The sequence below is a fragment of the Anopheles ziemanni genome, chromosome 3, assembly GCF_943734765.1.
Source record: "Anopheles ziemanni chromosome 3, idAnoZiCoDA_A2_x.2, whole genome shotgun sequence".
Lineage (NCBI taxonomy): Eukaryota > Metazoa > Arthropoda > Insecta > Diptera > Culicidae > Anopheles > Anopheles ziemanni.
This window is the reverse complement of record NC_080706.1, coordinates 4248451-4306277: the sequence shown is the minus strand read 5'-3', so window position 1 is coordinate 4306277 and position 57827 is coordinate 4248451. Positions and strand designations below refer to the sequence as shown.

Sequence of the window (57827 nt, the reverse complement as noted above, 5' to 3'; positions counted from 1 at the left end):
CCATTTTCAAGAACAATTTACAGGAAGGATCGTTTATTTACATATCCAACCATCTATCCGGCAATCATCCATTTTCTTCATCACATCCTCCTACACATTCCGGGCACGTGGTCAACAGTTTTGTGTTATATGAACCCCCGGGAAGAGCGTGTTTTCTTCCATTCCTCCAAACAGCGAACAGCACGAGCCAAATCGATGCCTCGAGCGGTTCCGGTTCCCCCGTTTGTCTCAAGTGGATTGATGGTTTATTTTCTTTTCAATCAACGGAAAACCAAATCACCATCGTGTTTCGGTGCACCGGTTCACTCCGCTCGTGTTAAAAGATGCGCAGTTGTTGCAGCCGAACCTCACACGGCTCTAGTCAAATAAACAAGCCCATCCGTTCATCGGAAAGGCGGAAGGAGTTCAGTTCGAGGGAAACCCTTCTACACGGGCTTCATGAAAAATGGTTTCTGCCAATGCCAAAATTGCTGCTCTTGGCATCTCGCAACTAGCAACAACATGCCCCATGGCCGTGCAGATGTTTCTGGCCAGACAAATTGTGTGACGAGTGAAGATGGGAATGAAAATAATGCTTCTTTCTTTCTCAGAGAAAGCAAAGACAATTTAATGACCGAGAACAGGAGGTCGGTAAATAAAACCGATGCAATTTCACTCAACCATTCCGGGAAGAGAGATTTTGTTCTGGTTGGAAAATGTCCGAGCGGACAGCATCACGCTTGCTTTCTTCATTTTGCTCGGAAAGATGGTCAACGCACGTCGAGTAATTTGTCATTTGGCGCTGCACGTCCCGAAACTTCCGGAAGAAGGCCGGTAATGATCTCGTTCAACCAGAGTGTTGAGGAACTTGTGCCCCGCTGTGGCGCTCAGAAGGTTCCGAACTAATTATCTTCATTGATGTCCTCACGATGGATCTATCCATAGTAAACTTATCCTTTAAAGTTTGAATAGTTTATGATTTCATTTGAAGGCGCTTCGAAAACTTCGACAGATTATCACACTTAATATGAATTTTCATTATTTTTTATTATATATGTACAATATTCACCACCTAACACGACACAACTTAACGAAAACCCAAGAAAACCGTTACTTGAACCAGGTTCGTTTCCTAATGCCAACCCAAGTCTTTTGATACGATTTATAACGCTGGGTATGAAAAACCCTTTCAGAAGTAAGATTTAGGAAGGAAACAAAACAGGATGAAAGGTCAATTAACGGTACTTGCGAAGGCTGATGAAGTGAAATCCTTTTGCTATATATTTTTCTGTCAATTCATTTTTCTCTTCCTTTTTTTCCATTTCGCTTCAATCAACCACAGTCTCGCAAAAGATGTGTCACTTTATGGATATTAATCCGTTCCCTTGCACCTTCAACCGTAGAAAAATGCGTTTCGGCAATTGATCGAACACTTTCCAACTTCCTTGAGGCGTGTTCTGCTTTTACGGCAATATATTCGTTCCCATTGTAGAAAAAAAGTGCCACCGGTTACGGTATTTATTCCCAGTGGGTGTGCGTGGGTGCGTTCCCATCATCATTCGAATTGACATTTTTCATCAAACGCTCAAGGCTGAGATCGGATTAAAAAGGGCCACCGGGACACCGAGAGTCGAGTGGGTTGTTTTCTTTTCCTCCGTTTTGAAGGTTGGCCTGAAGAGGGCCGACTTCGACCGACGCCGAATCCTCTGCCACCAAATGCAAACGCACTTTTATTGCGCCCCGGGACGCGTGCAGAGTCGGTCGGACAAATGCAAACAAATGCAAAAGCTGCCCCTCTGTCGAACCTTTCGGGGGCTCAAGGTTGCTTTGCTCGCTAATGCAAGTAATTCGGTCACCGACGGTGAAAACAGGGGGCAAAAAGGGTTGACACTGTTGACAGAGTGAGTTGTTGCCGGCACGTTCGACAGGTATGGGAAGGCGTATCCCGGGGAACCGTTAGATTTCTCGTTTCGAACGGGATTCAGGCAAAGAAGCGCTTGATTTGATTTTGGTCATCGAGATTGCGATCTCGAAGCCCAATTAATACTGTACCGTATGCCGTGAAGTGTTACTTTTTATCACGTGCGTTGGAAGGGTATTTTTTCATGTTGGCGTGGGAAAACGTTGACGAGGTTTTATCAAAAATGTATTATTTTGAGCTAAGAAAAACATTTCGTATGATATTTTTGAACGTTGATTGATTATGTTGTTGTTTTAATTTTTTGTATTCCCTTGAGTCGCTTTAGTTTAATTTTCAAAACTTTGTGTTCAAAAAGAAACAGGTTACACTTAACGTTAAAGCGGGATACAAGCAACGCATTAATATGTCTCTTTATGCGCCATATGGTAAGGACTGACGACTGTTCTCTACTCCTCTTTCTGTTGCCAAACTCCTCAATTAATAGTTAAACTCCTTCAAAGTGCGGATCATAATTTTCCGCTTCCGTTCGTGACCACATGGTTTGGGAAATCTTGATCGGAACCTGAGCGGAAAGTATTGTAACGATCGGTAAAATCGTTAATCTTCTATTTCTAAAGCTCTCGCTCTGGTGAATCCTTTCCCTTTTGCCGAGGTTTACGAGCGGAAATGTTGGAAAACAATCCTTGCAGCCCGCGCGGCAAAAATGCCTTAATAACGATAACAACTCCGGTCCCGGTTTGTGAGGACTTTGCCGCTGGAACGTGGCCACTGAGAAAATCCTTGCTGCGAATGTTCCGTGCTCGACGATCGTACTTTTTGTTCGTCAACGCAGCGAGCCGAGAGATTGTGATGAATTCATTCATAATTTCTAGCAGCACGAACAGAAACCGGTAGCTTTGCTTGTGGCAGAAGATAAAACGGAAGCTCTTCGTGAAACAAAAAAGGAAACATTTTATGAAACAACAGACACACAAATCGGATTTGGTGCTTTGGCAAAAGTTCGCTCCCTCGGCCGGGGACGGCGTAAAGCTGGCCGCTTACAGTGGGCCTACAAGGAGCCTAATAGGATTTAGACCAATTAGTGTGCGGCAGTAAAAGCCTTTGATCGGCAAAGTGCGATTTGTAAAAAAAAAAACGGACCTGCAGTGCGATCACGCGACCATCACGGGCCGCTTCCGGACTATCCTTTCCTTTCCTGGAAAAGCGCCGAAGTTCACGTTGTCCGGTGATTGTTTGAGGAAGAGATTAACCAATGTGCGGTTGAATGCGTCCTCTTGGCCTTCAACGGTTATTCTTTTAATGATTTCCTTTTTTAACCTATCTGCTCAAAACTCAACGAGCACGCTCCTCTTCTGAGATCCTGCTCGCATCTTTTATCATTCTTTTACCCATTCAACCAACAACAAGCTTCTGGTGTTTCATTTTTCCTTCCGCTTCGATGTGTGTCTGTTTCCTTTTGGCTTAAAAAATCCTGTTCCGGAAACAAACTCTCTTCAAAGTGGAAGATTTACCTTCGGCAAAGTGTTGCGAAGAAGTGCAAGGCAAATAGTTTCAAACCATGCAAAACACCGGGGCAGGAGTTCTCTTCACTTTGCTTCAGCACACGACGACGGAAGTATAGGGTTGATGTTGATGATTATTTATTTACTGATCAGATTTTAAACAGTTTTTTCGAATGTTTTCGTGAGCTTTGACTTCTACAACCAAACCAACCAACGTCAACTAATGACCCATCGTTGGTGGTAAGAAAAGGTTCTTTATTAACGCATCAAAAATAAAGAAAAGGATTATGTTGTTGTGTTGTTGCCATGTTATTAAATAAATAGTATACTAGTAAGTTTTATTTGAGCAACAGTTCAAAATTTAATGTTTTCCTTATCTCCTCCTCCATTATTTCTCCAAATCAACCAATACCAAGAGAGCCTATTGTTGTTTTGCTGCCTCAGATTCATTCTTAGTTTTACTGTTTGTTATTGTCACAACTTTCTGATTAAATTATAATTCTGATTATTCTGTTTCTGCCTCAGTAGGGAAATTTCCCACGATTTCTCTGAGAAACCACTGGTCTTCACTCGACCCGTCAAATGTCCGCCTCAACAAAGAAGCGTTAATTAGGAGTAATCGTTTTTTATTTCGTCCCAATTTTTCCCAGCATCAGACTTAGAAGGATACCACGCTTCGCCATTTCAACTTCAACAAAGCGCTAAACAAACTCCTCATCTTCGTCCGCGTGGGTGTCGTTGAGCTGGCACTTTCCCATAACCCCTTGCCAAATCCTTTCCGTTCGATCTTCAGCGCTGCACTTACACCGTTCCTTGATCTAAGATCGTTTCTACCTGCGCGGAAAGGGGCCTCAAAATTATTATGATTAAACGGGATGCACATTTTCCCTTTCCCCCGTAAGATGGGTCAGTCCGGGACGCACACAATGCGTGGCGACAATTTCGCTAAACCGGCCTTTCGGCCGAAAATGCTGCGCGAGGCTGACCTTTCCTAATGGGCGAAAATATTGGACCGATCCTTTGGTCCACAAACGGAAAGGAAAAGAGTTCAATAAAACTCCATAGAACTCCCCCGCTTTGCGCCTCATGTGAATTGCTCTTGCTCATTACTTCGAAGGGTCGGAGGGGTTGGCGTTGGCGGGGTCGTAAAAATTCTCACCCCTTCAGAAAGGGACGCCGGGCGAAAGAAGAGGTCCTGCTGGCCAGGCAGCGACGGGAACTCCGTCGTTTGATGGCGAAGGGCTGCCGTCGTGCGCGTGGCCAACTCGCCGCTTCCCTGAGGCAATTGCTTCCTTTTGCAAACCAGCTTTCCCGAGGACACTCCCCCTGAGCCGAGGGATTGTGAGCCCTCTGTGAGGGTTTAGGGATTGTCGGTTCCCATTTCCGCATTACGGTACTGGGCATACGTACCGGGCATGGAAGGATGGATGAAGGTGGCTTGCGTGTGCCTTTCTCTTCCTTTCTGCAACTCGATTTCATGACGGTTCATGGTACAGATTTTCAATTTATGCATCTGCCTAATATTATCAACTTTTACGTTACATTAAAGGAAATATATGGTTTATATTTTCTGTACGTAGTTTTAATTCTAAATGAGCTTGCTATTTCAAAAACAAATTAATCATCCCGGAAGTTTTCTTTGAAGTCACCTTTAGGAGAAGAATAAAAGCGAATGAGTAAAACAAATGTTTAATTTTAAAAACCTATCTGAAAGAACTATTTTCAAGGTTTATTATTAAATGAATCCTCAGGCCGAAAACTCATCGAATGATATGATTATTTCAAGTTCAGTATAGGATGTTTCTCGAATGAATTAATTAACATATTTTTATCTCAAAAATAGAAAACGCTGCAAATCACAAAACGATTCAGTTCACATGATAAGCAAAGCCATTCAGTTATGTTCGATTATGTTCGACATCATTTATGTTCGATTGGAAATGAAAATTACATGGCTTATGTTATATATTATTTTATATACAATTTTACATATTTATTTATATAGCTCTTAAAGCTTAACCTGCATTGCAACATATGTAGTAGAAAGGAAAAATGAAAGCTGCTATCTAAAAATCAAAGTCGGATAGGAGTTTAAAATTTAACCAGGACTACAATTTCTTTGGTTAAATTTTGCCAAAACTTTATTAATCTTACGTTCGAATTGTCGAACCTAAAGTAATAAAGCCTTTACGCTAACTTTATCGTAATTATGCGTATATACGAAAAATATATATCCGGCAATATGACGGTCGGTATGCGGAAGGAAAAGTTATGCTTGAAGCAGTCCCTCACAACGGCAGCTTCCATTCTACCCCTCTTTCACCCAGCTCCCAGCGCTTTCCACCGCTTCGAAAATCCCTATTGAACTAACTGTACCGACGGTTTCCGGATGGGAGCAGATCGGACCGCAGACATCCAGACCCCTTTCGGTGTTTGGTTTCCTGCAGTAGCTTCAAGTGCTATCGTGGCCTGAAACCTACCCATGTGCGTGTAGGGAAAACTCCCAGCAACAAGTCAAAATGGAAGAACGGGACCCATAGATGAAACGGAAAGGGATGGAACCGTTTGCAAACATTCGTTTCCTCGTCTACCTATTTTTCCACCCTCGTTGATTGGTTCTCGAGCGAACAGAGGGAGAAAAGGGAAAGTGCGACATGGACGAGCGGTCAGTTGAAAGGTCGGAGCGGTAAACTTCTTTTTTTTTTTTGGTCTTCAACACAATCGACCGCTTCGAAAGGGTTCCCGTTGCAAAACTCCGGCCTGTCACCAAAAATGGAAATGGGAAATCTGTTTTGGAAGACAAAGAAGGCGAAAAGGGGAAAGGGATGGGATGGGTCGGCAGGCGTAGGTGGACCGTCGGTATATAAGTAAACCGGGTGGTCAAGGTTCGAGGTCAGTTCTGTTCTGGAAGTGAAACGAGAAACGTTTGAAGTGGAGACATTTTCGTGAAGTTGTGAAAACGGACTCGCTTCGACAACGGAGTGTTTTATTGTGAGTGTGGATCGATTGGGAAAGTGAAAAACTCGGCCTCGAAAATGATGGCTCAATTTATGATGGATTTAAAAACAGGTAAGCAAGTAGTTTCAACGCGATATAAAGTGTTTCGGTTGTGTGTGAAGAATCGAAAATGGATGTTTGCGTTTGCCGTGAATCGATACTAATCAAGTGACTTTGTTGTTTTGTCTCTCCAGAACCACGCCTCAGCCCATCGCTCTACTCACCCGCTTCCCCGAAACTGGCCGACCAAAACTGTCGGCCACAGTCGACCGATTCCGGTGTGTTGGACCTCTCCAAGCGTCGTGACTCTTTGGATACCCGCAAGACACCCTCCCCGGCGTACCATTGCTTCAGCGATGCCGGTGGTACTCCACCACCGAGCAACCACAGTTCCCCGCAATGTGAACCCGTTGGCCAGACGGCAGAAAGCGCAATCCTGCTTAACTACGGTGAACTGATGCGCGCTCGTCGCTTGTCGCCATCGAAGTCTCTGCTGCACTTTGACGAACTCGCGCGACCGGCGGCGCTCGTGACTGGCCCTTCCGCTTTCCATCATCATCACCCTCACCACCAGCACCACCACCACCAACTCCACCAGGGAGGCATGGCAAAGCCGGACACGGACATTCTTCAGCAGCATCTTCTCCAGCAAGTGCAACGATCGCCGGCCATTCCTTCGTACCTTCTTCCGGCGGCGGCCCTGCAGCAACAGCACCATCACCTTCAGCAGCCACAGCAAACGCCACCATCGGTTGTGTTTTCCCCGAGTCCCATCCGGACCGGTCGGGAACTGGACGCACTTTCCGAGTCCGGCTCGGAGGGAACATCGCTCGTCACGTCGAGTCAGCGCAAACCGAAGGACGATGCAACGGATGGGCAACAGCAGCAGCAACAATATCCGATGGTTGTGGGAAGGGATGGCAAACTGTCGCGCCCCTTCAAGGCATACCCGCGCGATCCGCTCAGCCTCGCGGCCGGGTTCGTCGCCAGCGACACCATCCTCGACACGAACTCGACGGAAAAGTACAACCTCTTCCGGAAGCGGATGCTCGAACAGATCCACGCGGCCAACGGTGGCCAGCCGACGGTGTCGAACCCCAAAATGCGCCGCCTGGCCAGCAACTCCAGCAAAGGTTTGGCCACGATGAGCGATGCTTCGTCGGAATCGTGCGATGAAAAGCCACCATCGAAGGCGGCGGCGGAGCCCGCACCGATTTCCAACATGGCGTCGATAAAGGGCAAAAAGCAACAGAACCTTACGTCAGTGTGCAACGCGATGGCGCAACGAGCCGCGGCGAAGGCAGCCAATCAGCGTCGCGAGGGGACGCCATTGCAAAGTGAAACCCCGGCGTGCGACAGCGACAGCAGCCATCAGAGCGACGGAGACAGCAAACAGAACGCGACCGACTCGTCCTCGTGCGATGTCGTCACCGGAAGCGGCGATGCCACCCTGCCTCACGATAAAAAGTCCTCGACGGACAACGGCGCCCCTAATGCACCATCGTCTTCTGGCGGAAGCGGGTCGGTGAAAGACTCCGCCTACTACGAGCGGCGCAAGAAGAACAACGCGGCCGCCAAGAAATCGCGCGATCGGCGACGCATCAAGGAGGACGAGATCGCCATCCGGGCCGCGTTTCTCGAGCGGGAAAACATCGAGCTGAAGTTCGAGCTGGCGGCCGCCCGGAAGCAGTTGTCCCTTTATGGCGTCGGGACGGCATCGGTTGCCTCGTAACTCGCGTCTACAACGGAAGCTTGCGAACCATCTGTAAATAGCGAACGGAACACAACAACTTTTGTACAGTGACTTTTGAGGGTCGGAAAAGCGCACGCTTGACGCGAACGTTGGCCATCTTCGGGGGAATTTAGGATTACGTAGCATCGGAAACCACTTATTTCCGCAGACTGATACCTGTAAGCAGTATTACACCGTTAAGCATAAGCGAGAAGCGGCTTTTTGAAGAAAATAGAGTAAAACAATTAAATGAAAATATGCATACTGTCTTTCTATTTGACTCGTTTCATCATGTTTGTATGGATCCAAACACAAATATGCAAAATGATTATTAAATATATGACTTTCTGAATCAAACCAACCAACTGAATTCTTCTAGTTTTAAACAATCTCCTCTGTTTTAATATAAATACTTGATGACATAAATTATACAACCATCTCGAGATGCCTTATTCGATCTTTCTTGTAAAATATTGTAGCATTCTAAAGCAATCATTTTGCGTCTGTTTAAACATGTCGAAACGCAAACAGTTCGATTAACCAATTCTATCTTAATACTTTAGGCACGTCGGAGAATGTTAAACATGTAGCGTAATTACTAGTTGCAATCTTTCGAAGAAGTTATGTTTATATAGTATTTTATGAGTCATTTTTCTCAAGTGCTTATGCGCCAAAATTATTTTGGTTCTTGATTATGATCCAACTAAAAAGATGTTCAACCATTCAGAACACAAACATTTTGTTACTTGCCAAGTTAAATAATGTTTTAAATCACAATCAAGCTCTAGCGTTTCCGAGTTCTAGTTACAGTTCACAGCCAGTTTTCAGGCAGCTGTAGTAAAAATAGTTTGAAGCAATATTCGTAGTTGCATTATCAATGCCGGAAGATCAACAACAAGTAAATGTTTACTTAATATTTTTCTTTTGTTGGACTTCCCTTAAATCTCTGCGACTAGACTGGCACAAATTCGACTCCCAACTTTTGGTCTTTTGCGTTCGATTTCTCCATTTGCGACATGAAAAGAAAAACAAAACCCTTATGGGCCGGTGCCGCCACTTGAACTTAAAACAAAACAAAACTGCACAAACGCTCGGAAGTCTGTGTTTACATAACTGTCCTATCAGCTTTATTGTGCATTGGTTGCCCGAAGGCATTTTGGTGCAACTGTCGCGCTTTAAATCGTCCCGTACCAAGAGGACGCCATTGGCAAACGTCGACGTCTGAAGAACGTTCGGTTTCCGGCTTGCGGTTCGTTCTCGGAAATGGCCGAACGGGTTGAATAAATATTTTGCTTAGAGCCAGTGCTAGCGTCAGGATAGGAAGTTGAAACCCGGGTTGAGTGCAGGGCAAGACGGGTAGAACAATGCTTCCGCCATGGCGAGGACATGCGGAATGCCGCCCGAATCCTTTGCCTTCGCTTTCCAAGGGTTTGTACCCGTTCTGGAAATTATCTTTCGTTGTTCGTTCTCTTGTCGTAAATTCTCTGCATTATTGCAGCACATTTTGCATACACTGCATTTGCAGATAATTCCTTCCCCTACATTTTCCAACATTCGTGATAAATGTAAAAGCCTAGAGCTGCCAATATATGGCAAAGGACAATCCTTTGCTGCAAGCCCAGCATCGATCTATAATTATCCGTTTAGGTTTCGGATCGTACTGCGTAGCTTACTGCCGAAAAACGAACCATTTTGCCTTACTTTTACAACCCCCCCGGGGGTCAAAAGGAACTGGTCATTTTGCAACACTCTTCTGCACTATCGCTGCCTCTGCCACATAACGGCGAGTCGATGCAAATAAGCTGGGTAACGAAAAAGGGTTACCAACGTCGTTCGTGTTCCAACCCTAGAGCCCTGCAAATCCGAAGGACATAAATGCATGCGAAAGCGACACCACACATCCTTTAGGGGTTTGCTGGACAAAACGTTGACAACTTGGCCGCTTTTACCTAATCTTTACTTTTATTGGCTAAAAAGGCATTCCGTTTCCGCACGTCCAAAGGGCCAGAACCTTGACCACTTCTGAGATGCTTCTTGTGATGCACATGGATCTTTCGAATGGTGTGGGTCTTGACCGGATCGGTCGAAGGTCCTCGTGAAAAGATGCAATTGTCCTTGCCGTGCGAAAGGGTCAACCCGAGTGTCCAGCACCGAAGGAAAAGGTCTTTCGGTCAACCGTCTTCCATTGGACGAAAGGGACTAAGTCGGAAAAGAAAAAAACACCCAGCATCGTAATCCTTTTCGTTACGGTATGCAAATATTTTCTCCCAGTTTTCTTCTTCGGTTCGCCCAAAAGGCCATTCGTTTCGGATGAGAAACACTTGGCAATTGTAGTACTATGTGTGTGTATATGACGATGAGAATGTGTATGGCTTTAAGATGAAACAATTACGTACCTTCATTAACACGGGAAAGGCAGTAAAAAAAAGAGGTAAAGATGACCATCGAAGGGTTCGACATTATTTCACAACATTCTGCATGTGCGAAAGGATGTGATGGTGATGTAATGTTCTAGGAAAACCAAGCGATTCCCTACCCTTATCGTGTTTAACATTATAAAGACCGCCTTTTCGCACACTAGCCTCCAGTAGGTCATTTTGGGGGCGGAAAGATGGAAAAGCCGGCCCGAAAGCTACCCAAACGACCCAACAAGAAGGTCGTTGTGGATTAAATCGTTTTATTATCTATTTGTTAACTTTATGATTTCAGTCAGCCGAGCTTGCAAGTCAACGACCAGTTTTATTGAACCTATTCAGGCGGTTTATAAACTTCTCAAAGTTAATGTCGCAGCAATATTCTGGTATACATCGGGTTCGAATGTGTGTTTTGCAGGTTAAGCTTATGTGAGTATTCAACATAATATTTACAATTTATTATTCTTAGTAAATGTGTTACAAGTTCTATGTCTTCATTCTCTTCGACTAACAAACCATTTTGGCATAACTATATATTTGGGAGAAGTGGACTCTCTATTTTAATTAAAACGCTCATACACATAGAATCTTTGTACCAATATATAAGCCAACGCCATCGTTGTGTTCCCCTTTTCAGCAGTTCAGATGAAACCTTGATTTCATTACTGCTGGCACTTTATTTTCCGACCTGCCGGTAGGCATAATGTTCTTCCGGGTTTCCCAAACCATGAAACCAAAGGGTTATGTCCTTTCTCTACAACATTTCCACGCGATGCAATTGGCAATCGCAAACAAGATTAGACAGGCGAGGGGAGAAAGAACGAACCCCTCTTTCGATACGAAATATTGCCCCACTGTTTACCACATCTAGGGAATGTGGAACGATGCAAAAAGACACGCGTCCCTAAAATATTGCCTCTTTTCCATCCGGGACGGCAGCGAGACCCCTAGGAGCTCGTTTATTTATCCGGAAAAATAGAGAGCAATGGAAATCGGGATGAGTAGCGGAACTGCCGTGAAGGCGGAAGCTGCATTACGAAGAACTTCCTCATTGTTTCACACATGCTGGCGTTTAGTTAGAAGGCATTGCGCCCCCTCACATGAGGCGATGATGAAAGGTTCCGTATTCTGTCGCAGTTTGTCCTCGTGCTATTTATTGATCGATCGGTTCAGTTTGGCATCGAGGGGAATAGAGATAGAAAGGGTTAGAACCGCCGCAACTGCCCTTCCTTGTGCGTGGGATTAACTCATTGGAGTTGCAAACCTACAAAATTATCTGACCACAACCAATAAGTCCGCATTCTCCTTCCCGTTTGGACGAGAAAATGAATCCCAATGGTACTGTTCTACTAGATACGAAAATTTCGACTCAAGAAAGATAAATGATGAGAATAATGAAAGTAGATATTGTAATTGAAATATTATAACAATTCCAAACTTCTATCCTAAATGCTGGAAAAATTATATGAGTATGGAATTTAGGAAGCGATACAGAGGAAAGCAAAAGATTATTTAACTAATTTATCTAATAAAACTAATAAATCTTTCGTGTTTTACCAGGCATTTTAAATTTGTCAGCCAAGCGACTGCTTCATTGAAATCCGTGAGTTATGTTCTAAACGATGCTTACAACTGTACTAAAATGTACGAAGCAAACGATCAAATCCATAGCTTTCTACACAACAAATAGCCATTATTTGATCATTTATTGTAAATCATAAGTAAAATAATATTTATTACGCTGTTTTATGTGAGATCCTATTGTAAAAAAGTTTAAAAAAATTTAGTACAGCTCTGCACTATAGGCTTGTTGTAAACTTATGCATCTATCTGTAACCATGTGTCATCTTTTTAGTTTGTTTTGATGCGCCATCTTCAACAAGCATCACATAGGTCTTAAAAGTTTAAATCCACACTAGCACCTATTATCAAAATGGAAAAACCTCAAAAAATGCCCAAAGTGGCCAAGGTAAGTTCTACTATAGTTTCTACATCATTACAAACCCGTTCCGCACCCAAACCATGTTTATTTTCCAGGTGAAAAACAAAGCACCAGCCGAGGTGCAAATCACCGCCGAGCAGCTGCTCCGTGAGGCGAAAGAGCGCGATTTGGAGATTTTGCCACCACCGCCAAAGCAGAAAATCTCCGATGCCGCCGAACTGGCCGACTATCAGCAGCGAAAGCGCAAAACGTTTGAAGATAATCTTCGTAAAAACCGGATGGTCGTAAGCAACTGGATCAAGTATGCCCAGTGGGAGGAGTCCCAGAAAGAAATCCAGCGCGCCCGGTCGATCTGGGAGCGCGCGATCGACAATGAGCACCGCAATATCACCATCTGGCTGAAGTACGCCGAAATGGAGATGAAACATCGACAGGTGAACCATGCCCGCAACCTGTGGGACCGGGCGGTGACCATAATGCCGCGCACAAACCAGTTCTGGTACAAGTACACGTACATGGAGGAAATGCTGGAGAACGTGGCTGGTGCGCGGCAGGTGTTCGAACGCTGGATGGAATGGCAACCGGAAGAGCAAGCCTGGCAGACGTACGTAAACTTTGAGCTTCGCTACAAGGAAATTGATCGCGCCCGGACGATCTATGAACGATTCGTGATGGTCCACCCGGAGGTGAAGAATTGGATCAAATATGCCCGGTTCGAGGAAGCGCATGGGTTCGTCAACGGAGCGCGCACGGTTTATGAGCGTGCGATCGAGTTTTTCGGCGATGATCATGCCGATGAACGTTTGTTTATTGCGTTTGCACGGTTCGAAGAGGGCCAGAAGGAGCACGACCGGGTCCGAGTCATCTACAAGTATGCTCTGGATCATCTCCCAAAGGATCGTACGACGGAACTGTACAAGGCGTACACAATTCACGAGAAGAAGTACGGCGATCGTTCAGGAATTGAGGACGTGATTGTGTCGAAACGCAAGTTCCAGTACGAACAAGAGGTAAACGAGAACCCGACAAACTATGACGCCTGGTTTGACTATTTGAGACTGGTGGAGAATGAAAACGAGCCGGAACTGATCCGTGAAACGTACGAGCGGGCGATCGCAAACGTGCCTCCCGCGAAGGATAAGAACCTCTGGCGTCGCTATATCTATCTCTGGATCAACTACGCCCTGTACGAGGAGCTGGAGACGGAGGACTTGGAAAGAACGCGACAAATCTATTGCACCTGTCTCGAGTTGATTCCGCACAAAGTCTTCACGTTCAGCAAGATTTGGCTTCTGTACGCGCAGTTCGAAATTCGCTGCAAGAATTTACAGACCGCACGCAAAACCCTCGGCATGGCAATCGGCCGCTGTCCAAGGGATAAGTTGTTCCGCGGATACATCGACCTGGAGATTCAGCTCCGTGAGTTTGACCGGTGTCGAATTTTGTACGAAAAGTTTCTCGAGTTTGGGCCGGAAAACTGCACGACGTGGATGAAGTTCGCCGAGCTGGAGTCACTGCTGGGAGACACGGACCGAGCCAGGGCAATCTACGAGTTGGCGATACAACAGCCTCGCCTTGACATGCCCGAGTTGCTGTGGAAAAGTTACATCGATTTTGAGGTGCAGCAGGGCGAGTTCCAGCTAGTTCGGCAGTTGTACGAGCGGCTTCTGGAGCGTACGGTACACGTGAAGGTTTGGATTTCGTACGCAAAGTTCGAAATAAGCGCCGAAAACGAGGAAGAAGGACTAAACGTGCCCCTTGCCAGACGCGTCTACGAGCGTGCGAACGAATGTCTCAAGGGACTGGGGGAAAAAGAGTCTCGCGTGCTGGTGCTAGAAGCGTGGCGCGATTTCGAGCGAGATTACGGTGATGAAAGCAGCCTGCAAAAGGTGCATGAGCGAATGCCGCGCAAGGTAAAGAAACGACAAAAGATCGTCTCGGAAGCGGGCGTAGAGGAAGGATGGGAGGAGGTGTTCGATTTCATCTTCCCCGAGGATGAAATGGCCCGACCGAACCTGAAGCTGCTTGCGGCGGCAAAGAACTGGAAGCGTAAACTAGAGACGGAACCTGCGACCAGCGTCCCGGAGAACAACGAGAATCCGGAAGAAAATTCCAACGAACAACAGGGGGATTATGATGACGAACAGAACAGTTCGGCGAACGATAACGACGAACAGTAGAAAATAGCATTTATAACATCTAATAAAAACATTAAAGCCTCCCCGGTGCGGCACATTTGAAACGGCGTGTAATGATTATGAAACTTTATTTAGCACAGCCCAAGCATTTTAATTACAGTTATCAGTCAACTTCCTCGGGCCTTACGGGATGTTCCAACGGTATTACGGACTTCTTGTGAACGTCTCTAGAGCACGCTTTCCTCATGTCGTACGCATCCTCGTCCGGATCGCCGACGTAATATTCCAGCACCGTTCGGTAGACAATGTATCCGAGCTTGGTGTACATGTCTATCGCCACCTTATTGCTGACCCGAACGAACAAATCTACAAAGTAGCACCGTTTCCTGCAAATAAATTTAACAATTTAGTTACATAAATCATAATCACTTGGCCATGCTTCTGAGAGCGTTTAGAGATTACTTTTCGCTGACGTCCTCAAGGAAGTTCATCAGAATGGCTGCTAGTCCGAGTCGTCGATAATCCGGCGAAACGGTCAGTGCCGTAACGTGTCCGTGCCAGGTTTCCCCTGGTCCTTCAGCTTTTCCCATGACTGAAACGATAACAATTGAGCCGGTGAAATGTGAATACTAGGAAAAAAAAAACGTAGGACACGTGCCGATATGCACAACAGATACTCAACTGTAACCCATAATCTCGCCAGTTGGAGATTCTGCCACCTGAAAGTATTCCGGCCAATGTGCGAGGTATTGCATGTAGAAGGAAAGGCAGTAGGTTTCGGTCAGTGGATCCAAGTTCCTGCGATGAAAAGGGCAAAACGTATCGTAAGTTGAATGTTTGAAGTAAAACTGTACAGATTAGTTACACTTTGTTGAACCGGAACATGTCGTTGCAGGTGAAGGGTCGTAGGGTAGTCATTTTGAGAAGTTTTTGAAACTTTTATAAATACAAATTTTAAGAAAAACCAAGAAAAGTGTAGAGAACCGAACTTCGAGTGTTGACAGAATCGGGATTCGGAAGATTCAAACAGTCGATCGCTTGACGGATTCTAAAGGATTGGATCCCATTTTACGGATTCTTTTGGTCCACGAGCTCCTGAAACTAATTGGTCATGCAAACAATTTGTATGAAGAAAATAGACGAAGAGTCTGTGTATACTATGCTGCTAGTTATAAAAGTAAAAGATATAAGATTAAAAAAATTAGTTCAAAAATCTTGCATATGGTTTGTTCAGCTGGCAACACTGGTTTCGTTAAATTTTTGACATTTTACTATTTTTTTCTGGCCTCTTTTATGTTCATGTGTGTTAGTGATTAGCTTTCAAACCGCTATTTACCGATTCGCGAACCGGTTATTTGCAGTGGATTTTCTACGAAAAACGTCGTTGGAGGTCGTTAAAACGGTAGATAGAGGTCAAAATAATGTGTCCAGATAGACGGTTTGAATGAATGTGTGCCAATGTTGAAGCGCGCGTATGTGTGAGTGAGAAATTGCACGTGTGTTGGTGCAATTTGCGTGTGTGTTGGTAGAAGTACGGAAGGCAAATGGAAATGGCGCCTATGGCAGTGTGCGTGTATGAGTTGGTCGAGCTTCGAATGGTACACCGTACGCATGCCGTCGAGCAGCTGCGAGAATTTCGAAACTAGAAATAAAACCTATCGAGCAGAGAGAAATCGTACGCGCTTCGTACCGAAGTAAAACAAAATTGGCTGAAAAGTGCAGTGAGTGTTTGGCCGTTCGATCAAAGTTCTACGCGTCCGCCGTACCGAATCCAGCTTGCGCCTGTTCTCGGAACTCTGTCAAACGTGCGGTGGATGTGAAGTATTCAATCGCCCAAAACATGTTTGTGTGCGCGGAGCTGCTATAGGCGTTAAGTGCTGCAGGAAAATGGTCGTCAGAATATAACGGGGCCTCCGATAGAGAGCGTACCGCAGGTCGTCGTCGTCGTCGTCTTCGTGATCGACGTTTCCAGCTCGAGTCTAGTGGCGTTGCACTGCTGGTGAAAAGGCACGGGAAAAAGGAAAAGATGCCAGTAGCATAATAATCGATACGCTGCGACAGAATGGTGTGTTTTAGCTGATCGAATTGCACGGTGCGTCGTGGCTGCTAGTAGCTTCAGGTGGAACCAATAATTTGTTGTTTCTGCTTGTAGCTTTGCCAACGGGCGGAAGGGCACACGTTGGAGAAGTGTGCGCGCGGGGTCGCTCGAAGCGAAAGTGTGCGATTGGTTCCGGAGTGCAATGAATCGTTTTTTAGCAGCATCTCAGGGTGAATGTTTTCGTTATGTGGAAATATATTTTATTTTCCCTTTTATTTCCTTTGTTTAGCGTTGCGCGTGTGGTGCTCGCAGCTGAGCAATTAGGTGGAGGAGATATGCGGGTCGGTCGGTAATTTTCCCGGTGGAAGGAGAAACCTTCTATGTGCAGGAGGGCCGGAGAGGAAAGTGCGTGAAACGTTTAAATGTGTAAAACAAGTTTCCTAACCAAAAAAAAACCACATCAGAGTGCTTGAATGAAGAATGTAGTGTGGTTTCCTTCTTTGTTTAATGGTCGATTTAAGTGCCTACTACCGGAAGTAGGAGCAGAAACTTTCGCATGTTCGCAATGTTAGCGTCAAACGGTGAATGAGTTGTGCAAAGCAAGGCATTGGTTGATACATCACTATTTCAAAGGATTCCATTCGCGAACCGTCTTGTTGAGAATGACATCCACGCGTGCTTTATGTGTGTACGTTTCGCGGTAAGCCAGGAAAATGTGCAGCATCTGTAGCGACCGAATTTCGAATGTTACTCATCCAACTCGGGAAAGAACAACAACAACAACCGGCGGTGGCGTCGCCAAGAGTGGAAGAAGCAGAAGCGTAACGCAAGCGATCAGCCCGCTTCCGGAAGGCATCATTTTCGCTGGTCCAAGTAACAAAGATGAACTGTGCTGAAAACGAGCCGCAAGAAATTGATGGAACCACTCGGGAAGGGCAGAAGCAACAAGTAGTAGTAGCAACGAGCGACCTTTTTTACCACCAACATCCGCGAAAGCAGGAAGCAGCAGGCGTCGACAGTAGCTGGGCAACGGTAGTAGAAGCACGACATCCACTAACGACTGTTCGACTCTCCGACCTGTTACTAAACCTATAATGGACGGTTTTTTTCTCCAGCAGAACGTGAACACCGTCGGAGGAAGGGGGGATAGTGGTGGTACGTATCAGCGGCCGGATCCTTCAGAGGTGGAAAACGAGACGGAACTCCTGAACCACCATGTCGGTGCCAGCGGTAGCACGATTTATCTAACGGCGGATGGTAACGGTGAAGTCCATCTTGGTACGACCGGGGAAGCGGAAGCGCGCTCGGAAGAGGAGGACAGTCGACGACGGAGGAAAAACTTCACTATGCGTGACCCTCAGGAATCTCACCACAGGCTGCCCCTCGGCGAGGTCGAGTCGGGCGATGATAGCGACTGTGTCGTGGTGGCGGCCCCGTCGGAGCGGAAGGTGGAACCGCTGAAGATCAATCTGGCGCGCGACCGTGAGCCCATTCGCACGATCATCAAACTCACTCCCGGGACGGGGGGATCCGTACTGGATTCCTCCAGTTGCTCCCAGCAACTGTCCCCCACGATTCGCGAGGTGCCCGGTTCGCCGAAAATCACGATAAAGCCCCCGAAACCACCGCCCCCGTCCACGATGGAAGGACCCGGTGGAGGTGGAGGCTCGTCGTCGTCATCGATTGGTAGTACCAATCAAAATAGCAATAGCGTCTTGTCTCAGCCCTCCACGTCAACGACGGCGTTGCCAAACAGTAGCAGCATTCCAAAGCTTACCATCAAGCCGGTAATCAACCCGGCGGAAGAACTACTGACCGTTGAGGCGCCCGCGGAACAGATGCAAATTATTCCTAAGCTACTCATCAAAGGTTCCTCGCTGGATGCGTCGATCCACGGAGTGACGGAGCCACACATTGTGCCTAAACTTACGATACGTGGTGTGAACAATCATAATCACCATTTCCACCATCATAACCACCAGCATCACCCGCCGGAATCGCAAAGTCAGTCGACAGGGGACGGTGGTACCGGTACACAGGTCGCCGGTGCATCTGCGTCTGGTTCGCCGACGACACCATCGACCCCGTTGGTTCCAAAGTTAACGATAAAAATGGACAACCACCATCCGCACCATCATCACCATGTGCAGCAGTCCCAGCAACATAATAACCTGCGCATGAAGGATGTGGCGGACGCCGGGAGTGGTGGAAGTGGAAACCGGGTTGAAAGTCCCATTCCCAAGTTGCATATTAAAGCGATCCTTCCCGAGGCCGGTGGCTCGTGCTCAACCCAGTCGCCGCCGTCCATCGGCGGGAGTGGATCGAATGTTTTGGTCACACCGAGTGTAAGCGGCAACAGTTTGACTAGCTCCGAGGGTGTGAAACTCACGATTAAACCTCTCCCTGAGCCGAAGCTGCCCAAGCTGACGATCAAAACTACTGGTCTAGGGACGATCGCAGAAACGAGCGATGCTTCGATGGTTTCCTCGACTAGCTGCAGCTTTTCTCCCAAGATGATGCCAGCTGGAATGATGGTGGTAGGTGGAGGAAATTCTCATGACCTGCAGCACCACTATCACCATCATCAGCAACATAATCAGATACAGTTGTTAACCGTGGCGCAGCAGCAACCTGCTTCCCCTAGCGATCAGCATTCGAGCATTAGCTCGAGCTCGATCCCGAAGATAACGATCAAACCGATTCCAGCGAAGCTAGGATTACAGCAACAGCAGTCCCCAACTGGTTCAGCAGCTGGAAACGCATCGATGGCCGGCGCAGACCTTCCGCAAACCGTACCAAGGCTAACTATTAAACCGATTCCGCCACCGCCAACCGATTCAACGAAGCAGTCGACCGGGGAGGACAGCAACAGCTCCAGCGAAACCAGTATTAACTCCCTAGAATCTTCGCCAGTGTCCTCGTCCTGTTCGTCGTCGTCGGTGGCAACTTCGGCGGTTATTACGACCTCACCGTCGACATTAAGAATGACCATAAAGGTATCGCCACAACAGGATGCATCGTCCGCCAGCACGACATCGTCCTCGACCGTGACAAAGCTTAACATAAAACCGATTCTGCCTCCGCCTTTCCCAAACCCAACCGGAGAGGCGAACGAACCCGGCGCGGATGAAGTAAGTCCCCCGTCGGAAGGTGAGGTAGACCCGAGTGCTGCACCGATTGTCATTCCGAAGGTTACAATTAAAACGCTCGCTAATCCACGCAGTCAGGAGACGGAGATTCTGTCGACACCGAAGGTCACACTTAAACCCATCCCGAAACCGACGGGACACGAACTGCTGCTGCCAGGAAGCCCGGCCATGGGACAATCGGCCGTGGAAAGGCATTCACCACAGGCACAGGCCGCCGCCAACAGTATCAGTCACGCGGCGCTCAACAGCAATAACTCGCCGACAGCCGGGATGACCGCGTCGGACGGCGGTGGTTCGATGGATTCGCCGCGGATTATTCTTAAAATTAACAAAGGATCTTCATCCACGACCACGACCAGTTTGGAACAGCAACAGCCACAGTCGGATGGTATGGACACGACGGAAAGCAGCTCTATTAGCCATCCTCCTCCAATGGGAGGATCGTCCATCCTGGCGAATGAATTGAAGCGACCGGCAGCAAACGCCGCAGCTAATTCCATCACGCCATTCTCGTCCTCTTCATCATCGGCATCGTCAACGACTGTATCTATTTCAACCTCGTCCTCGTCCGCCGGTTCCGATCCCGCTTCTCCCTCGTCGTCCGCCGGTGGTGGTGATCAGGGCGAACCAGGTTCGCCCGATGCGAAAAAGAGCAAACTCGAGCTGGTTGCCGCCGGGGTCGCAAGGGTGGCCCGAGAGCAGCAGAAAAAGTTCATTCCTCATCAGTTGAGCGAACATAATGCGGCGCTACGTCAATCGTTGCTTGAGAACCACCAACAACAACAGCAACAACTGCTTCAAAAGGCTCAGCAGCAACAGACGACACTCGTCGGTGCCGGCGGACAACCGCCGGTCGCCGACGTGATCGTGATAGACGACGACAGTAAATCGGAGAACGAATCCAGCGAACGTGCCGAGAACGAAAAGCCGGCCGTCGATTCAAGCCACGAGCCGACGAGTGTGCCGGAGTTAAACCTTATGGGTCAAGATCCAGCCAGTTTGCGGTCGCAACCAATGTTTGCTTTTATGAGCAACAACGAAGCGACCACGATCGAGGTGGTTAAACCACGTCGCACGCGGGGCACTTCCCGGGGCGCTGGAGGAGGCCGCCAGTCACGAAGGGGAGCCGGAGGTGGACGCGGTGCAGTGGCAAAGCAGCAACCAGTCGTCACCGAGGAAGCACCTCGATTAAACCTTCCGGAGCTTTTGGTGAATCACGACGACAATGACGAGGGCTCGAGTTCGGACTGCATGATCGTGGACGATCCGAGCGCCACAACGACGACGATCTCTTCCGTTCCCACGGCGCGGAGTGGATTATCGCTGGAAAGTCTACTTCTCGGCGGAGGTGGCATCAAACAACCCGGACTTTACAATGCCACCCACGCCGGAGGCTCCAATGAGCTGGAGAAAAACGGTACCGCCAGTAACAGCTCGATCGGAAGTGTAAGTAGCTCCATCGGAAGCACTCCGATACCGGCGGCATCACCGGCGACTACCACTCCCGGCGTTCGCATGAGCACCAGACGCGGTGCGGGACAGTTACTCAAGGAGGTGCTAGCGAACAAACACCACGATCGAGATTCCGGTGTGGATGATGAGGCGAGAACGGACGGCGAAAGTGGACCCCACCTTGGTGGACCTACACCTTCGAAGCGTCCGCGCGGACGACCGAAAAAGCAGTCGGTCGACCTAACGATGGAAACGAATGGTACTGGAGGAAGCAGCAGCTCGCTGGAAGGCAACGGAGGCACCATCCCGGACAGCAACATGATGATGGCATTGGCCATGATGAGTGGTGGTGCCGGCGGCGCGGAGGGTGTTACGTTCTTGCGACCGGACGGTCCCGGAATGCTCGGCACGCAACAGCTGATGGAAGGAATCATGCCACTGCCAATTACACCAGTACGAACGCCAAGGTAAGCGACGTCAAGTAGTATCTATGGAAAACTAACCTTTGTATTAGATTTACGACTTCTGTTTGCACTTATTCTGCAAGATTCAAATGATGAATGATTGAGTGTTCTTGCAAAAGTATATAGTAGGCGCCGAATAGATTGTTAAACTGACACTGGGGCTTCTCTGGCTTCTGTCCGTCTGGAATTGTGTATAGAAAGTGGCGATCTCTGTGGAGAATGGAAAAAGATTTGAATCACACTGAATAATCACGATGATTAGAATTAATTTCATTGATTTTTAATTACCCCTTTGTGATTTGAAATGTGCAAAATGAGTTATTAGTCACAGAGATTTGAATCCGTTAAAAGAAATAGTATCTCAAGCATGAATGTAAGACAATGTGAAGATTAAAATTAAAGATAAGTTGAACCTTCGCTAAATTGATAACCTTAAATAGTTCCATAACAAAGATTGTTAACCATATCAGAGGAGATATGCTTCCCCTACGGTTTGTCGTTGCACTTGCTAAAGTGTCCTTTTGCACATTGGCAGTGTCGGCCATCGACCTCCGCTAATCCACTGCCAGCTCACCGGTAACGTAATTCCGCGTGCGTTACACCACCGCTTGTTCTCGAGCTACAAGCAGCTGGTCAGACGACTCCCAAACAAATCCCCCCCTCCCCGCCGCCCCCCTTCCACACCATTCATCCTCTGCATACTCGCAGCCAACGTCGCCGGCCGTACTACCACCAACAGCAACATATTATCTGCAGCGCCTGCAATGCTATGTGTAATGCTGCCTAAGCATCCCTCTCACGCCGGCAAGCACACTCCTTCCTCTTCCCGCAATGTGCGTCGTGTCGTCTAGCGCACAACGGCACTGACGACGACGACGACGACGACGACGACGGCAGCGGCCGCCGCTTCAAATCCGGCGGTGTGCGTTCTTTTCGGTTCCGTTTTGGTGCTTCCTTTCATAACAAATTTTCACCTTCGTTCGCGCCACCTTCGGCGCCTCCCAAACCCAACCGCATCTCATGCACGCGATTGCGAACGTGCATTAATCGCTCGCTCCCATCACCGGCCACCGCTCCGCACGCCTCTAGGTTCGATTCTGCCTCCTCCTCCTCCTCCTGGCTGACCCGCGCGACATTCTCTCCCGGGTTTTTGTGTGTTTACTCTGGCCGCTCGCTCACCGTTGCGCTCGATCATGCTCAGCCGTTCTCTCTTTTGTGTACCTCAGACGACTGACCTCGAATCTAGATCCTCGGGGTGCACAATGTCCGTTTCATGTTGTTTGAGTCGCACCATTCGTCCTCCCGACGATAAGATAATTTAAAAGTTTGTACCCCTGCTGATAGTACTCCTACTTCCAAGGCGATACTGATGATTTATGCATGTCGAACACATCACCATATTTTCTTCAAAATAGTACAATGCAACAAGCAGCCGTTTCCGCCTGCTATGATTTCCAAAACTGTATCCTAATCTTCCCTGTATCAAAATTCTAACGAAATATAAATCCAATTAGTCTAAGTAAAAAGCAGGCCAAAGCTGGTTATTGCCATAAGTTATGGTAAATAAGAATGTGATGAATTTTACTTTTAAGCGTGCTATCAAGTCGAAAGATATTTCTTTAGGATCCTGTTTTCCGGAAGCAGTTGTCTAGAGTCGGTTTTCCTTGTTTTAGAAGGAAGCCAAAGTTTTACATCAATGTTGTACAATTACTCACATAATCTTTGCACGGTACGGCATTTAAATATAAAAATTTCTCCTATTAAAGCCTGCGGTTATTTGTTCCCAAGAATGTTTATGTTTTTGAACAAATATGATCCTGATTCAAAATCTGCAGGAAGCGGAAAAGAAATTCTTGATGAGCCGGAGTACGTAGGCCTGCTGTGCTTCCTTGCGCTACGCATTCCGCGTAGCGAAAAACGCACGAAAAAGAACGGTTGAATTAGTGGCGATGTAAGGAGCAAGACGTTGGGGTTGTTCCTAACAACCCATAGCATAGCATAGCATGCTGCTCGGATCGAATCGAGAAGTAGCGGTTTGTTGCGCGTTGGTAGGCACTGTATGTGGTAGTGGTGGTGATGGTGGTGGCGGCGGCAACAACGGTGGCGCCGGTGCAGGTACGCTGGTGGTGGTGAGGGCAGTCGACTGCTGCTGTCAGCGATGGAACATAGGAGAGAACGCGCGCGCGCCTTTTTTCGGCCCTTTGACCGGCGTCCTCGCGCCGATGGAACAAACGCCAGATCAGCTGATGCGGAGAGACGAGTTTCCTTCGCTTCCCATCGCTCGTCGGTGGATACGACCGCTTGTTGTGCGGAATGCCGGCCTACGGCGTGTCCTTCGCTCCGTTACGGTGCGGTGGTGTTGGTGTTGCTGATCCCGGCTATTTTATTTTTCCCAATCATGGGGAGGCTGTTTTTGCTCTGTTTTTTCACGGGTATATATGCTAGAAGGGCTGAGGTTGTGTTTTCGCAAAGTAGCACATATTGTAAATACCATATCGACTATTTTATCATTTTCTGTAGGGATTTTTAAATGTTGAACTGCATAGTGCATAGGTTGCATTGTTTTAAACGATATTTTTTCATTTCTTCAAAGGACCAGAGGACGAGGACGGGGTAGAGGAAGAGGTAAATTGGCGCTTCTGGATGGAGCAACTGTTGCCCAAAGCCCCAATTTGGACCCTCTCGATGCTTCGAGGAGGAATTTTGCTTTACCTCCAGGAGTGGGAGGTTCGGGCGGAAATGGAGATCCTCTGTTTATCGGTAAGGATCGGCACAAAACAATATTGACGACCACTTTCGTTACACGTATTTACTTTCATATGTTTCCAATCCTTAGATCCCGCTGCAGACCCTACAAGTTTCAATCTGCTCTTCAATCACGCCGTTACGCCGCGCGGGGCAGGAAGTGTACGTACGCGTGGCGGACGCAGAGGTGTCGGTTCGAGGGGAGCCAGAACGCCCAGGGGCGGTGGTCGTGGTGCTGCGAAGGCTGCTAGAGCCGCTCTGTTATTGGCCAATACGCCAATTGTGGGCCAAATCTCACCGGAAGCGAATGAAGAAGGTATCGTAGAACCGAATGATCCCCTGGAGTCACCGAAATCCCAGCCTTCGGGAGATAGTCCTTCGACCGGAACTCCAGTGGGTGGAAGGGGACGAGCGCGTGCCCCGAGAGGATCCGGAACGGCAAGCAAGCGGAACGCAACGGCTTCGGGCAGAAAGGCACCAAGAGGCAAGAAGGCTCAAGAGGCTGCGGCATTGCTGGCGGCGGCAGAAGCAGCGGCAAGTCCCAAGAATGCGATAAATCCTGCCAACGCAAGCAATACCATCTTCATGACACCGATGGCCGGTGGATTGGTAAGTTTATTTTACGAACTCTCAACAAAGATATTTCTCCTTCCACAACGTTTCCATGCACTTCTCGGTAGTTGAGTCAAGGTAGTTCCGTAGCGTGAGGCACCAAATCGATAAAAAGGAAACCATCGTTCAGGAAACCGTATACAATCGCACTTCCCTGCTGTGGTTTGCTGATTGCCTGGTAGTCGAAAACAAGCGCAAGACGAGTGCAGTTTCACCGTCGCTTTTTTACATAGTCAATTGCAACAGGGATGCGACGATTTGCTAATGGAGACATTATACTCGATATCGGATGGTGCTGTCCGATGTGATGATTCGCTCGTTTTTCGATACGCTTTCAGTACCTGTTCGGTTTTGGGCACATTCTGTGTGAGGAAAAGAATGTTGCAAATGGGTCAAAGGGTCTGGTTTTATAGCATGTTTTATGCCTACTTTGATGTTTACCACCACATATTCCGGTGTTGAGAAATCTTTCATCATAAAGTCTTTGTGTCAAAATTATTACAGTCTGCCTCGTCAGCAAGGAGTTAGAGAAGCAAAACACGTGAAAATAAAACCAAGAAACGACGGGAGCATTTTCACGGCATTGCGCATTGATGTTCTCTACGAACCTTCTTCTCTCGGGAGCAATGTACGAGCATCGCGTGCGCGCGTTTTACGACGGTGGGGGAGTCCAGTGACTGAAATAGACTTGAATAAATATAGAAGAAATGCATCTTTAGCGTCGCTGATGAATGAGTGGATGATCCATTTGGCAGTTTTGGTACTTCATCAAAAATATGCCTACTTGTTTTAAAGTAAAATTTCTTTTTAATGATTATTAATTAAGATTTGAATAGATGAAGATGATAGTGAAAAATTCTTTAATGGCTCAGTCAAACTCTGTGTTGACCGTCATGAGTCATCGGACAAATTACGTCATTGAAGCGATGTTGTTGGAGTTAGTCAGCAATGTACCATCACGCAATCTATCATTTTGCGGTAATAGCAATCAGAAACAGATGAATTTCACACACCACACAACATGCATAAAAATGGAGGAAAGAGCGAAAACTTCAATCAAACTTCTGTTGTCAGTCCGTTGCATAAAATTATTATCATTTCGTCGTTATCATATTGTTGACATAGAAGAAATAGTAACGCTTTATGAAAGCCGTCCGCTATCGTCGTCTATCCCTCATGAAATAGGTCCAAAACCTTTGCCCTGTCAATCACCTGCTTTCTTCGGAAAAACCAACACTAAAAGGGACTGAGCAGAGCGAATGCAACATCGATATTACATGAAGTTGATACATAGATAGCATGAAACTGCTCTTATAAGCTCTTTGTGTGTGTTCATGTTCATTACATGTTCATGAAACACCGGAACAGAGAAAGTAAGTTGGAAAGGGAAGCTCTCGGTGGCAAGTGAAGCATTTTCGAACAGACAGTGACGAGCTATACATAATGTACATAACGACTTGAGAAACATAATGAAGTAGTAAATGGTTGAGACAAGGGAAAAAAATCATTTTATGCCACCAGGGAGGGTTTATTAAGTATTAGTCGAACACTTGAAGGGCCAATGATGTTAAATAACAATCGAATCGATGTTTATTCCTTATCGTAGGATTTAAATCGACCGAGGTTGCATGTACGAGAGCTGAAAACGCCGAAAAATGCAATCAAATCCAATACCCCTCCGTCGAGTGCCCAGACAACTCCACTGGCGGGTCCAACGCCCGCTGGTACACCCGGCGAGACGACTCCCGGTGATGGCGGGTTACAGGTGTTCGAAGAGGACACCCGTATGAGCGGCGACTTCAATTTTACCACCCCCGTACGGTTGATGATGAGCAGCGGGGATGGGTGTCTGCAGCCGAACGAGGAATCCCAGAGTTCGTACCTGAGTAGCACAAGCGTCACGCAGGATGCCACCGGCGCCAGTGCCACCGGTGGTCAACCGCAGCCCCCGGCAGGAGCGGCAGATGGTCTTGTGCCTGCAAGTGCTTCGTCGACGTCGGACGCACAGAAGGATTCGCTGGTGGGTGCAATTTCGGCCGGCAACAGCAACAGCAGCAGTAGCCGGCGGCCAAAAGGCAAGATGGAAGTACTTGATGCGCAGTAAGTATAGTCTTCTTTTACAGGAGGTTCCTTTAGTTTGTTGAATGTAGCATTTGGGTAAAGGATATCAATCACAATCGCTTCACTTTTAACAGTCGGGCGGCATTTACGGTAGAGCTGTTGGCAGAATATGAGTGGCCACGGCCAAGCCCGGGCACGCGAGGAACCGATACGTTCATGCTGCAGGAGCAGATAGCCGAGTATCTGGGTGTGAAGAGCTTCAAGCGAAAGTATCCGGATTTGATGCGACGCCCGGTGGATATGGAGGAGCGCAACTTCTTGCTGGAGCAGGGTCTCGCGTCGGAGAAGATGTGCGACCTCGGTCTGACGGCGGTCTATGCCTCCGAGATATTGGACATCATGTGCTCGGACTATCCGGAAAAGTACGAAGAGTACACGAGGTACACGCGCGAGAAGCACTTCCGAGAACTGAGCATCCGCCAGCAGCGGCAACAGCTGGAAGCATTTACTTCCAATGCAGCAACACCTGCTGTGGCCGCCGTACCGATCGATCGGGTGAAGCTACAAAAGGAGAAAGCCATCGAATCGGCCGCAAGTTGGAATAGCAGCTTTAACAGAGAGTATGTATTGCATTGCTAGGGCGAACGCGGATAGCATTTTTAAACTAATTTCTTCTATTTTCTAGACGAAGGGACACGCGACGCGCATGCATGGATCTGCAGACGTACGTCGTACAAGTGCCGAAGCGGTATCAATCAACTCAAGCGCAATCGAAAGCGAAATCGGAAGGGGCTACAAATTACCCAGTTGCACTGGTCCCTGGACAGTTCAGCGAGTACTACACTACCTACACACCGGAAGAGTTGGCGTAAGTATTCTTACGAAATGTGAACCTCTTTACTGCATGATGTTTATGGAATCATCCTGTTATTCTTTCGATGTAGCTGCTACCCGATCAATACCATCCTTTTGGATCCGGAGCAACTGAAGGAGATCGTCTCCTCGGAGCGCTACCGTAGGCTGGTGGCCGCAGAAGAGGCCCGGCTCCAGGAAAGCGATGATGATAGCAGCAGCAGCAGTAGTAGTAGCGGCGGAAGCAGTGATGAGGACAGCGACACAAGTAGCAGCAGCAGTAGTGACGAGGACGATGACGGAGGTATATCCACTGACAGTAGCTGTAGCTCGTCGTCAGCCCAGTCCTCTACATTCTCCGACTGTGACCACTGTGACGCTAGCGGTGTTAAGAAAGAGCTAGATCGCCGAAAGCGAACGGGCATGTCGGTGGATTGTGAAAAGAATGACGACATTTCTATCACCGCCGCCAGTGGTCCGCCTGTGAGACGATCGAGTCGTGCTTTGAGTGCTGGCACGGTCGTCGGATCCACACTCGTCGTGGAAACTAAAGATCCTACTGATTCAGACGTAAGTCAACTTAACACTTGAGTACATTGTTCTGCAACCTTTCCTGAATGGTTTTTATCGGTCTTTTTGTAACCGCTGGATATTTGTTGGTGCATCAAAAAACTAAAAACGCTTGACGATAGCCAACAATTATTCTAAAATATAGCCGATTACAGCATAGCTGTAAAAAAGAGAGGTCTAAATGACCGCTATACGTTAAACGGATATTTACGTGTAGAATCAAGGAACACTAACTATGTTTATTTTATCTTTTTGCCAGGACTCGGATGTTCCACTTATTGCGCACGCCGTGAGAAAAAAGAATCTACAATCCTCCACCAACGCTGCCGCCCCTCCACATCCCTCCGCAGGGGGAGGTAAACGGATGCAGGAAAATATGAGCCCTGTGAAACGGCCGCCTTTAGATCCATTCATGTGTGCCGTGTGTCTCGGTCCGGAGAACAAAAATCGGTACAGCAAACCGGAGCGGTTTGTACGTTGTAATCGTTGTCGGCGGAAAGGTAAGGATGAAAAGAGAATACCAAACATACGAGAGTGAATTGAGTGATAATTTTCTTCGTTTCCCACCCCCAGCGCATCCTTCGTGTATCGGTATGTCGTCGGTCATGTACCGACGTGTGCAGCAGTACAAGTGGCAGTGCTCTGAGTGCAAACTGTGCATGAAGTGCAACCGGTGCCCGTTGGCTACCGACAGCAAGATGGTGTACTGCGATCAGTGCGATCGTGGCTACCATTTGGCTTGCAAGGGTCTGCGGAACCTACCGGAAGGTACGACATTATTTATCTACCATAGAGTCGCAGATAATATATGGTTCCTATCTGTATTCTTTTAGGCCGTTGGCAGTGCAGCATCTGCACGATCTGTGGCCAGTGTGGGGCCCGCACCCCCGAAGGTCATCCAAATCCGCACCTAAACGCTCAACAGCGACAGCATCTGGCAATGGTGGCCGAATGGACGCACGAGTATGGTGTGAACGAATTGACGAAGATACGGGAACACTTGCGGACACTGTGCGTACCGTGCGTGCGCCAGCGACGGCAAAGGCTCCCACAACCGGATCAAACTTCGCCGATCGCAACTGTCGTCCAGCAGGATCCCCATGGTGGTGGTGGTAGCCCCATTGTGTCGAGCAATTGTGAAACGAAGGCAATTCTTAACAATAACAACAATCCAAGCGATCAGCGAAAACAGCCACAACCGGCACAACCATCGCTACCCGTTCAACGGCAGGGCGTTGCGGTTGGTGGGATGTCTGACGCGGGAGCGGCAGGTTCGATAAAACCGCAATCACAACAGTATATGATAAACTCCACCACCATAAAACAGCAACCACCCATGATGATTGTTCAAACCGGTTCTGGTATCCCCAATAGTCATGTGCACTCCGGAACCAAGGGGGGAACGATGATTGGTGGGGCGGAGGTACGTAGGTAAAGCAAAAGCTTCCTCTCTGCCCATGACGAAGGCATGAGTGCTCGGAAGCGATCGGAATGATTTAGCACAAGACAACCGGGGATCGAATGTGCGAGAGATGGATAGAGAGATGTATACGAAATGTCGACGTTCTTTATTTTTTTTTATTTCTAAATTCAGCGAAACACGCTTAAATTTATTATATTTTGTACACTTGGTGTGTTTCAATGATGATCATTCGATGCGCGAGGAATCTGCAACTCTTATTATCTGCTTACATTATTTTAGTTTATTATAGGCGAAACATAAGGTATTTCTTCATAGTAGTGCGTTTTTAGTTTTTCAAACCTTCAGCCGTATACATCTTTACGTGTCTCTCGGGCTCTCGACACTCGACTTCGGGCTTTCAAATTCCCTATACCCAAAGTAAAAATGTAAATCCAGATGTAAATACTATAGTATATTCCCATATTTTTTATACTATGTTAAAACACTTTAATGTGTGTATCAGCATGTTTTCTTCGTTGCGTTTTAATAGCATAATAAGCTACATTTATCTCTAAACTTAGTTTTGGGTTGAAAACTATACGTTATCAGCGAATTAATTAGGCGCTTACTAGCCAGAATTACTGTACTATGTTTAACTGTAAAAGCACGAACACACAATAGAATTACACAAACATACATCAAAAGGAAAACTAAGAAAACGTGTTGATAAGTATCACTGTCGATTGAAGGTAACGAATTAAAAATCGGGTGGTGACTTTTAATCATGATTAGTTTAATTTTTGTATTAGTTATTTTTATCCGAGAATGCCCCCCTCTTCGCTACAGAAAGCACGACTACAACTTAGACAACTAAGTTATTATGCCCCATTACGACGATTTGCTAATCTCGTTATTTGTAAGTTTAGTTATTGCGTAAGATTATTGTTTCCAGGCCCGTATCGTCAATAGGTACTGTGAAGTGAAGCAAACAATTTACAAATGAGCATCGCAGCAATATTTACAACTGATGGCATTAACCTCTACTGCAGGTGAAGGTAAAGTCTCGAACGGAAGGCGCAAAACGATGGAATCAAGTTGATTCCTGATAAACTGAGAAAACATTTTATGGGCAAGCAATGTAAAATATTGACCTTAATTCACTAGTGTTAGAATTGGGATGGGAAAAATGGAATATATACTTTTAAGAATACCTGTCGGTAGGAATACTAAACTACAAAAAGAACCTGAATCACGTTTTGTGTCCTGGGAGGTCTGGCATCCACCTTTATTTTATCATGCAGAACTTTTTCATTAAACCTCTGGCCAAACCTAGCTCCCAGGTGAAGGAGTGTGCGAACAGTGCATTTTAGAACGATTGCTTTTGCTGTGCTCTTTTGCTGCGCATTCATTATTCTTAAAAGAAATTTCACAGCCGTGAGCCACAGGAGCCATGTAATAAATGTATAAAAGAGTTCGAAAAAACAGGAAGTAAGATGGGAAAGGAGGCATTGTACATTTCTAATAGCTTACAAAATAAGCAGCTACAAGTTACAGCGGATAGTTCAAGGAACCGCACTTTTGCGCAATCAATGCACGTGGTAGAATAAAATGCGGTCGAATAAAGGTAATGCGAATAATAGCTTATTGGCTTGTGTTTCTTATCAGCGGTAGACAGGGTTGCTATGATTGTTTGAACACTTGTTAAGATAATTTTATGTCGGTGGTCCAATTCGCTTTGTAAACCAGGAGCAATAGAAGGGAATTGCACGGATGAGAACGATACAGCATGTAAATTATTCGATATGCTTATGGTTTTGAAACATACATTTTCTAAAATATGATCAAATTGAATGTTTATGCCTACGATGATGACAAACATAAAGACATAAATTAAAATAAGAGAAATAAAATTTTCCAGGGAAATATTCTTGTTCAAATGACCAATTTAAACTGCATGAATCGATGCACTTTAAACTGCTCGAAAGAGCAGGATGTTCGGCGACCCGCACACTGTGATAGGCTTTAATAGTGTGCGTGATGTTGAAGATCGTGATAGAGTGTGAGTTTGGTTTTATTCAATATTTGAATTTGAAACGGGCAGCTTGCTCAACTGAGAAACACTCAATAATATCAAATGCTACTGACAGCTCATCATTCCTATTCTCTACCGATGTATTCGGAAATAATTAATCAGTGCTCTACTACCATATCGTAAAAGTTTAGAATCATGTGTTTAAAGAACAGAGCATGGTTTTATAAACTAACTTTGCGTTTGTTCGAGCATAGGTCATCGAAACGGTAAACCGGTTTGTCCGCAACATAGATGTGTTGGTGCACACAACTGGCGCAGTTGACGACGTTTGACGATGTTCTGCAAAGCCAGTCTTCAACATCCTCCGGTCGACGAACGTTGCCGCTGAGTACGCTCGTGCGACGTAAAGCAGCAATCAGCTTGAATGGTGTGTATTGTGGTTAGAGAGTGGAATTTCTGAATTGGGTTTTTGCGGAAGTATTCGCATCGGTTTAGCAAATGAATCAATACCAGTGAAGTAGCATTAGTTCTAGCGATAGTTCGCCGTCAACGTTGTCGGTGAAATGTCCAACAAGGCAGCGCAGGAAGCGGATTTCACAGTTCAATAGCTCGCGGAAAAGGAAATGTGGTCCGCCGCTAGAGGTACCACCAATCCAGAGCTGGAAGTGTGACACTGTGTGTGAGTGCGTGTGGATTGTGTGTGCATGCGACAATCGTCCCACCGCTGGAAGCTTCGAGCTGCGCGTGTAAACGGCTGGAGTGAAGGAGAACGAGAGCAACGCGAGAGTTTGCTCAAACAAAGAGCAAGGGCGAAGAAGAGAAAGAGTCATAAGTTGAAGAAGAAGAAGAAGAGAAGAGGAAAAGGAAGAAGGAATAAGATAGCGCTTTCGTGCGAGACCATGTGTGTGCGTTAACGTGGGGTTCAGTGTGTGCGAAAAGAGGTTGGTTTTCTTTCTTTTGGGTGCGGTGTCCAGACCGCGTGCGGCTGCGGAGAAGGGAAATTTCCCGAAAGTAAGGAAACTGGGATGCTTTCCGACACACAACTCGTACGCGTGTAACACACGGGTTTTCCAAACCATAAGATCGCGTTTGCTAGAAATACGGAAAGATAAAGAAATTGCTGGTGCACTAGTGGTGGTGTTTGATCTGTCCTAAAAGGATTATACGTTAAAACCTATATCGTTCGTTGTATCTGTCTATTATTCGGCTTTCCAGAGCATAGATTCGTCTTCGCCAGACATACAGTTGCTGCAATAGCCAACAAGGGAAGCGATCATCGTCATCATCAGCAGCATCGAGTGCGTTGACACTTCGCGAAATACAAAAAGAGCCTTTTGCTCTAAAAGGTAAGTTGTCCCGGTGTTCCGGATGGGTCTTGGTTTTGGCCGAGAAAATGCACTTGCCAATGTAAATTTTTTCGTGTGGTCTAACGCGTTCGATTGTGAGTCACTTTCGGTGGATTACTGTTGGCAAGAAGCAAACTACATGCGGCGATGCACGTCGTTGTGTGGGAATAAGGCACCAGGGCTACACTTCGCGCAATAAGAATAGGTCCACTCGTTTGTTTGTAAAGTGCACCAGTAACTGTGCGAACTAAACCCGAGTGTGATCGTTGCTTGCGCCTCTGTGCCGTATTTTATGGACCCTTTTTTCGTCTCCTTTGCAACACCGGTGGGAAATGTTTCACATTACTATAAACTTTTACATTGAGCTACTTAAGCGTCAGAAAATGTTTCTGATCCGCACAGTTGATGTATGATATACGAAACGTGTAACCATTGATGAAACGTAAACGTAGACGACATTCGAGCACGTACTGAAAGGACCAGGTGAACATAAGAACAAACTTTGTCGTCATTCGGAGTGAAACTCGCAAGCAAATGACCGAAAAACGTTTGTGTTTTTTTGTTTGCTTCATTTGCCTTCGTTTCCATATTCGTGCTAGCAGGCGCTTGCTGTCTCGAAAACCACATAAAATAAAGAAATAAAAAACCTGCAGCTTCTTTGTACAACGAAATGTGTTTGTGCTGGAACGAGAACAGCCCGAGGACGGGCGGGGAAAGATGGTTAGGCGCCTTGGCGAATTTCTGACGATTCATAATGCTGCCGTATTTTCGCGAATTTACGGCAATGCCTGGTGACGCTTCTTCCAGCCGGCGCACAAATGTTTAAATGTGCGGTCGTTTTTTTGGGTTTCATTTCGTAGAACAGGCAGTTCATTAAAGAACTTTTTTGGAACCTTGATCGTAGTAACCTATTCTGGCGTACATAGCAACGTTTCGAGAACAAACAACTGTCATACGCAGAGAATGACTCATTCGCATTTTAGCAACGATGCTGCAGCGTATAGAGACGTTGTAGACCGGAGAAACGTCAATGCACCCCGGCCGGTTCTCACGCTTCGTTGATCCTCTTTCCGGTGATCATCATAGGCCTGTTTGGGGTCAACATGCAATAAACATGGTTCCTATGAACCGCAACAAACAACGAAATGCAAAAATGTAAAGTTGTTGAAACTTTCATCCGGTTGATGATTCAGACTCGAGGGTACTTGAAAGCAATATGTTTCAGCTATACAGCCCTTATCGTTTGTTGTATTATGGTGCAGTTACCTACGAGCGCGACATATTGCTTTTATGCTGCTCGTGTGGATAACTGTTACTTCTTTTCTCGATCCCCTCCCTCTTCGTTCCATGCACCGAAAAGGAAAACATTACGAGTTCAGTGACACGAACTTGACATGTGTACAACGATGGACCGCCTCAAATGTCTCCATCTCACAGGAAGTCAGCCGAAAGACGCCGCACCAGTATACAACGAAGACCTCTTCATCATCACGCTCGTCAATGGTGGTGGTGTTTCAAAATTCGATAATCGAATTGAACAAATTGAATTAACGTCCCTTCGTAAGCTCGCACCAGCCCCTAAGGAATGCTGCGAACTCGCTGGAGAAGGTCATATCAATCTGGAACCATAAAAAAACATGATAACACGTATTGAAAAGTACTTTTGTTATTATTGCAGTTGGAACCTGAAGGGAAAACACTCATTTTAGACATGAGTCACCTGATGAGAAGCTATTTCCTGCTTCTACTGATGTGAAGGGTCTCCTGCCAGTGCTCGGAAGTAGAAAACTTGATCATTTTGTTCCGGAAAGAGAATAAGGCGCCCGGTAGACGCTGTGAGCTGGCATTATTCATGATCTCGCATGCCCTTTGCCTCAATGTCGGTCCGCGCTGATTCATCGATAAAATATGTGCCCCCGGATGATGGTTTAGCGAAGCTCTAAAATGGTTCAACGCCACCCACCTTTGGCTCATGAATATTGATGTCCTGCTGATGCTTCCCGGCCGTAACGGAAGGACGGAACGGAGCGTACGGAAAACTAGCGTCACTCTTGAACGCTTGCAGGAAGGATTAAGCAATTTAGGTGCGATTAGCGTGTCTGAAATTGACACAGGCTCACAGCTAATTGTAGGCTGGTTATTTAAATGTCCATTAACATCCTAGTTATGGCATCCCTTGTTGCCGTCCGGTGTTCCGGTGATGATTTACATGCAAACGCTAACTAATCCCATGAAAGAATAGTGTCCCAACGAGAAAAGCGTCTTTGAATCATGTGCAGGAAAACGGAACGGATTTAAAAAAAGAAAAAGAAACAGAAAGGGAAACCCTTGGCATTAGGAAAATGGATTCGTGCCTTCCGAGGATTCTTAGGGACGTGCTTTTATCCGTAAAAAAAAAACCAGAGCCCATCGTACACGCGTAATGCTGCCTTCGGGATATCCGTAGGTTTCGTCCTTGCCCTGCATATTGTCAACGAGAGCAGGTTGTCCCTGACCTTCGCACATCCGGTGTTGAATTTCCTTTCACTCCCGTTTGGCGCGTGCCCAAACCTACAAGTGGACATTCAAGAGGTATAGAGATGTCCTTTTCGATTATATTCTTATTTTTTCTTTGCATATGCGGAAACCCGCTGTCAGCGACTTGTTGCTCCGCCTTACAATGGACGGTTGGTGCGAATTGGGGTAGCGTTTCCTTCGAATTGTTCTGAGCCCCCCGAGGGCGTCCGAAGGAGCATCAAGCAAGAACAGGATGCGTACACAAACAAACGGTCCACGGCCCTTTTTCCTGCTAATGGTAGGAACGATTAGGCTTCATTGTACCGAAGCTAGATGGGATAAGGGCTGTAGCGTTCCAGCATCCCCCCCGGTCACCGCAAAATTCAAGGCAACAAGCCCCTCGGGCAGTACTCTCTGCAAAGATTAGTGTCACTGTCGGTTGTGTCGGTGGAGGAAAAGACAAACTTTTCCTCAAACGAAAACCGTCCATCGGAAAGATGATGATGAGAGTGCAGCTTTTTTGCGTTCCCTTGTAATTATAAAGTTATCGGATGGTTTTGACAACGCACCGGAGCAGAAGATGTTCAAACCAGAACCGAAGCCATTTGGGTACATTTGGGTACATTTTGGGTACATTTTGAGACATGTCACTTCGTTGGTAATTATAATCGCTTGTGGTTTGTTTCCTCGTCTACCGACCACCACATCCACGTTAAATGCATTCTGTTGAACTTCGGATTGCTTCACTTGCACGCGGCAGGGTTTCAAGCTCAAGACAAGCTTGTCAACCTCTCCGACCTTAGGTGTCTTGTGTGTCGTGGTTCGCGATAACTTGCCGACTCCGAACGGTTCGTTCAGTTGCCAGAATGTGATTTACATTTTGAAACACAACGCGTCAAATGTCGGCGCTTTCTTCGGAGATTGTTTCTAGGAAAACGAACTTTTCCTCCAGCAGAAGGACAGTTGACATTTGAAGGCGAACGAGCTGACACACAATTGTAACATGTTCCAGGAACATGGTTGAGTAAATCACGCAAAAATGTTGTTAAATGCAGGAGCAAGGTTTGTCGCTGCAAACGCATCTCTGTCACAGTTAACGGTTTGCTTTAAGCAGGAGGATATTTTAAAATCAATCTGTTGTTCCTCAGAAACGAGATTTGCCTATCTTTTCTTAATGTAACAAGAGTCCAATTGAACAAAAACTAGTCTTTATATCTAACACCCGTAATCCTCGTTCGATAGTGGTGCTTGTATTGGCTACTTCTTTCCCTTCAACATACGACTTGCACATGCTTCTAACACTCGCCAAAGGTTCACACTCCCAGACTGGAATAAACCAACGGTGATTGATTAATGATTCCGCAAACGAACTTCCGGTGGTGGTAATGTTGTTGCCATTGCTGTCGTCGCCATGCATCTAATAGGGTTAGCAAAGAGGGTAGAAATAGAAGGGAAAGGGAAGACATTTCCTTTGGCCAAACTTGCACACACGGGTTCGCACTTGCCTGGCTGGCCTGTGGCCGTATTGTTGTTACATTTTGACGTCCAGCCACTTGTTGACGTGTATTTTAATTAATAAGCCGGGACGGTGCGTCCAATGGATTTGCTGTGGTATTAACTCTCCGTGTGTCTCTTGCACGGAAATTGTGACTGATTTACATTTCCTTTCTTCTGATTTTTTTTTGTTTTCTTATATTCCTGGAGTCTTGGCGCCAGTGCAGAAGAACTCGATCCCGAAGAAATATAATAAATTGTACCTTAATCCTTATTCGTATCCAAATACATGTGCAGTACAGATAACATATTGAAATCCTAAAACAAACCCTTTTTCATCCATATGCGTTTGTTTCCATATGCATTGGGCAATATTTCGTCTTTTTTAAATGCGATCTTTTTTCCCCCGGTTATATTTACCCATTCAAGTTTATTATGAGCTTAGCACACGTCGTCTGCACGTTCCACCCATTGTTATGGACGCTATGGAGTGTTGTTTTACATTTTACCTGCCACCGTAAGCCTCTTGAACTTCACTTCAAATAAAGTGTCCAACTTGCGTTGGGTGCATTCTTCTTTCTGCCAAAAAATGTTATCTTTTAGTAGCAGTGTTTTTCCTTTACCAACAATTTACCAACTTTATACGGTTTTGCGGTAACGTGTATGGAGGCAATTTGTTGCTGGTATATACTTCGCATCGAATGGTCTTATGGACAAAACACAACCCGAACACAACCTGTAGAGTAGGGATCGTTGAACACTTATCGCTACAGTGTGGTGCTCAAAAGTTTTTAAATCTTCGCGGGTAAAGTTTTATTTTCACAGTCATGGTCATCGCAAATTTGTTTCCTACCCGGCACACGACTAAGCAATGTTTTTGTATATTACGTATAAACATTGTTTTTTGTATATTACGTATAAACATTGTTCAGAACGGAACGGCTGGTTTGAATTGTGTAAATTTGTAACGAGTAGATTCGAGTAGGCGTTTGTTGACTGCGTTTCAAGACTGCAATTTTTTACCAACGCAGCAGGCTAGATTAAGTTTTTCTTGTATCGTAGCACTCTCTTGCGTTTGGATAGTGGCACTAGAAGCACGCGTTTACCATTTTTAAAATAAAACACAACGTAGGAATTAGAGGAAACTAGGAGCAATAGTTTCAAGAGGCAGTTTCGAACAAAACAAACACACTTTTGAGCGTTTTTTTCACCTTCTTTTACAATGTTGATCCTTCTTTCGGTTGAGCGAACCATATCAAAACAACGTCAAGAACAAAATATGTGTTTTCCCATGGTGATGATATGGAACGATTACGGGCTGTCGTGATAGAAAGATGTTTTCGACGCCATGTGCAAGAGGAAAGGTTAACAATCAGAACGTAATGCGATGGAATGAGCAATAAAGATTGTTTTTCCGCTGTGCGTCATTACGATTACACACGAGAAAAAGCTCAATTTCAAGTGTTCTTAGTAATAAAGTGCACTCAAATGTTCCAATTTGTTCTTTTTCACTCGCATATCTCGCAACTGTCTACTTGCTGGAAATGGGGAAAAGAACAACCGTTCGTTTTATCGTTCTGCAGAAAAAAAGTTAGGTTAACCAAAAAAACATTGGAAAGGTCAAACTACTAACGAAAACATTTCATCTCGTAACTTTCCCTTCGGTACAAAATATGACATTCAAATAGGTTGAACCAAACCTATCTCATCCCCGCATCAAGCAACGGTTCAACATATTTGAGAAAAGATGGGCAAGAAAACCGACCACAACACAAAAACTCCACATTTTGTTTGATGTTTCGCCACCGTCGATCGTTCCGGGCTTGCGAAATTCAAATATTTATCCCCTCGCTTAACTACTCCCCTTTCCGTCCCCGGTCTTGTCTGCATTCGGTCCATGGGTAAAGCGTTTTGAATTCATTAGAATTAAATTGAAATCTGATATTTTTTGTTGATGCTCATAGAGCTCTTTTCACTTGACTTTTGGCGCAATGGGAATCAATGGTTTTATTTTCATACCAAAATTAGATCTTTACTTGAATGGGGGAAAAAATGGCTCCTTTCGGGATGAACAAAAAACATCCCTCATCTCTCATTCCATTACATCGATCCAACGAACCCACAACATTAAACTAATCTCTTTCCTTTCGACTGCTTCCTTTACGTTCCGTTTTAGATCGCGTGTGTCATCCAGAGGACGGTGCATAACAGCAGAGATAACAGGAAGAAAGCAGTAGAGGACCGGAAGTGATCGCACAGCGACGGCGCGCATTCCTGAAAGCAATAAAACGGCCACGGCAGTAGCAGTAGGATAACGTCACTCCTCCCGGCTCATAATACACCTCCAGTAGGAGGAGGAATTTTGTTGAACAGCAGCGTCTGTCTGCGGTCTTCGCTTCGCTAGGAAAAAAAACTCCATCAAGAACACTTCACTTTACTGCCTTTCGGGAGGAAGACACCATTATCGAGGAAGGAAGGCGCAAGTAATAATATAGCAGCGCTCCGTAGTGCAGCGGTGTTGTGGTAGGGATCTCTCTCTTCGGCCAAAATGCGTGAATACAAAATCGTCGTCCTCGGCAGCGGAGGTGTCGGCAAATCGGCCCTCACAGTGCAGTTCGTTCAGGTTAGTGATTATTTTGCAGGTTTATTTTTTCGTTCGCAGACCACCACCATGGGACGTTCATTGTTTCTCTTTGAAAACTTTAGGGACATATTTATGTTTAATAACACATTCCGTAATCTCGACTATGGAAACCGCTGTGGGGGGAAGGTTGAGATTGTGTGTGTTTGCCATTTGTACAATCTAAGGATTTTTTGGTTCGTTCTTTGTTGTCGGCTGTTTCCGGCGTTGATTTTTCTCCTCTCACAGCAGGGTGGAAGGAAAACACACTCAGCAGGGGAAAAAAGCTGAGAGCCTTTTTCCTCAAATATTTGCTCCCATACTGTCAGCAGCGCGCCTCCATGGTGGAATGGAATGACTTTGATGATGATATTACATCAACCGACCAGCATCCAACCGATCCTACCATCGAACCTCCTCCTCCGCCTTTCAGCTGCCCGTTCTGCCCGTCGATCTCAAGCCCCGCCGTCTTGTGTATCCGCTCCATGTGTTCCATTTACAGTGCGACGCACTGTTTGCATTGTTTATTTGAGTAACCGTGAGGAACCTTCCCAACCTTCCGACCTGTGTGTGTTGTGGGGCTTCGGAAGTGGCTAAAACTTTCATTCGGCCAACTTAATGGATGGAAGCGCACGCAGCGCCGAAGAGGAACGGCGCGAGAGGTAATGTACGAGCTTTTGCATACTTCTCGGTTCCTCGGTTCTCCCGCAAAGGAAGGCCAGAAGCGGATGCGGAAAGTTAATTTCATGAATTTCCTTTGATAGAAGAGAAGGACCAGGAGGAGAGAATACGTTGGATGCGCACGTGACAAGCCACCATCCATCTCTCCTCCGGGTTGTTCCGTGCGTCCGACGGTGCGTTACGATGTTTTCCGATGAACCAGCAGCGCGGGGATGTGTCACAAGTCCCCAGCGTTTGTTGGTCGTGCAGCGCCACCAAAAGTTAGTACTTGCGGCCGGGCTGGTTTCCGAACCTTGGGAGCATCATTATGGCGGAGGGAGAGCCAGTTCCCCCCACCGTGAACGTCCTGGGGAGCCGATACATCCTTCGAGGTTTTTTGTAAGCAGGAGCGAGCTTTCCGTGGGTTTGGTTTTGGTTTTAAGGTAACATTCCGATACGTAAAACAGTTTTGCACCGACTGGATAAATTGTAAACGAGTTGATCCTCAGCAGATGAATTCCCTTTTTGAATTCTGAGTTCCTGAGAATGGGTCGAAAGAAAATACCATACCCTCGAGAGAGAGAGAGAGTTAGAGTTTACCTCGAGCTTTACTCATTTAAATGAAAGTTTTTGGTGGCTTTAAATGAGAAAAGTTCACCAATAAACTAGTTATGGTTGTGTGGTGGAAGTACCACATCTGAAAACCGTTGAAATCATCTTTTACTGCAATTCTTGTAAGCAAAAGTCTATCATCTAATAAGTGACATGATATGCAGCTGCATCCGCCTGATGGAAATCCTATTACGTCACTCTATTGTACTCCAACTACTGCAACCTGCTTTCTCATTTTTCATTCTCCTTCAAATCCCCAAGATGTCCCCGTTGGGACATGTTTTATTATCGGTTCCTGCCGAGCTTGTCGTTTCTTTTTTGCATAGTCAACATAATGCTGTCCACTACTTGCCAAGAAAACGTATCTGAAAGCAATTTCTCAGCTCAATCTTGCCGTGCAGTCCACTTTCCGTTGTGCCTTCATTAGGAAAAGCTGGGTCGGAAAAGGATTCCACTTTGGTTTTGTATGTCTTTCTCGATTGGATCGTTTGGCTGCACATCATCCCGTTAGTATGAGCCTGAAGTATTCTTGTTTGAGCTAATTTCTGGTGGTGAATTCCTTTTATATTTAGCAATAACCCAGTTTCATCAGGGAAAGCATATCCGAGTAAGATTTATAGGAACAGAACTTGTCTGTGCGAAGAGATATCCATTATTTTATTTAGTCTTATTACCTGTATGTACATCACAGTTTTGTTAATGATGATGCAATTCTGATGCAATATCGTTCATTTGGACCTGGTTCAAATAACTTTAACGCGCTTTAAGGAACAATTTGGGGAGCTGCTTCAACGTATGACTTTTTCAAATGCACGTCAGTCCCCCCCTTGAACTTGTGAATCTTCCCAAACACCCAAACTAAACTATTTGCACAAACATTATGACTCACTACGACTCGTTTCGCCCAGCGCCTTTCGTTCGGGGAATGTTGCCAAATTACAATTTACAACGCAAACGGAACGGTCCGGTTTGAACTTCGCACTGAATGAAATTGTTTCTGATGGAACCCATATTGAATGGGGATGACGAACGGGGGTCGTTTATGAATCATTTTGTGCGAAACTTGCCAACAACACACGCAGCCTTAATGGGATCTAAAATATGCATGTAGCTCAAGTGGAAAAACTACCCCGAGGGCGTTCTGTGCGTCTGAGCTTTGGTACGACTTAAAACTTTCTCTTCATCGAGTGGTAGAATCCTTTCGTGAAAGAAAGCTGGAATTTTTAATAATTGGCTATTATAATGTAACTTTACTGCAATGCAGATTTGATACATCACCCTTTCGAGCACCACAAGCAAAAGTTAATATGAAACACTTAAAACGGTCCTATGCGATAGCCTTTTACCCTTGAACCTATCAAGTTGTAGCGTTTCCTAGTAATTGTAAGAGTGGGTTAAAATTGGAAGCATACGATGAAGGTTGCGGTAATCATGAGAATTACCCACTCTCGTTCGAACAAAATGCTACGAACTAGTTTTGAGTAGCAACGGTCTGATAAACATGATGCAGAATGTTTGAGTTAATTTTTGCTGCTAATTTAATTGCATTACTACTCGTTTGGGTAGCGGCAACCAGGGACGTGATAACGTTTACCCGCAATGAATAATACATTTTCGCACGTCTCGCTGGAAAAGCAGTTAATCCAATTAAACAAATCCAGCGGTTCGGGTAGTTGGGAAATAACTTCACAATCAAACCCTGCGCCTCGTTCTGATCACTTTGTTTGTTTATTTGTACAGCAAAAATCCATTCTACGCGATATCGTTTAAAGCAAACAGGATAATTTTGCATAACGAATTTCATTTCCCACACCCACCGTGTGTGTGTGTGTGACCGTGCTCTTGCTAACGTAACGTTTGCGAAGTTTATGCGGTTGGCACACAGAAGGCATCGAATAAAAAAGGATACGACACCGACGACGGCACACATAACTAACGTCGAGGAAAAGTGTGCCCCTGAGAATCCGGGAGAGTGGGAGCGAAAATGAAAAGGCAACCGAAAGAGGACGTACATACGGTACGTGACACGGGATGAGACTCGAGGGAAGGACCTGTTGCTGTTGGCTTCCTTGGCTTTCCTTCCTACCAAACTGCGCCACGGAATCCGTGTGGGAGAGAAAAGAAACGGGAGGAATAATAAATGAAGACGTTTGGCAAATATGAACCTTGGTGGTGTGAGCCTACGGGCCCTTTCCTTGCCGGTCCCGCTACACGGGCCGGTTGCTTCGGCATTCAGCAACAGGAGACGACTCCTTTTCGGAGACGCCGAAGTGAACTGGATCGACGGAGAACTCCTTCACATGGCCAGGGCTTTGCTCCACGAAGACAAAGCATCATTGGAAGCCGTCGCCGTTTTGGTAATGTGATCTGAAATTAGAATTATTTATAAAATACCTCTCTCCCCCTACTACACAGACCTCCCCATGGGAATGATGAAGCTCGTCGCGATGTATGGTATCTCGGCTTCTCTCACCTTTGACAAATGAGCTCGAATGAGCGAAGCACCAAATAAATTGCCTGGCTCCAAAACTCCGCAATGCTATGTCTGTCCTGCGATAAGGAAGAAATGGCGAAGACGGCAATTGATATTGGCACGTGTTTTACCTCGGTTGGATCTCGGAAGAACATGCGGTGCCTATTTTCCCCCCGTTTTTATGTTTCCATGGCGGGTCTGCGTGAAAAATGGCAGGTGTCTAACCTTTAGCTTTCTGATCCGAAGGGAACAGCAGACAGCACTTCCGGGAAGTGAGTGTACCTTCGCACAGAAACACGACGAAGGGAGGGGAAAAGTAAAAGGGAGTGATGCCCCAGTCCGATGCCAGTGTGTTTCAAGGACGTCATCGGAGAAGGGTTTGCAAGCGTGAGGAATTGTGCGGCAAGTGCCATGTGACAGGTGACTTACTTTCGTTCCGAGTCGGAAAAAGGATCAGTTAATGGTAGAAGTAGGAAGGGAAGGAGGGCTTCACGAGACCGAATGTGTGATCGGAGTTGAAAAATTGTATGTCGCACCCGGAGACTTGCCGAAAGCAAAGCATTGGCAAAGGTCAAACGAGAGTGAGGATAACATCGTTAGAGTTTAACAAAAGCAAAGGGACAGGCGCCACTCCGGTGTCACTGAAGACTGGAAATGTCCATTTGAAAGGTTATAGCCACATGTTGGGAAAGGAAATATTGAAATGGAAAACGGAGAATCTATGGAGGATGAAGCAACCGCGTTTCGAAAACCCCTCCACGTTTCACAAACTATTATCTGAAATTATTCTCCAATATATTGTCGTCGACTAGCTTAAACGTGCAGTTCTATTTAATACTTAACAGACATTAGAATTTTCCCCCCTTTTTGAAACTGTCGAATTTATTAATTGAAGTGATCGAATGTAATTACGTTTGAATGAGGTTATTAATTTGGTGATTTAATTTATTGGCGGCAAACTTACCGACAGTCATTTGGGGAGACCATTTTGTGGTTGTGCATCGGTTCCCGTAATCAATCGACCCATTTCCTGCCCTCAAACTCTCTCCCCACCATTAACGATCCGAATAATGAATGCCATTTGCTTGCCTTTCCTCCTTTGCTCGCTCGCTCCTTGCCATCGACAAATATCCTTTTTTGTTTCCACTCCATCGCTGGAAGGTGTAAGTGGCATATCATTGGTTTAATGCTGACTATTAGCTGACTGTTCATTGGTGGCAAAATGGATGAAATGCATTCAATAAAGGGTGTTTATAGCCATGGTTGTTTCATAGCATATCAGTCGTATTGGAATAATGGAAAATTTTAATTTATTCTTGCTATTCTAGTTAGTCAAATACAATGTTTTATTCTTTTTAGATATCCTGTAGCCAAGCTTTTACCAAGCTAGGCACCTTGATATTTTTAGGTTAAGTTTACTGAAATAAAACACCCAGCGATCCTGTATGAAGGAGAACCGATGCTGACCGGATTAATAATGGATACGAAATGGCCACACCAAAGGGCCAGAAATAGCCGTCGGAAAAGCAGTAATGCTGTTATGGTGGGAAACCGAACAAGATGTCGTCATGTTGCCACCGGAAGCTGTCGGCGGGTTACGACCGGTGGTTGTTACAACGAGCGTTCGATCCTCCTCCTGCTCGGTCCATCCTCGTCGTTCAAGGTGATTGTTTTTGAAAAGGGTGTTCGCCGCAGACGTAGGTCAACCGAACCGAGCCGACTTACCGACGAATCGGGGCGAAAGTAAAACCCTCCCCCGTAAGGGCTTACTCTGCTCGCCGGAACCAAGCGGATTTTTCTTCCCCACCTTGTTGACGACTTGCCAAAATCGAAGCCTTGCCAAACAGAAAGCGAAATTGGATCGATCGTCGTAGCCGCCGACGGTTTGTGCTGGTTTATGGCCGCCCTCGCAGTTTACGTCATCTGCTTCCTACATCGGCGGCGGCGCGGTCGTACTTCGTGTTCGGTTGTTTGCGATACGATTTTCAAATCCCATACAATTTCCTCTCGACCACTATCCATCCACCGTTACCGGGTTTCCGGACGGACGGATTTAACGAGTTCCTCTCGAAATTGCATAAAAATCCAACGCCAATATGTCGACCGAAAAAAGGTCGGCCTGTGATATTTTTGGGCATTAGACTATACTTTTGTGTGCCTTGTTCTTCCGCCCGCCTATGGCAATAGTTTCTACCGCTGGTCATGGATATCAAATTTGCGTTGATTGACATGTGCCAGAGGGTCGTAAACAAATTATAACACATCTTTACAGTTCGTGTTCGTCTCAGATCCAATAGTCTTTGAATATTTACGGTTGGTTGTTGCAGCTTTTATTGTTTTATCTTAGTTTACATTTATTTGGAATTAAATCACGAAGAACAATAAAACACAGCCGAAGTGTTTCGGGATGAAAAGAAAGAATTAGAATTCCCATACGTTCATAGTATCGAGAAGTTTCATCAGCATCGACAAAACAACAATGGCCTGCAATGGTGAACCCACGGACAATTTTAAATCTTAGTTGTTCCGTTTGTTTACCTCAGGTACGCTTTGTACACGTTTTGGTTCCTCACAACTTTTCCTTTTCCGTTTTACCTTACATAACATACATACATTTCCGTTTGTTTCTTCTAAAGTAGTTTCGACTGAAGACTTTGCAGTGGTTTGCAACTGATTTCAATCCATTCTTCGGTTGGTTATCCCAGTTGCTATCCTTCACGTTAAAACTTGTTTTGTACATTCATTGGTTAATGTGTGTTTTAAAAAAATAATTTTAACTATGTTCTTTGAAAATAAATAATTTTTCACTCGATCTATAGTGATGGCGGAAGTAGCGAACCCCGTTATGTGGCAGCCTTTACTGCACCATGGTTTGGGAGGCTCGCCGCGAGTGCTCAAGAAATGGGGTCGAACGGTTGAACGACGACAAAAATGCGACAAACGCCGCCCGCACCTCGGCCAACCCTTTTTTTCCGATCATCGCACAAACTTTCCGTCGCTTGCCAGGGGCATTACATGCATTTGTATCGAACGACAAATAGACGTCTGTTACGACGGATTGCTGTGTCCCACGTGTTCTGGTCCTACGAGCACGTCACTCTCCTGTAGTTCTTTCCCTACATTCTTTCCCCGCATTCGATCAATTTATCTCTTTCCCTCCGCTCCCCATACACTGTTCAACCCATTCCACCCGCTCGTGTTGTCCCCATCGACGTATGTCTGCTTGCAGAGTCATAACTATTATCGCGATGATTGAGATCAGACTGTCTCTGCTGCTGCCTGTCTTTACGTCAGCAGTGCCCCTCCTGCAGTGTGGCATTCCCGCTGTAACGGAATTGATTTGTCTCCAATATCGAATTCCGGCCGTGTTCTGGTTGACGCACGCGAATACTTCGAAGTCAGGCCACGAAACAACGGGCACTGTTTTGACGATGTCTGGTGGGGACTTTTGTGGTACGCGGGGTTGAACTTACCAAACTCTTACCACCATGTTATCTAGACACCGGGCTAGACCGGGTAACCGAGGAGGAAGAAGAATGAGCCATGGATTCCCGCAATTCCCGGGCAACAACGGAGTGAACAGAAGATGTAACGAAAGAGGTTTATCTTTTTGTCTTTTCTTTTAGACCACGGGGAAGGGTCAGAGTCCTTCGCTTACGATGACAGTTGTCGCTGCCGCTGGCATTCATTCACGTCCGAGGAAAGTCCTGCCGCGAAGAAGGAGGAAAACAAAACACAAACAAGTTGTGTTTGCTACATCCGTGTGTTGGCTTCATCATAATTGATAGATTTATTGTTTTCGGATAAGCTACAAGCCGGCGGCGGCGGACGGGATGGACAGGGGGAAAAAGAAGGTCCTGTCACGAAAACAACAACGGTAATTGCTCATCATTGCAGGCTCAGCAGCAACCCCGTGTGTGTGTGTGTGACGGAAGTAGCAGCTGTTGGTCTCGGGTAATAGCGTGTCACTTCGATCGGAAGCAAACTTGTATTTGCGAAATGTCCGTGGTGAGGTCCCCCGGAGGTCGGAGGTGATGGATGGATGGATGGATGGAATATCCTGTGATCTTGTTGGTGTTGTGAGAAATAGCAAGCACCCGGACCTGACGTGAACTGCCTGCCCGTCTGTGTTCGGGGCGTTAAAGCGATTGTGGCGAAGGAAGGGCCTCTTATCCCCCTGTTTGCTGGCCTGCGGTCGGATGGATGTCTGTTTCCGCGATGAAAGCCGTATAGTAGAGGTGTAGCAGCAGCAGCTGTTGAAGTGCGCGTTGTACACGTTAGAACGTACACGGTCCCGCCGACGTGTTGAACATTTCACTCGAGCGAGAGCTACAAGCTCTCCTAGCAGCTCCCTCCTCCAGGGCGTCGACGTACATATGTGGGTCATGAGGACGACGACGACGTACAAGACTGATTATTATGGCGTACCCTGGTCAGCGTGGAACCCGTGACTCGTTCCATGAATTCGCGACAAGCGCGGAGGACCATCAAGTCGAGAGCTTTGGCTGGCGCGGAGTTGCATATCGATTTTGTTCGGAAAACATGCCTCTTCGTTCTGCCTTATAAATTACACTGTCCCCGTGGCGAGGTGTGGAGGGTCTCTTGTAAATGGTTGTGGCCGTGGTTTAATGCGGTTGTTTATGGACCGGCTTTACCTTAAAACGTACTGTATTTAAAGCTGAAGGTATTCCGAGGAGACGCAAGCGAATGTCATATCCTCTAAGCGTTGTCTAAGTGCAAAACCATCAACTTTAATTCTCTGATCTGCTCTCTGTTCGTAGTCCACCTCACTTTATCACCCAAACGAGTGCTAAACCTGATAACGACACGCTGACGCATTTCCTCTCCGGGCATATTTGCTTCCCTTCTTCACCCACGTCCAGACCTCGGTCCCTGGACCCTCAAACATTGCAATTTCCTCCACCGTCAAGCATGTGATTTGTACTCCCATCGGTCATTCTTATCAGTCATGTTTTTGCAACGATTTTACTTACCCTTGTCAGCCCTCGCTCTCTGCTCCCAATGCCAACGCCAACGCCCTCGACCTCTCGACGGCCTGTGGTGTTGGCGGGATGTTTTGTATGTAGTTTTATGTTTGCATCCCCCCCTCAGAGTGTCGAAATCGACAATTCCCCGGGGATAATGGGAAGTGTTGTTGTGTTGTGAGTCGGTTCGGAGTCCTTTTTTTGTGTGTATGTCGCCCAAATGTACGTCAGCAAAAGACGTCAGCTGATTTTTGCTGCGATTCGCGCCATATGTTACGTCTGGCCTAGTGGGGGTTTGCTCCCGGTGTCTGATGTTTGCGTTTGCTGTGGGCGTGGGTAGGCTCAATGTTTACGAAGCCAATCGCACACACATCACAAAAAAAGGGGGAAAAAATTAGTAAGTTTCAATGGAACGGAACGATACCCGAACGTTGTGATCTTATTTCAGATGTGTGTTGATACTGTGAGGCAAAACATTTTCCATCAATAGGGGGACACACGATGCCTTGTCGTGTAGCTCATTTTTAAATCGTACAGATAACGCCATGCAAAACCTCGCTCCCACCCTCCCCCCCATTGGCTCCCTTTAAGTGTTTGACATCGCCATTATTTTATCATAATCGATCGGATAAGCGGAAAACCCCCCACCACCACCAGCTTAAATGATATTGTCATTCAAAACCCACGCAGCTTGTCTGTCGGTTTATTGGGCGAGTTTTGGAAGGTAGTTAGCATAAAATGCCCGCCGGCCTAGACTTTTATACATTCCATCCCTTCTCTTTGTCCCCCGCGCCTGTTTCCGGTGGCCGCCGCGCCGGGAAACACCGGTTGGAAACGCCGACGCAAACAGCAGGTGGGTCAAGGAAGCGACGCAGGGGATGGAGAGGGGAAACCGCCACCATCCGGTGTGGTGTGGTTGTGCGAAAGTAAAACAAAATCACATACACAGGACAGGAAGTCGTGGGCGCATTTTGTGAATGTGTGCGTGTTCGGCCAGGCGAAACCGATTCCGAAACCGCGAAAGGCTTTTAAGCAGCTTCTGGAGATTCTCGGGATATGATGGCGCCCCGGACACAGATCGGAACACAGGTGCATATGTCACGAGAACGCAATGGTCACAGGCTGTGAAAACCGGGTCCGGATTGTCTCATTCGCGATAAACTCCCTTGTGCGGGGTGTTAGAATGGTCACACTTTCTGTCGCTGGCACCCGTCGTTGTTTGGTGTATGCAAACAGTTGACACCAATCCGCAGCGAGTCGAGCTCTCCGGTGGAGACCTTCCACTTGACCTCCCGCAGAGCATTAATTGAGCGCCGTTAAAACCAACCCCCCTGCCCGACTCACACAGGGCACGGTTGTTCGTGAGTTCTATTCGGTGGCTCGGTTCAGGATTGGATCGAATGACCCTAAAAACTGCTTGAATTCACGCTCGTTGACCACCACCTACCGAAAAGTTAAAAGCACCCAAACCACCACCACCACCAACCGAAACCCCCTGAGGCGATAGATGAGGTTTGCTGTTGCAAAAGTGCGTGAAGCTAAATTGAAACAAGAAAAAAAAAACCGCCACCCCATGAACAACACGTGGGTTAAAGGAGAAAAGGGGTGGGCAGAGTGGTATGGATTTCCATCAGGTTCCATTGCTTCATGTCGTGCACACAAACATCGACGACGACGGCGGAACACGACGTGATGAGGCGTCGGCGCGGAATCCGTGCAATCCAATCCACCTCCCGGTTTTGTTGTTTCTTTCGGAGTTTGTACAGCGTTTTTGTGCCGCGGTAGGTCACTTGATCACTCGATCTGTGAACTTGACCGATAGGTTTACTTTAGACAGAAGTGAATAAAATATAGAAACTTTCCCTGAGAGGGAATGAGTTCGTAAAAGCCCATAGGAATGGATGTTTCCGGTTAGATAGAAAAGGGAAGCTATGGACAAATCACCTTCCAAATTGTCACACCTCAATCATGGGCGCGCTTTATCCTATTAACCTATCAATCCATCGCCGTTACTTCACAAACATCAGGAGGTTAACAAACGAATGAACGAACCGCGACTGGCCGGCCACAACCCGTTTCGGATATGGAAATTTATTGCCGGCGTCTATCCGGGTGTTACCGTCGGACGGACATGTTCGAGAGGCAGGGATGGGGCGGAGGTTCGCTCATTGGAAATTTACGATCGATGCAGTAATATCCCCCCCCACCCACCACCACCATCCCTTCGTTTGGGTGAGCTTGGAGACGATGGAAGGTGGGGTCGTGTGTGGGCCGTCATCGAAATGATGTTGCACACCACCGACCGAGACGCAGATGTTATTTGGTGCAACTGCCGTTTTCGGCCGACTTTTGGGAGAAGGTAATTTTCCCATATGGCTTTTTCTCCCTGGCATGTGAGGGATGGTTTTTCCACCGACCAGAGCTGCACGTGCTCTCGAGTCTGTGCGAGTTCGTTCGGGATGGAGTGATTCGGTTTGCTACAGCCACATAAAAAGTTATCGTCCAATCCACCTCGAATGCTCGTGGGGCTGCTTGTGATTTGAGAACGAGCATTTTTGTAGGAATAATATTGAGTTGCTGTACTTGGTGACCTACCGTCGTGTCGTGGGTGTTGCGAATCCATCAGGTACACATAGTTTGGCGTGTGGTAAATGTCACGAATCACCCACCCATCTGAAAACCTACGGTCCACAGGTATGGAATAACTGAAGCGAAACACCGTCGGACTCGAATGTACTCCAAAAAACCCACGTCCAAACCGGCCGACCGGGCACAAGGGATTCCAGTCAGTTTGATTTACCAAATCAGTCACCCTCGGTGGTGGTCTCCGTTTGCGTGGGAAGAAAATGAGGGAAAATTTTGGCATAATGCTGCCACCTGAATTTTATCACACCAGTTGGTTTTTCTACCAACGTTTTGTTATGTGAGTTAGCTTATTTTAACGTGAATCAAGGTGGTAAAAGATGGAAGTGAGATTTAATGTGAAACTAATCCCTGTTAATGTAAAGTGAACCAGAAAAACTTGTTTGGAACAGATGTTGCTAAACCCCCCCGCTGAGGGTGTACAATTTACACCAAATATGGATTTTCGCTTGACTTTATATCCCCCCCGCATGGAAGTGTAACAAGCACCCCTCTCTCACCCCCCTCGCCAGTGCAAATTGAGGAGGGTAGGACGGGTGGTTAATAATGAACCGATTACAGCCGGAACAACCCCCCTTACCAATGAAGTTGCTTCCCGCCCGTGCCTAATTTTCCTATCCACCTCCCTAGGGGATTTTCTTTCCTTGATTGGATGTAAAATCTAACGATCGTTTAGCACGCACCGAATCTCCACCACACCCCACCCCAAGTCATCCAGTCCCGTACCTCGGTGTGTGTACCGAAAGTAAGTGCACCTTATGGCTGGCATGAAAATCGCTTCTAAGTTCCATAAACTCAAACACACACACGGTTTGTTGGCCCTCTCCTTCGTATTAAAATACCAGAAACACATTGTGTTTTAGTTTGGCAAGTTTCACTTTCGAATCGATCCAAGCGTAAAGGCGAAAGAAACATCGATTCGATTAAACACATCCGACTATCCCTTGATGGAAGGGAGGTCATTCACTCGCCTGTGAAACGATGGTGTGCTGCAATCGAAAAAGTAGTTGCATTAAGCAAATTGAAAGCGTCCATCAAAAAGTGCAATAAGGTGGAGAGCCCCGTTTATATGGGGTCCGTGTAATGATTCTGATGAAACTCGTTTGCACCTTCATCGTTTTCCGCTTCAAAAGATTCGACCGATGAACTAGAAGGATAGTTTGGCTAGATTTCTTTTTTGGGCTAACCGTATGATTTGGAGTTCAAAGACGAGCATCTTCGTCCGATTTGTGTACATATTGTTGCCGTTAACTAGCGGAATGCAGCGTCGTCCTATTCAGAAGTCGGTGGGTTGGTCGGATCCCACAACTAACGGCGCACGGAGCGCAAGTAAATATCTAAACAACTACATCACGTCTGGTTAATGTTTTCCTTTCCGTTCCCTCCGAAACCTCCGCCGTGAAAGACGGACGACGGACTGTAGGTGGTTTACTTTGTGTGTGTGTGCCGAGAGCCTCTAGAACTAGGCCAAATGCATCTCCCATCCATTTCCCGCCAACCTTCCTCCGCCCTAGCAACATACGCCGGCTCTTACATGTAGTCACAAATTGATTTCAACCATTAATCCCTTTCCCCACCCCCCACATTCGTGTGTGGGACCGCTCTCCGCAAGGTTCTTTCCTCGCGAGAAGATGTCTATCGGAAGACGATAGATGATGGCGATGATGATGATGATGATGACGGCGGCGATGGGTGTTGGTACTAGGAGAGGATGCAGTTAACCGATGGTGTTGTTCCGGGAGAAACTCTGCCAAAGCCCCAAGGAGGGCATAAAAAAAGTCCCGGACAGCCTCAACCTCAGGTTTTCCCTGCCTATGAGGTTCCGATGGTGGACGAAGAACGGCAGGAAAAGGTTGCTATTTGCTCGTTGGCAGCTTCTCCGCTCTCCACCAACCAACAACACGCACAATGTTATCATTCCGGCGAGGCCCGTAGCCGATGGATGGATGCAATAAATTTAATCTATTTTCCATTATTTATTCATACGGCCCAGCTGGGCGTTGCTTAGTTACCCGAGGGCTTTTTATTTTTTCATCACTTTTGGCTTTTTCGAACGAGTTGAGTTTTTTGTTTGTTTTTTTGCAGACCTTGTGGTGGCTTCGAGAAACGTGCCACCGTATGAGGTTGGCAAAATAATTGACCTTTACTTAAAAAGGGGCTTGTTTGGTTTTGTACTAAAATTTGTAACAACGGAAATGGAACTCAACTCTCTACAAGAGGAGGAACTCCTAGGGGTTTTTGTTCCGCCTTGTTTGAAAGAACATTTTCTTATCCCACATTGTTTGTCCGGTGATCCGTTAACCCACTCCGCACTTCCCCATTTGTTTGACACTTCGACGCGTATCCATGGGTGGTTCGGAAGTATTCAGAACACGTGTCGCCAGCATCAGATCATCAAGTTTATTTCACGCAGAATCGATCGGACGCGTAGGAGACACCCCCGAATTGTCGAGATGCCAGTGTGGCAATTCATTAGGGCGTGCGAAAGCGGCCGAAAAGTTCATGCTGGTGCCATCACCATGGCGGTTGCAGCAACTTGGTTAAGGAGGAACCACGGTTGGCAAAGAAACTGCTGATTGAGCGCTTGTGTGCGGAGATGGATTGAAAAATTATGTAACGACAAAAATAGACATCCGGCTGTAATTTCGTTAATCAAGTCAAACATTCAATTCCGATTTTCCGGCCCAGGAAGGGAGGGACGGTCGCGAAGTTAAAAATACAACCTCCTCGTCTCTTGCGTAGAGAGCCCATCATCGCCAGGGAAAGGGCCGCCCTGTTGAAGTGCTGATAAAAAACCCCTCGACCTCACGCATGCACTCACGCACACACACACGCGCCTTCGTTATCAACCCCTCGAAATCGATGCCGAGTCGTCGGTATATATTTGACTCGTGACACCCTGGGCACGATGAACTTCTTCAACGTGGCCCTTCCCTGGGTTGGAACCTTGGTATGATAAGATGCACGACATGCCAGAAAGGTCGCTTCACCCGCGGGGGTCTCTGAAAAGATAAGGCCAACTTTCGACGCACAGTGTGTTGCGTGGGGCTGTATCCTTGATACAAACACTCACTCTTCCGTGCGTTGGCTTGGGAAATGAGAAGACCGCCGTTTCCGATGTTTTCTTGGTAGCAGAAGGGGACACCCCCCCCCCCCCCCCCCCCCCCCTCACCAAAGTCACCACCGGCCAAACCCATGGTAACGTGTCTGATAATGAACAAATCAAACTTTTTCTTGCCAGAGTGAAGCCATCCGTTTCGTTGACAGCAAGACACCGAAACGGCGTTTGATTGAGTCACATCCACTCGGTGGGGGGAAAAATGCACACAAGAATCCAGATTCCGCGCCAACTGTGTCACGAATCGCAGGGACGAAGGAAGAACCCGGTTACTATCCGGGCGCAAAACCTGATGAGTGTGTTTCCGTGGATTTTGGTTCCGCTTCGCGAGGAAATAAATTCTTAATGTAATAGACTCGGGCGATAATTGGCGATTTGAGGCAACACACCCGCGTTCGTCCGATAAGCGATGAAGTTTGACGATTCATCGGTACGGTTTCGGTGGTAGGAAAAATAGGAAAAAATATATGTTTCGTGATTCGAGTGATTTGAGTCTGCTTTCTTCGGCCTTCATTCCATCAGCTGAGCTTTATCGTCACCGGGGGGATGAATGACACTCTTACTGTGGCAACGGAGGGTTGCCACATAGAAAGACGAATAAGAACGTAACGTCCAACCTAACGCAACTCCTATACCTTCTTGTGTTGCTTGCAAAAAGCGGTTAAAGGATTGAATGGACAAATATTCTGAAGTACTGGGGAACTGCAAACGTAGTCTGAGATTCATCTTTTAAGCAAGTTGTCGTTGGTATAATGTTTCTAGATGTCGAAAGTCTAACCAAAAGTAATAGAGGATGGTTTGCCCTGCTTCTTTTACACATACTTACTTGAAGCCAAATGATTCTATCCGCGAATTAATTTACCTGGTGATCTATAACCTTCATATGATGGTTTCAGATTCGTCCTTTTGTCTCTTTTCTTGAAAAACCCCATGGAAGACAACCACAAGTTTCCCGGATTCAAAGGACCACTCGGAACCGCCAGTACCATCACCAAACCCACAAGCAGTAGGGTAAACACATGCGGTTTATGTTTCTCCGCACCAGCCAAGGATACAAGAAACTGTCTTGCCGTCCCTACGGTTTTCCAGAAACCTCGACTCTGCGTTTTGCAGACACAAGCTCATCTACTTTTGTTCGTAAACTTTCGCTGGATACCGGGCCGGGTTGCAATTTGTCGGGAAGAAGCCCTTTCTGTAGGGAAGTGCCAGAAGTTTCGTGCTTGTTGGCTACCGTTTCGTGTCCTGTCAGCCATCATTTGGATGTTTTCCCGGTGCGGAAGCTCCTAAAAAGAGAGAGAAACTGTGCGAACGTACATCCCATCCAGTGGGGCACTCAATTTAATTGTCTATTAATTCATTTGTTGAACTGTAGTAGGGTTGCGGTTCTGGCTGTGTTGCGTAGGTGTTCGTATATCACTCGGTCGTTATTTACATTTCTCGTCGTTTTCCAGCGAAAAAGGTATAAACCCTCCAGAAAAAGGCTGTCGGAAGAGGTGGGCAAACGCACCACAGTCCTGAAAGGGTGGTTGAAGTGGGAGGAAGAGTGAAGGAAGTTAATATTTTCGCACCTTCCCTCCACCACCGCCCCGTCGATGCTGTTGATGATGTTGGCGTGGGTCTTCTATTTGAGTTCGGCGTATCGAGTTTGTTGTGGGCGAAAAGTTTAATTTCTGTTGGCAGATTCAATAAAGTGTGTGCGCTATCTTATTCTACACAATCGTGTGGGCTGCCGGGAAATCGTCCCACAAACGGCCAGGCTATTTTCATAACGAATCTATGTCGAGTAGCGAGAAGGGGGGACTACGTGAGGGGTCTTTTCTATCTCAACATTCCCTTGCATTGGTTCAGCTTCCCTTTTTTTAATTTCTCGGTGTTTTTCTCGTTACCATCCTCCATTTTCCGCAGGGAATATTTGTGGAAAAGTACGATCCCACGATAGAGGACAGCTACCGGAAACAGGTGGAAGTGGACGGGCAGCAATGCATGTTGGAAATTTTGGACACAGCCGGCACAGTGAGTATATTTGGTCTGGATTTAAATGTTTGAGCAATTTGTCAAAACGAGCCTCACGGCTCTCTGTCCACAGGAACAATTCACCGCCATGCGAGATCTGTACATGAAGAACGGACAGGGCTTCGTGCTAGTATACTCCATCACCGCGCAATCCACCTTCAACGATCTGCAGGATCTGAGGGAGCAAATCTTGAGGGTGAAGGTGAGATAATAAGATCCCCCGGCAGAAGACTTGAGAATAAGTCAACTAATCCCGACCATGCATCTCTTCTCCCCTCCCGCAGGACACTGACGATGTTCCGATGGTGTTGGTCGGCAATAAATGCGATCTCGAGGACGAGCGGGTCGTGGGCAAGGATCTGGGCAGGAGTCTAGCGGCGCAGTTCAATTGTGCATTCATGGAAACGTCTGCCAAAGCCAAAATTAATGTTAACGACGTAAGTGTCTCGCTTGCCGTTTCTTATGTTTGTTTTGTGAATTAAAAATTTCTTCCCGCTTTCCCATCCCCCTCCACCACAGATCTTCTACGACTTAGTGCAACAAATCAACAAGAAATCACCCGAAAGGAAGCCCAATAAAAAGAAGAAATCGCTGTGCGTGCTGCTGTAAAACCACTGTTTAGGGCACAATGTGTGTGAATGGTTCAACACAAACAACAAACACAATCCGTAGAAACCAGACGAGACGACGACGCTGTAACTGTGCTGCTGTGGCCGCGAGATAATCAAGTGTTAGGACAAGCGATTGCGCTACACGAAGCGCGCCTGTTTGTCTCAGGGGCAAAGGGGTTTGAGAACTAAAAGTGTGAAGAGGTGGTGATTTACACGGGCGTTAAACAAAACGGGGAAAAAAGCTAGCAGTCCCTAAATGTTACATACAAATACACAAACAGACGAATACATACAGAAACATAATTTCCTTCTTTACTATACACACATGTACACAGACATGTTCTAGCCAGGACACCGTTTTTTAAGTGAGGAGTGCACAGACTAAAACAAACACACTTTAAAATCACACACACACACAACTCTTCTAGGGAAACGGGAAAAATTAGATATGTGAGCAAAGCGGACCGAAGGACTTTTTAAGGGTAATAAGAAAGTATTGGGTTAAATTTATCTGATGATCACAAGTAGGCGGTGTATCGTTTCCATCAACGCATGACAACCGATTTGGTGCAATGTACGAAACAGAATAAAAACAACTCTCTTGAAACGTTCAAACAAACCTCTACAAAAAGGAAAACAACATCGCGTAACCAAAATGGGATAGGCCAATTTTTCATCACCGTCAATATCACCACTAAAGAATCCCGATCATTATCATCATAGGAAAAGCTGGACAACAAACAGAGAACAACCA

The 57827-nt window shown here is 46.5% G+C and overlaps 5 protein-coding genes across 5 annotated transcripts; 4 read left to right on the top strand and 1 right to left on the bottom strand.

The window, feature by feature from the left end:
• Positions 1-6437: 6437 nt before the first annotated feature.
• On the top strand, positions 6438-8131 carry LOC131288049 (protein giant). Its single transcript, XM_058317146.1, has 2 exons — positions 6438-6471; positions 6594-8131. The coding sequence occupies exons 1-2, from the start codon at positions 6438-6440 to the stop codon at positions 8129-8131; spliced, it is 1572 nt and encodes a 523-aa protein (XP_058173129.1).
• A 4304-nt stretch (positions 8132-12435) lies between these two features.
• Positions 12436-14701, top strand: LOC131285137 (protein crooked neck). Its single transcript, XM_058313998.1, has 2 exons — positions 12436-12514; positions 12583-14701. The coding sequence occupies exons 1-2, from the start codon at positions 12479-12481 to the stop codon at positions 14665-14667; spliced, it is 2121 nt and encodes a 706-aa protein (XP_058169981.1). The 5' UTR covers positions 12436-12478; the 3' UTR covers positions 14668-14701.
• A 36-nt stretch (positions 14702-14737) lies between these two features.
• On the bottom strand, positions 14738-15621 carry LOC131287371 (N-alpha-acetyltransferase 20). Its single transcript, XM_058316413.1, has 4 exons — positions 15491-15621; positions 15308-15423; positions 15088-15217; positions 14738-15011 (listed from the first exon to the last, which is right to left on the bottom strand). The coding sequence occupies exons 1-4, from the start codon at positions 15541-15543 to the stop codon at positions 14789-14791; spliced, it is 522 nt and encodes a 173-aa protein (XP_058172396.1). The 5' UTR covers positions 15544-15621; the 3' UTR covers positions 14738-14788.
• Positions 15622-17757: 2136 nt separating this feature from the next.
• LOC131289309 (supporter of activation of yellow protein) lies at positions 17758-30174 on the top strand. The gene is made up of 10 exons (XM_058318540.1): positions 17758-21731; positions 24322-24488; positions 24565-25082; positions 26692-27185; positions 27281-27766; positions 27832-28014; positions 28091-28568; positions 28828-29068; positions 29142-29336; positions 29402-30174. Exons 1-10 carry the CDS (start codon positions 17758-17760, stop codon positions 30001-30003), a joined length of 7338 nt encoding a protein of 2445 aa, XP_058174523.1. The 3' UTR covers positions 30004-30174.
• Positions 30175-32359: 2185 nt separating this feature from the next.
• LOC131289254 (ras-related protein Rap1) lies at positions 32360-57403 on the top strand. The gene is made up of 7 exons (XM_058318470.1): positions 32360-32429; positions 33218-33348; positions 39515-39961; positions 56355-56462; positions 56536-56664; positions 56747-56899; positions 56982-57403. Exons 3-7 carry the CDS (start codon positions 39887-39889, stop codon positions 57069-57071), a joined length of 555 nt encoding a protein of 184 aa, XP_058174453.1. The 5' UTR covers positions 32360-32429; positions 33218-33348; positions 39515-39886; the 3' UTR covers positions 57072-57403.
• The last annotated feature ends 424 nt before the right edge of the window (positions 57404-57827 follow it).

Bases quoted from the DNA above. Each gene is read 5' to 3' on its own strand.
- LOC131289254 (XM_058318470.1), top strand. From the start codon at position 39,887: ATGCGTGAATACAAAATCGTCGTCCTCGGCAGCGGAGGTGTCGGCAAA. The intron at 39,962-56,354 runs GTTAGTGATTAT...CATTTTCCGCAG, and splicing joins TCACAGTGCAGTTCGTTCAG to GGAATATTTGTGGAAAAGTA. The intron at 56,900-56,981 runs GTAAGTGTCTCG...CCTCCACCACAG, and splicing joins CCAAAATTAATGTTAACGAC to ATCTTCTACGACTTAGTGCA.
- LOC131285137 (XM_058313998.1), top strand. From the start codon at position 12,479: ATGGAAAAACCTCAAAAAATGCCCAAAGTGGCCAAG. The intron at 12,515-12,582 runs GTAAGTTCTACT...TTTATTTTCCAG, and splicing joins AAATGCCCAAAGTGGCCAAG to GTGAAAAACAAAGCACCAGC.
- LOC131289309 (XM_058318540.1), top strand. From the start codon at position 17,758: ATGGACGGTTTTTTTCTCCAGCAGAACGTGAACACCGTCGGAGGAAGG. The intron at 24,489-24,564 runs GTAAGGATCGGC...TCCAATCCTTAG, and splicing joins TGGAGATCCTCTGTTTATCG to ATCCCGCTGCAGACCCTACA. The intron at 28,569-28,827 runs GTAAGTCAACTT...TCTTTTTGCCAG, and splicing joins AAGATCCTACTGATTCAGAC to GACTCGGATGTTCCACTTAT.
- LOC131287371 (XM_058316413.1), bottom strand. From the start codon at position 15,543: ATGACTACCCTACGACCCTTCACCTGCAACGACATGTTCCGGTTCAAC. The intron at 15,218-15,307 runs GTTGAGTATCTG...TTATCGTTTCAG, and splicing joins TGGCGAGATTATGGGTTACA to TCATGGGAAAAGCTGAAGGA. The intron at 15,012-15,087 runs GTAATCTCTAAA...ATTTATTTGCAG, and splicing joins CTTGAGGACGTCAGCGAAAA to GAAACGGTGCTACTTTGTAG.
- LOC131288049 (XM_058317146.1), top strand. From the start codon at position 6,438: ATGATGGCTCAATTTATGATGGATTTAAAAACAG. The intron at 6,472-6,593 runs GTAAGCAAGTAG...TTGTCTCTCCAG, and splicing joins TATGATGGATTTAAAAACAG to AACCACGCCTCAGCCCATCG.